The following is a 71654-nucleotide window of genomic DNA, read 5'->3' as shown; positions in this document are numbered from 1 at the left end:
TTGTGTTGGAACAACCAGACCTAAACACAGTTTTCTTCTTCCAGATGATATTTTCATGTCCAACCTACTGCCTTCCTTCCGAGGTGTAGATGGATATTTCTTTAGGATGTTCGCCATCTTTTTCCCAGCTGCTACTGGAATTCTTTCTGGCGTCAACATCTGTGGAGATCTCAAGGTAATATTGCCAAAGTAGTAAAGTCACCATGCCCTAAAACACTACAGAAATGACTTGTGTTTGTGGTTTTCCAGGATCCAACGGGTGGGATTCCTAAAGGGACACTGCTGGCCATATTGTGGACCACCTTGAGCTATTTATTGATCTCAATCACATGTGGTGAGATTCGACCTTTTACCGTCACAATTGAAATGTGCGTCTTATTGGTGATCTGTTCTCCTCACTGAATCACTTCCTCTCTTCCTCCTCAGCTGCAACTGTTGTAAGAGACGCTTCTGGCAGTTTGAACGATAGTTTAGCGCTATCGAATTATTCTATCCACTGCACCGGTCTGGGCTGTAAATATGGCTGGAACTTTGACCGCTGTGAACAGAACATCACATGTAAATCTGGACTGGCAAACAACTTCCGTGTGAGCGCATTGGCCCATATGGTTATAGTTTTCATTATTTTGTTGTTGGATGGATGGATAGACTTACTAATAGCTATTCATGTTTTTTCCCCCCTCCAGATTCTTACCACTGTTTCAGGATCTGGCATTTTGATCACCATTGGTGTCTTTGCCGCCACCTTATCATCAGCTCTGGGTTTCTTGGTGTCTGCACCCAAAATTTTCCAGGTAGATGATGTGACTGTTGATTTAATTTTGTGTATCCTGCAGTTGACTAACATTTTTGTATGTGTGTTTTCATAGTGTTTGTGTAAGGATAACATCTACCCCTACATCGGCTTCTTTGCAAAAGGTTATGGGAAAAACAACGAGCCTCTACGTGCATACTGTCTCGCGTTTCTCATCGCTATGGCTTTCATCCTCATTGGTGAGTCCTGGATCTCCTCCAGATCAGTTACTGAGGTGTTTCTCCCTGCGGATGCTTTAACATTTGGTGTCATGTTGATATTTTCAGGTAATCTGAACTTAATCGCTCCTCTGATCTCCAACTTCTTCCTCTGCTCTTACGGCCTCATCAACTTCAGCTGCTTCCATGCGACGGTCACCAGATCACCTGGTGAGAACTTCATCATCATCATCATCATCAGTTTTGCATTCTGAACAGATAAACAATAATGTACCGTGAAAATAAATAAATAATAATAAACAGGATGTAATAAAATGGATGTAAATGAAAAGCTAAAAGTTAGTTGTTGCTCTGTGGGAGATTAAAAATAAGGTTTAAAATGATGAATTCTGAGTGTTCAAATAAAAAGAAAACCAACAGTTGTTGGTGGGTGAAATAACCCTAACCCTAAAATAAGAAATATCTTGGTTTCTATATTTTAAGTCATTCTGAAGCCCTTTTTGAGAGCAGCTCTTCTGTGTGTCTAATATTCGTGTTTGTCGTCTGTCTCTCGCAGGCTGGCGGCCGCAGTACCGTTTCTTCAGTCCGTGGACGTCTCTGTTTGGTGCTTGCTTGTCTTTTATCCTCATGTTTCTGTTCACATGGTGGTACGCTCTTGTCACGTTCGCTGTCGTCCTCTTCCTCATAGGTTATGTTTCCTATACAAAGCCTCGTGAGTAACTTTATTTTTTGTCTGGTTTGCTTTCAATGACCCAATATGTTGCAGATTATGACTTACATTTTCCACTTATCATCAAAACATAATTTATGTTCAGTTATTTGAACACATTGACTGTTGTCTTATCGTCTGTCCAGGGGTTAACTGGGGATCATCTTATCAGTCCAGTTTCTACAATATGGCTTTGTCCTTCTCGATGTCTCTGAATGGTATAAGTGATCACGTCAAAAACTACAGGTAAGACTGTAAAAGTAAATATTACCAATCTGATCTGATCACGATACACCAGCCGCTCATGATAAGCTCTCTCTTAGGCCTCAGTGTCTCGTTCTCACCGGCCCTCCGAACGCCCGTCCCGCTCTGGTGGACTTTGTGGGCACTTTCACCAAAAGCATCTGCCTGATGATCTGTGGGAACATCATCATGGTAAGAACCGGAGCTGGGCCATTTTTGATGCACAGTCTTACACTGATAAGTCTATGATATGAAAGATCATGCAAATGGGTTGAAGCTATTTACTTTATTAATTATAGATCCCGGTTCGAATCATATATGCATGCCCATTAAAATTCTGTCCAACGTCACTCAGAAAGGCATCACGTTATGAAAGTTAAACAGAATGCAAACACGAGCAGTATTTTATTTTGACAACTTAAATACATGCACTAAAGTTTGGGATCAGTGAGATTATTAATGTTTATAGCGATGGTATATAACTTTATGATGCACATTAGTGATAGTCATGCACCCTCCATCAGTTATATCTTTAATTTAATAGCAGAGTGAATATTTAGAGCTGCTCCAGCAGGGCTCAACCAGTCAAGAGCAGTAAGTGATTTTCTCTTTGTCTTTTCTTGACAGCAGTATGTTTATTAGGTTGCTGTCACTTGCTGCACGTATCCAACATACTGGTACACACACATTTTCTTTTCAACTGTTCACAGTCACTTAAAGGGATACTTCAGGATTTAGCATTAAGCTTTGTATCAGTAGAAAACCTGTAGTATTTTCGAATAACCGTGCTTTCCACCCTCATGTCCCCCTGAGATGAGAGATTTATGGATTTTTTGGCCAGAGGCTAAAGACTACAGCCAGTAGGAGGAGCTGTCCCGCATGTTTTCAACCTGCCCATAGAGGGTGGGATCTCACTCACAGAATGTACAAATAGTATCAGCCGTCTTTCTTTGGAAGCTAAGCTAACAGGCTCTTGTTCTGTGGAGAAAGCTGAGTAGTAGGGGTTACCATCCTCTTTTTCCCGGACATGTCCGGCCGTCGAGATCGTCCAAAATGTCCGGGATTCGGGTTTTGCTTTCTGCAGTCGCCATTCATTGTTTACATGCAAACCTTTTGTTTCAATCTAACTTAATTCATTCTGATTGGTGAATCTGAATGTAGTGTTTACATGAACGCTAAACCGTTCTCCCGCGCCCCTCAGCCTCGTCCTGCTCGCCACAGTAAACATAATGAATGGCGACTGTAGAACGCAAAAGCCGAATCCCGGACAATTTGGGCGATCTCGAAATCCCGGGCAAACTCGTCAGAGTCTCACTAGTAGCCTAGCCTTGTTGTTTTCAACTGCGCTCTCTAACCGGTAGGCGTGGCTTGGGAGTGGCCTCCTAGGGCAGTGAAGCAAGTGCATTCTGGGAGTTGTTGTCTTTCATCCACATAAGCCAAAAATAAATTCTGACCTATTTTAAATACACATTCATCTTTCCAGAGGTGAAGTATCCATTTAAGGCATAACCAACTGTTTCACAAGGATACTGCCTATACAGGCATTTTGACATAATATTGTTTGAATTTGTCCGTTCAAGCTCAAGAAGACATGAAAGAGAAGATTTAATGGGCGCATTGTCAGAGAGGCAGCTTTCTGGCTGCACGCTTTGGATGTTGCGCATAGAAAACATCTTGAAAACATTACTGTACCGCATTCCTGTTGTAATGTTTGGAACCACTCATTATACAAAATCATGTAAAAGTTTTTACCTGAACCTACGATTTAGTTTTATTTCAAATGACACATGTGTGCTGAGTGCGCAATCAGCAATCAAGAGCAATCAAGTGTGCTCTCTCTCTCTTTACCATCGGTTAATGTTAGTAATATGCTCCTTCTCCCCTTCTGCTCTCTGTTTGCTCTGTTGTCTGTTTCTTTGTCACAAGCATTGTATAGTATTGGTGGTTGGTATCGTAGCATTTTAATGAGTATGAGTATGAGTACACGAGCGCAGTATTGACCCGATACTGAAATCGGTGCATCCCTATATAACATTTTTATTCAGGAAAGATGATTTACAAAAAACCTGATTGACACAAGCAGATCACCTTGATTTCACCAAACGGCTTATTCAGTGCGCACTCATGATGTGAAGGTGTCGTGGGTTTATTGCGCTCTCATGCTTTCAGGAGGACGAGAAGTCCAGTTTTCCGCAGCACAGCACCGATATGCTGGTGGACTGGCTGAATCAGAGGAAGGTTCGTTCTTTCTACACGTCCTTCAATGCCGACAGTCTGAAAGAGGGCACGTCCAATCTCATGCAGGTAAGACCGTCGCTAATCTGTTCTAACACCTTTTTCTTCTCCTCATTACATCCTTCTCAAAGACTCAATCATCTTTCTAGGCTTCAGGTCTTGGTAAACTGAAGCCGAACACCCTCGTTATGGGATACAAGACAAACTGGAAGGAATGTAAACCTGAGAGCTTACAGGACTACGTCAACACCATCAGGTGAGTTCAGATGCTGCTTTTGTTCACAAATATCAGTTTATTTGTCATTCAGTTCTTTGTATATTGACGTTGTTTCATGTTTTTTGTTTAGCGACGCGTTTGACTCCAGCTACGGCATCGCAATTCTGAGAATGATGGATGGATTGGACGTTATGGATGCTTTGCAGAGTTCAGGTGTGTCCTGTGTGTTTTATACAGTATAATAACTTAAAAATGCATTGGTGCTGCAGTTTGAATCATAAAACAAAGTTTGACGTGGGTCAATTTTGAGCAGCAGGCAGATCATCTGCAATGGATAATCCGGCATTCGATGCAGACGAAGTCCCGCAATCCGAAAAAGATGAGACAGACCGGAATTCAGGTGACAAACACACATTTGAAGTCTTTTTTGTGCACTTTTACCCCATTGGCACTGCTAGTGAAGTGTTGTGACAAACTAGAACGTTACAATCAACCGTCTACACTGCAAGCAATGGAATCCTGATGTCATTACCCAGTCAGCCAATCAGAACAGTGGACATTGACATCCAGTCGACCAATTAGAACAGTTCCACTCTAAATGAATTACTTTGTTTCAGACACAGATGTAGTAGAAAAATATTGATAGTTTGTAAAAATTCACACTGATGCCAATGGAAGCAAGAAAATAACTGTTCAAATACAATCTGACTGCATGTTTTATACATACTAAAGGTCACTATAAGGTTTACTGTATCCTTCTCTCAGCTCACTGTTATGTTTTTAAAGGGGTGGTTGATTATGATTTCACTTTTCTAACTTTAGTTAGTGTGTAATGTTCCTGTTTGGCCATAAACAACATCTGCAAAGTTACAACGCTCAACGTTTAAAGCAAAGGGAGATATATGGTATTAAAGAAATTGCTTTTTAAGGACTACAACAAACGGCTGGTAGGGACTACACAAGCTTCCTCCCGGGTTAGTGAGATCACCAACCCTAAAATTTACATAAACCCCGCCCCCGGAGATATTCACGATAAAGCAGTTTAAAACACAAAATACATTTACTTGCCCAGAAAGTTAAATAAAACCATTCAGACATACAGCGCCATTGTGACTGTAAAGTGTCACATGACAAGCTTGATGCGTCGCCATGGAAACAGGAATGTGAAACATTCTAAACTAACAGAGAATGTTTTACATTTATTTTAAATTGAAATCCTGATGTCATCACCCAGTCAGTCAATCAGAGCAGTCCTGTTATAATCAGAAAAACTGCATTGTACACAGGGTGCACTAACTTTTTCTCAATCAAGCTTTGGCTGGTGTGATGTAAATGTTTTTTATACACGTCTCACCTGGTTTTTTGACTCCCATCAGATATGTCTGACGATGACTCGAACGATCAAGTCAGGTCGGTGTTTCAGACGAAACAGGGCAGGAAGACTATTGACATCTACTGGATCTCTGATGATGGAGGTGAGATACGACTGCATGAATGATACTTAAACTCACTGTGGGAAAAAAGAAAAAAAATCATGGCATGAAGTTCCAAACTGGTTCAGTCTGGGTTGGTAGACAACCATGGTTTTGGTCTTGGTAAAGCTCAAGGGGATCTGATAAACCTCCAGCACAATCCGTTTGCACTCCCATTTTCTTATTATGAACGCTGTTGCTCTCTTTCAGGTCTGACTCTTTTAGTGCCGTATTTGTTGACCAGAAGAAACCGCTGGAAAAAGTGCAAAATCAGAGTGTTTATCTTAGGAGACCAGCGGACCATGAAGGAAGACCGTAAAGAGTGAGTGGATCATTTTATCATCATCATCTTGTACTACTAGTTTTGATATGCAGAAACAGTGGTTCTTTAAACGGTTGTTCTCATTTCAGCATGAAAATGCTGTTGAAGAGATTCCGGCTGGAGTTCGAGGACATTGTCGTGATAACAGACGTGGATAAAGCTCCTCTGCCTAAAAAGTGAGAAATGTTCACAAATAAACATGGACAAAAACTTGCAGGTTTGTAGGAATGCTGCCTTAATGTGCTATCGGAAACATCCTACTTACCACTTCTGAACACTGTTTGGTAAATGGTCAAATTATTCTTTTTAATGTTTTCCTTTACCTGTAGTGTGTAATGTATCTGTTTATGTTTGTATATAATCTACAAAGTAATCCACAAAGCTCATAGTCTCCCACAAAGCGATTTATTCTATCTAACAGAGAACACTTATCCAGACCTGCCTAAAACGCCTCGATCGAAGTCCAGATATCACTTCCTCAAAAGCCCATGTCACAATGTGAAATGTTAGCATAATGCCCGCAAAAAGGCAAGGTTTGTGTGAATTGAAGTGTTGTCGTCATGTCGCGGAGACGCTGTGTGTTGGATGCGAAAGCAAAACCGCTTTTGCTTTCAGAGGTCAATAAGAGTTTCAGATTTGTTTATAAAGCTCTTCCTGAGCTGTACAACTCAAACGTTTTCTTGTGCACAGTGCATTTTACAGAGGACAGCTTCCTGAACCAGGGAGAGTACAATGCCGGCTATAAACTTTAGACTAGTTACCACCGTGAAACGTTCTGCTCAAGTCGTGCTTGTGTAACGGAGGCCAGTAAGAGCTGTGAGAGTAATCCTCACTCCCCTGATCTCAAGAGGTGCACTAGCGACTGACGCTGTGGTCTTTAGCGTCCTTGTTAGCGCACCCGCTTCCCATGCTGGAGACGCTGGTTCGAGTCCCACTTGGAGCGGGGTGAGTAGGACCGGAGGGGTTACAATGGTGCCATGACACGGATGGGTGTGAGGTTTAGGGAGTGAGTGTAACGTAGGCCAGTAAGAGCTGTGAGAGTAATCCTCACTCCCCTGATCTCAAGAGGTGCACTAGCGACTGACGCTGTGGTCTTTAGCGTCCTTGTTAGCGCGCTCGCTTCCCATGTCGGAGATGCCTGTTCGAGTCCTGCTTGGAGCAGGGTGAGCAGGACTGGAGGGGTTAAACTTGCAAAGTGGGTACCAATCGATTGGCTTGATCAACCTCATTTTCAGAATCCGACTGGGGCTTGAACTGATAAGATAAAATCAATGACATTAATTTTAACTGTGCATTTACAAATGCTATAGAAGCCTTGGAAGCTTAAGCTCGTGATAATTACATTTGCTCTGTTACATTTCCGATGCACGCTTGAGGTGTTTGTCCAATCACAACCTAATGGGTCTGGTGGCCAATCAGAGCACTCTGAGTTTTTTAGAAGGAGGGGCTTTGAAGAAATCAGCGTGTTTCAGACAAACTGGGAATAGAGGAGCTGTAATAATGTACAGTATGTACAAATTCTTCTTCCTCTCTGTTCCTGTAGTTGGCAGCGTTATGAGGAAAACATCGCCCCCTTCATGCTGAGTGAGGAACAGGCTGGAGGAGACGTCCAGGAGCTCAAGAGACTGAGTCCATGGAAAGTTTCCGACAAAGACCTGGAGGCCATAAAACCCAAGGTGTGTGTGCTTGCTGGTGTGGGTCGCTTTGAACACGAATACGATCCATCAGACCCTCCATTTGACTCTCTTTTATTTTCAGGTGGAGAGGTCGGTGAGACTAAACGAGATAATCAAGAAGAACTCCATCCCAGCGGCTTTGGTTGTAATGTGAGTATTGCTAGTTAGAGCAGTTTACCCATCCCATATGATACGTCATTTTCATGCATCAAATTCACAAATGAGTGACATCACAAGCAATTGGTCATAGTTTTGCATAATTTGGGGCCTTTGAGAACGAAGGCAAAACCAGTTTAGGCTTCTTAACTCGCTTAACTAATATGACCAGCGTTGCCAGTCAATGTATGCCTGATAACAGCTCTAAACAGAATGTGTGTGTGTGTTTCAGTTCTCTTCCAGTCCCTGATGTCAACTGTCCCAGTTCTCTCTATATGGCCTGGGTGGAAGCGCTGAGTTACGGCATCCACTGTCCCGCCCTGCTCATTCGAGGAAACCAAGAGAACGTCATGACCTTCTACTGCCAGTAAAACACTCACATTAATGTGAGTTCATCATTAAACACAATAATTCCTGCAGGTGAAGCTGCTGTCAGTGTCAGTCATGTGAAGATGTTCAACTTGCTGTGAATCAGACCTGTTGAACTGAAATGGGCTGCTTAATCCTCTTGTACATTGATTCTATTACAATGTATATGTATATCACATGGTCATATGTCTGTATTATCTTCAAGGAGTCGACTACAAATAGTATAAATATATATATATAATATACAATTTATATTATATATAAATATCAAATATAAATGCAATGGAGTTATGTTGGTGGAGGGAAGTCATTTATCTCAGGACTTTCTTTGCAAAGTAGAATATAAGAATTTCATGCCATAATAATAAAGACACAATAATAATGTTATAAAAATGTTACATTTTGACTGTATATGAATGGTAAATGATTAGGTTGTTGTTACAAATATGTAAAATTACAAATATGTTCTTGATGTGCTTTTCAATTGAAAAATACAATTCCGTACAATGGCATACATCTCAATTTTCTTTGATTGTCTCAATACACCAAGTAAAAAAAAAATAATAATAAAAAAAATATATATTTTTAAAATACATTAATGCTGTAAGATCTCGACATACTGTCTCGATCACAGCATATATTTAACAGACTATATTGCAGATGAGTATATTATTTTCTTAGGACAAAAGTGCCTGCCAAATGCATAAATGCACATGTAAAACACCAGTTGATTCAAAGGCACTGAAAAGACTTTAAAAGATGATGAAGAAAAGTGAGCTTGATGTTTTGCATTTAATAAAATGACATGCACATATTTTGAAGTGTGACTTTTGGGGCTGCTAACCTAAAACACACACTCAGGTTTATTAATAATTAGCAAGTATGTTTGTTTAACCTCAAATTATGATTCTTAAATTTTAAACGTAAATGATTTATGAGGCTCCAATATTATCAGATTGTGCTTTGTACATAGATTACATATTGACCAGCAGCCTCTTCCGGCATGGCTCAGTTTCTGTGATCTCAATCGGCCGCACTCTTTTTCTTTATGATTATTTTGATGATTTGAAATGTTTAATGATTCTGATGATCCTTATGATTTTAAATAATTCGATTTTTAAAATCTGGTGTGAGTTTAAAATCACATTTAAAAAAAAAAAAGTGGTGTGCAGCTCAGATCATTTGAGACATTTTGAGATGACTGACTTTTGAATGCAGACTTTGGTGTCTAGACAAACCTGAAAATAGTTTGAGACATTACTGATTTCTTTTAAAACTAATTTTTCTAGCTTGCTCAACCCTTTACGAATCCTGAATGATCTTATTTCCCACTGCTGAAATAAATGGAGCTCATTTGTTTTAGATGGATTAATATTCTGAGAAGCACGCCTGGCTGTGTACGAAAAAGTAGGCAGCTGACCTGTTGCCTCAATGCCCAATAACTTCCAGTGGCCATGAGAGATACAGTAGTCCTTACAATGGCATGCACTGTATAAAGGTCCTAGATTATGATCACAAGTAATTTTCTGAACTTTTTAAATGTTTTAGGAAGCTATTGTCTGCTAAAAATATTTTTGGAAAAATAATAATAATAATGTTTTGTCATCTGGACAATTAGCATGTCGTTAATGAACACACTTTATTTCTATCCCTCACAGCCTCATTCAATCCTGTCAAAAATGTAATATCCCACACTAGCAAGGCTAAATACGATCTAAATGGTTGTCAAAGTGTGTGTTGCCCTCTACAGTCGTATTGTAATGAGGGTAAGTGAGACTTACAGAGTTTTCAAATCTTCTTCACTTTCAACACTCAAATATCGCACTGACGACAGCGCGCGACAACCAACGTGTGCCATAGTTTCTTCTAAATGGCGCGCGCTTATGTAAACAAACGGTCTCGCGAGCGCGCCAGATTCAAATGAGGGAGGACACGATTGGAGTAAATACGCCTTAAATTAGGGTAATGTTCTTCACATAAAGCAATGGAATGAATTCAGAAGCAGCTCGCACACGAATTAAATGGACTACGTTTACGAGTTCGGAACTTCTCAGATCACCATCACCATCGTCTCGTTCTTTTGTGTTTTTGTTTTAAATTCTGGGTCAACTCTTCTTGTCTGTACTTAAAATGTTTTGTTCTGTATTGTTTTTTTTGTTTTTTTTTTGTTTTTTTTTTGCTAAACAAAGTACAATGCCCTGCTTGCCACAAATAATAATTGTGTTAATTACAGTGACAATGAATGAAAAACTTACTATTTGTTTAAAGCATATTAACAATATAGAGACAACCATATATTAACTATGAATTAAATATAAACGAATAGTTTGTTGATGATTTGTAAGTACTATGTTACTATATACTTATTATAAAGAAAAAATAATTAATTTAATGATTTTTTTTATTTTTATTTTTTTTTAGCTGTTTTTCTAATAAAAACATAACTGGTATTGTATGCTCCAGGTACTTTTTTTCATCATTATATTGACTAGATTATCTCTGTCACTTGCTGTGTGTATACAACCCAGAAGACAAGAAGAAAATAAAGCAAAAGGAGATAACAGAGTAACAGACTAGCTTACAATATCAACATCAACGCAAGACAAAGGACTGGAGAAACTGAGGGCTAAGATACACAGGAATGGTAATCAACAGAACAACATACAGTGGAAGACTAATCAGTAGTGACAAACCATACTAACAAACTAACCATAGTGACAAACAAGTGGTGGGAAAACTGATAACAAAGGACAGGTTTGAGAACCACTAGTTGAACATCTGGCAAATCCATAATATTATGTCTTCACCTTTGCGGTTTTAAATCTTATTTGTTCTTGCGTTCTTGTCACACTTGCTGTGTATATTAGTGATGTTAGCCATGACACCAAAGCTCAGAGGTGTGTGTCAAAAAAATGAAACAATTTCAGTGAAGCTTTGTGTAGATACTTGATTTGTCCTATCAAAATCACGACCAATGACATCCAAAGCTTCATTTCACACACACCTACTACGTGACTGCTTCGTACCCTGATTCAAAGGGGTTTAAAAATGCGTGACACAGGGGGGTTTCCTCGTGGATTGTTAAAGTATATTGTGTTCAAACACTTCAAAACACTTTAAGCACTGCCCTCTCTCCAAGCACCAGTAATTTTAAAGAAAACTTCTTACAATGTTCATTAAGTCTCCATAAGCATTGCCCATCCAGGCTACAGTAGCCTACATTGTTGGTCTGTTTACTATAATCATGTGAAAGTGTGTGTGTCTTTGTATGCATGCACCTGCGTTTAATTACTTTCTTTATTCATGAGTTTTATTTATTTACTGTAGACTTGGAATTAAGCCTTTCCCCGTTATTATTTTATTCACTGGACTAGACAGCAGTTATTTTGCCAAGAAGTTATTTTACTTTATTCTTCATATGTGTCAGGAGAGAAACTTGAAAAGATGTTGTATTCGTGCCAAGTCTATGTGTTTCTATGAAGTAGTACAGTAAGGTTTGAGCTTATATACACCACTGAGGGACTTACAACGTCCTTGTAAGGTAGAAAAAACATGTTGCTTATGTTTAAAATGTAACGTATACATCATGCTTACACATGGTACAATCCACTTTCTATATTAGTAAACTGTCCTTCAGTGTATACATGTGTGGTACATTTGCATCAGTGGAAAACATTCCTTTCCTTGTAAAGAATATGCCAACTGTACATTATCATTGGAACATGTTACATTGCACACATACTCCTATGTTCATCTCCCTCCCAGCTCCCCTCCCTGTGTCTGACATATGGTCCTTACACACATGGGTTCATGCAATCTATAGTCTAGCTCATGCATTTTTAACTTCATAAGATAATACAACTGATTATGAATAATAATAAAAAAATAAAACAATAGAGATACAAAATATTAAATAATGAAATTATATTAAAAGATGAAATTTTAGTCTTCATAAAAAATCACAATACATCCTTTATTGTTTTGAGTTAGTAATCTTTATTCACAGTAATCTTACATGTCTCAAGCGTTTCGAAAGCAATCTCAACAAATTCTCAGATTGTGTTCAGATCTGCCAAAATCTGCCATCAAAGGTCAGAGATCTCAATATGAATATGAACTCAAACATTTCCCATATAATCATTCATTTTATAGCACTAGACACTTACTGTTGGACAACTATTGACTCATTTGGGTCTGTTTTATTTACATTTGAGACAAAGTTGATGAGCTATGAATTAGCAGTGTCTGAGCAAGAGTCCCATATCCATTAATTTCCATTTAATCATTGTCAACTGATGTACTAAAAATATAATCTATGCCTTTTTCTTTCCACAGCAGGTTTGAGGTGTTGCACGCTGCTCTGATAACAGATGGATAAACTTTAAACTTGATGGTTAATGACAAGTTTCCAGACCTACATGCAAGTCATTCAGACCAGTAAACTCAATCAAGTGTCTGTCTGAGTGTCTGCACATCAACATGATCTGTAATCATTTCATTTATGATGGTGACTTTGGCTGAAGGAGATCTGATCTTCAGATGTCCAAACTTCAGTGTTTGTTTTGCTTATTGCTTGTAATGTTGGCTAGTTTTATATTAATCACCTTTTTTTCTACATGACTGAGTAAGAGTTTAGCTTTTGGCAGTCTCTATTTGAAAGATCTATGTGAAACCAGCCCGTTGATAATTTTCCAAACAAGATTTCAAAGATTGCTGGAGAAAACAATATAACCACCAATCATGGTTCTGCAACAATGTTTGTGTATGCAAAATGTATGTTTGTGGGGGTGTATGCAAGTTGGCTCAATTAAGGTATAAAAGAAAACGCAACTACTTTTTCTGACAGCAGTTGAAGGTCAGTTCAAGTCCACTCGGCTCGCTGGATGCGTGGAATGACTCGGCACTGTGATCGTCTGGTGGGATTTCTGTGGATCTGAAGGATCATTTTATGATCTTCACAAGGATTTAGGCAGACAGGGGCAGGAAAATCACAGGCAAAAGTACCACAGAATCCACGATGGTCAAATATATTGATCGCATCAGAAACTTAATCCCGGGTCTGCGCCGCCCGGACAACAATATCCCGTCTCAAGGTGTTACCGTGGATATGGGAGAGTTTGATTATGGGAAGGAGCAGGACAAGAGAAAAATGTCATTCTACAATCCGCTTGACCCCGTGCCAAAATATGAATATTACGCTAAAGACACGTGGACGGGACGTATAAAAAGCACCAGACCATCACTGGATGTTCTGCGCAAACCAGTAAGTGGTTATTTGAATGAAAAAAAACATCTAAATTAATATTGTACATAATATTGTTTGGATGGCAACACTTTGAAATTTGGTGTTGATTTTCTGTGTGTTTCTGTCAACAGCCGGATCCTGATGATCTTCCTCCACCACCAGAGGATGATGAACGGCCCAAAGTAAAACTCGTTCGCTTTGGATGGGTTCTGGGAGTCATGGTGAGAAAACATGAATCATATATTTGTTAAATAGCGAGCTAATGTTTAGGTCTCCCACTTCTTCAAGTTTCAAGACATCTCAATGTTAGAGCTGTAACCTTGTGCTTAGGGTCATTCAAAACTCTCCCAATGTCTCCTCTCACACTGTCCTATCAAATAAAAAATGCAAAAAGCCCAAAAATGTCTTAAACTGTTCATATTTGCCAAGACACATGTAGTCAAAAGCCTTATGTCTTCCTTGGAGAACTCAAATACTTCATCAAATTCTCCCAAGAGCAGATGGTCTGAGTCCATTTTATACCTCTAAACTGACTAGACATGGATGAATTTAAGGTCACTTTTCACCCCATTGTCAAACGAAATAATAAAGTACATTTCTCCCAAATGGTCATAATGCAAATGAATGGTTTTGAGGTTTTTTTTGTTTGTAATTTTTTGCTATTCATTTCAGATTCGCTGTATGTTAAACATCTGGGGAGTCATTATGTTCCTCCGGCTGCCATGGATCACGTCTCAAGCCGGAATCAGTGAGTCAATCCTTCATCTGCTTTATTTTATTTAGTTCATACCCAAACTTCAGTCAAAGTCACCTTTCTTTCTTCAATGCCTTTTAAACAGTAAAATGTTTCCTCTCTCAGGGATCTATAGTTTTACAGACATTTTACATATGTGCCCCAGGAATGCCTTAAAATTGGCCTTTTTGTTTGTAGTTCTGACCTACGTCATTATCCTAATGTCTGTCACCATCACAACGATCACGGCGACGTCAGTGTCTGCAATCTCCACCAACGGGAAGATCTACTCTGGTGAGTCAAATGAATTGTTTACCATGAGAAAGCAACATGTTTTAAAGAGATCGAATGAATTCATACGAATAAGCCACCAATTCGTCAAGACATAGTTACGAATTGTCATGAGATTGTTTTATTTCACCCGAGAATAAAAATGTGGAAGAACTGCATAATTTTTTTGGGTTTTAAACAAATGTAGGGAGATTTTTATTTTATTTTAAGCAAACCATGATCTTTTCTCCAGGTGGCACGTACTTCATGATCTCTCGGAGTCTGGGTCCGGAGCTCGGAGCGCCCATCGGATTGCTCTTCGCCTTCGCCAACGCTCTCGCCTGTTCGCTCAACACAGTGGGGTTTGCAGAGACCGTCAGAGATGTTCTTAAAGTGAGACACACTTACAAAATAATGTAATTGATGTTGGGTTTCAGTAAATTCAGAGAGCTGCTTGAAAGAAAAAGCAGTAAAAAGTTCAATATTTTACCAAACACTGTCCATATTTTCTATAAAGAAAATGTTATGTAATAAAATGTAATATTTTTTATGTGAGAAAATAACATTTTGCATAAATAAATGCAAGAAATTACATTTTGCATGAAGAAAAGTAAGTAATTTTGACATAAAAAAAAAAAATCTAATTCTCAGAACCGCTGTTTCTATCTCCCTCACAATCGTTTTCTCTCTTCTCAGGACAATAAAGCTCAGATGGTGGATGATGTCAATGATGTGAGAATCATTGGGACAATTACTGTCGTCATCCTCCTCTGCATTACATTTGCTGGCATGAGTTGGGAGGCAAAGGTACGGTCCCCTGCTCCTGTCTTTGCTCGTTTCCCAATACTTGATGGCATGACTGCCATTTGTTCTTCTTGGTTTTCGCTCTACCACAGGCTCAGATCCTGTTCTTCATTGCACTCTTGCTCTCCTTGGCTAATTACTTTGTTGGGACGATCCTTCCCGCCAGCACAGAGAAGCAGGCTGTGGGATTTTTTGGCTACCAGGGTGAGTAAACAAGATCAAGATCTAATGCAGGCATTAAGTGCAACCAGTAAACTTTTGTTTATAATTTGGGCAGAGGCGGACAGAGTACACAGCTTAATTACTTGAGTAAAAGTACAGATACCCCTTGCTAAATTTTACTCAAGTACAAGTAAAAGTACTACAGTCAGATGTCTACTTAAGTAAAAGTACTAAAGTACTTGTTTTTAAAAGTACTTGAGTATCAAGAGTACAAGAGTACATTTTCTAAATATTGCATTACTACTGCCACAGTGCTTACATACATTGGTAAACACAGCAAACACTTGAAGCGAAAACTATCATTAACTTGTTCAGAAAATTGAAATAGTCTGGCGAGGTGGGGCACAGGTTGGCACATTTCCGGGATGTGATATTTTTTTCCCAGGATGGTAGGGGGAAGACTCATGAATATTCATTAGGGAAGTCATCCCTGATTGGTCTGATGACCTAACCCCACCCCTAAACCTACCCGTCACTGGGGGTCTTATGACCTCCCTAACCCCACCCCTAAACCTACCCGTCACTGGGGGTCTTATGACCTCCATAACCCCGCCCCTAAACCTACCCGTCACTGGGGGTCTTATGACCTCCATAACCCCGCCCCTAAACCTACCCGTCACTGGGGTTAAGACCAATCAGGGATGACTTCCCTAATGAATATTCATCAGTCTTCCTCTACCATCTTGAAAAAAAAAATATCGCTCCCAGGATGGACCTGCTGCGTCTTCATCCATTGTTTCGTCCATGGTTTCGTCTCTTATCTAAATCTGACCTGACCATGGAGTTGACTTTGGCGGAAAGCTGAAGGTGATTGCTGATAGGCTGTCCCAATCAGTGGCGCCTGCACAATCCAATCACATTTGAGAGGGAAACAACAAATTGAGGGTTTCCGAGATGTTTCTTTTTTTCTTTTTTTTTAGAAGTAACGGGTACTCACAGTTATGGATAGAAATGTAGTGGAGTAAAGAGTACAATATTTGCCTTTCAAATGTACTTGAGTAAAGTCATGAGTACTCCCCAAAAATGATACTCGAGTAAAGTACAGATCCCTCAAAATTGTACTTAAGTACTGTACTCAAGTAAATGTACTCCGTTACTGTCCGGCTCTGAATTTGGGGAGTCGATATTTTGTCCTGAGACAACAAAACAAAGAAAGAAAGAAATGGAAGCCCATTTCCACCATATGCAAAAAATAATTCTTCGATAAATCATAATTATAACCTAAGTCAAAACTATAGTATGACATATTAAGTCATAATTCTGAATTATAGGTATGTCATAATTTTGACATTTGATCTAATAATTATTTTCTTTTACATTTTATCCCAGAATTATGACTTACATAATCAAATGATGGTGGTATATCAGCTAGACCAGCATAAACTAACCTCAAGTAGCATGATACATCATGCTTGTCTGCTCTGGTTTTCAACGAGGACCTATTATGTTTTTGTTTTTTTTCAAATAGCTGTTTGTCAAATTTGGGAAAAATTATGTTTTTGAACATACAAGCATAAAATCCTATTCCAGTAGAGACCAAAAACGAAATCAAGTCTTTGTAAAAGGTCATAATATGACCTCTTTAAAGCAGTTATGGCACTGATTATCCAAAAATTAGAGACTCATCCTTGTATCCTGAATGTTGTCACGGGACAGGGAATCAACGACGGCAGACAGAGATGAGGGATCCAAATGCAGGGAGATTTTAATGAAAATAAACAATCATAACATAAGTCAGGAACAATGTAACACTTGAGGAAAAACCAAGAAAACACTGAGGAAAAACCAAGAAAACACTGAGGAAAAACCAAGAAAACACAGGGAACTGGAGACACCTGCTGCTGCATGACATCAAACAATGACTGACAGAGAACCAGAGAATACAAGGGCTATTTAAACAGAGGGGTAAAGGAGCTTAACAACGGAAATTGATACACCTGGAACAGACTAATGAAAGTGGAAAAGACTACAAAACCTTCAACCTGGCCACAGAAAACAGGACACATGAATGAACACATAAACTAGACAGAGAAACTACAACATAAAAGTCCCAGAGAGCACAAGACACAGAAGCAGATCTGTAAAAGTTATTGTTAATATCACAGCCAGAGCGTTTGATGAAGGTACTACTAAACCTAACCACAGTTTTTATTCTTCCAGCTGAAATTTTCATGTCCAACCTACTGCCTTCCTTCCGGGGTAAAGATGGATCTTTCTTCAGGATGTTTTCCATCTTCTTCCCCTCTGCCACTGGAATTCTGTCTGGTGTCAACATCTGTGGAGATCTCAAGGTAATCTTATTATTTTTCAGGAGTAGAGCGTGTATAAAAGGAAAGTCAGTGTGCCTTTAAAACGCTAAAGAAATAATGCGTGATTTGTGATTTGATTGATTTGATTTGATTGTTTGATCATTTGAGAAATGATTGTCCTTGCTTTTCCAGGATCCATCAGGTGGGATTCCTAAAGGGACACTGCTGGCCATATTCTGGACCACCGTGAGCTATTTATTTATCGCAATCACATGTGGTGAGATTAGACATTTTTCTGCTCTGTTTTGTATCTTAAACTCATGCAATTAGTGAAATGTGCGTCTTATTGGTGATCCGTTCTCCTCACTGAATCACTTCCTCTCTTCCTCCTCAGCTTCAACTGTTGTAAGAGACGCTTCTGGCATTCTGAATGATAGTTTAGCGCTATCGAATTCTTCGATCCACTGCAGCGGTCTGGGCTGTAAATTTGGCTGGAACTTTGACCGGTGTGAACAGAACTACACATGTAGCTCTGGACTGGCAAACAACTTCCAAGTGAGCCTTCCGACCCTGTTAGCACAATTTTTACATTTGGTGAACTGATTGCTGGAAGGTGGAGTAGATTTTACATTCACACTAATGCATTTAACAAAATGAGAAGTGACACTACATATTTAAAGGGGTTTTATCAGTACATATATTCTTTGGGAATCAAGCCCATGACCTTGGCATTGCTATTGCTATTGCTCATATTTGTTGTGTCCAGTACAATGCTGTTACTGTTAAGTAAAACTATTAAAAACGTATTTTGTTCTTGCCATAACAAACACAGTTACAGCAGACAGAGAACAACTAACGTTAAAATATAAAGAGTCAAACTGTCCAACTAAAGCAAACACTGATCACCATAATGATGACCACACTATTATCAACATCTAAACCTCTGTTATCTCTGAATAATTCTTAATTGGTTAGTAATAAGTGAAGCTGGTGATGCTGTCTATGGAGTTGTTCAATCCTCCTCTGCTGAGATGTCCCCAACTAAGCAAGCGAATAGTGTGTGATTATGATCCAGGCAGCATTACAGGTCAGAAGTCAGATTGGATCAGAACATTCAGAATATTTATCCAGTTCCATCTGGTTGGAAGTTGGAGTCATCACACCGGTATGGAGACGAGTTTGTTGAGGATCAGTGCTGATGGCTGTCGTGTCGATGAGGCCTTCACAGGGGCTGATGAGGCTGGACCTTCAGGGATGCGTCATGGATGGGTCCAGGCACAGGTCCTTCATCAGATCTGGATCCGGTGGACTGCGGTAAACCTCGGATAAACAGAGAGACTAATATTAGCATAGACGCCATCCTTCTTATGATGTAACGAGTACATCAGGATTTAAGGGAAGTGTTCCCGGTTCCAGCTGATCTAAACTATGCAGCCTAACATTGAATTATAGAAGTCTATAATGTGTTATGTGTATACTAGGTCAAAGAGATGTGTTTTTAGTCTAGCTTTGAACTGACAGAGTGTGTCTGCTTCCCGGACAATGTTAGGAAGACTGTTCCAAAGTTTAGGTGCTAAATAGGGAATGGATCTACCGCCAGCAGTCGATTTGGATATTCTAGGTATTGTCAACTGGCCGGAATTTTGGGAATGCAATAGACGTGAAGGACTATAATGCGTTAAGAGCTCGGTCAAGTACTGCGGAGCTAAACCATTTAGTGTTTTGTAAGTGATCAGCAATATTTTAAAATGTATACGATGTTTAATAGGGAGCCAATGCAGTGTTGACAGAACTGGGCTAATATGGTCATACTTCCTGGTTCTAGTGAGAACTCGAGCTGCTGCGTTTTGGACCAGCTGTAGTTTGTTTATTAAGCTATCATCAGTTGTCTTCAGTGATGCTCAATCATTACTCATTTAATTATCTAAATAACTCTAACACTGCTTCAGTGTAACTTTGAACACTCTGCTAGTGGTTTACATATAAACATTTAATTTAACACAGGGATTTTACTGTGATGAATGGATGAATGGATAGATGGATGGATGTATAAATGGATGAATGGGTGGATGAATGGACTGATGGCTGAATGGATGGATAGATGAATAGATAGATTGATGATGGATGGATGAATGAAAGTATGGCTGGCTGTCTAGATAGATGGATGGCTTAATGGGTAGATGGATAGATGATTGGATGGATGGATGATTGGATAGATAACTAAGGCTGTTTTTTCTTCAGATTCTTACCACTGTTTCAGGAACTGGCCATTTGATTACCATCGGGATCTTTGCCGCCACCTTGTCGTCAGCGCTGGGTTTCTTAGTGTCTGCACCTAAAATTTTTCAGGTAGATCATGTGACTGTTTAATGATAATGTTGTTTATCTCGAATACAGTTCATTGTGACATTGTGTGTGTGTTTTCACACAGTGTTTGTGTAAGGATAACATCTACCCCTACATTGGCTTCTTCGGGAAAGGTTATGGGAAAAACAACGAGCCTTTACGAGGATACATGCTCATGTTCACCATCGCTTTGGCTTTCATCCTCATTGGTGAGTCCTGGATCTCCTCCAGATCAGTTACTCAGGTGTTTCTCCCTGCGGACGCTTTAACATTTGGTGTCATTGGTCTTTTCAGGTGATCTGAACACAATCGCTCCTCTGATCTCCAACTTCTTCCTCTGCTCTTACGCCCTCATTAACTTCAGCTGCTTCCATGCGACGGTCACCAGATCACCTGGTGAGAACTTCATCATCATCATCATCAGTTTTGAACTGTATAAATGACAGACTGGATTAACAGACAAACATTTGATTTCTTTTTCTTTTTAGATCTTTTGTTTCCATTTTGAGGCAATATTTTTTATAAAACAGGCATTCAGAATTATGCTCCGGTTAAGTTTAGACACTTTAACTTTTTTAAATGTAATATGATTATTGATAAATGAATGGAAATTAAGATATAAAGTTCATCATGGCTCTGTGAGAGACTGAAAATGGGGTTAAAATATATGTTTACAGTGATTTAGTCCATAATCTGTGTCTAATATTCGTGTTTGTCGTCTGTCTCTCGCAGGCTGGCGGCCGCAGTTCCGTTACTTCAATCCGTGGACGTCTCTGTTTGCTGCTTTCTTGTCTTTTGTCCTGATGTTTCTGTTCACATGGTGGGCCGCTCTTGTCACGTCCGCTATCGTCCTCTGCCTCTTAGGCTACGTCACCTATAACAAGCCTCGTGTGTATATGATGCATATTATGACTTTTTCCAATAAAGATTAATAGAGCATAATTTATCTTCAGTTATTTGAATGCATTGACTGTTGTCTGATCGTGTGTCCAGAGATTAACTGGGGCTCATCTTATCAGGCCAGTTTCTACAATATGGCTTTGTCCTTCTCTATGTCTCTGACTGGTGTGAGTGATCATGTCAAAAACTACAGGTGAGACTGTAAAAGTAAATATTACCAATCTGATCTGATCACAATACACCAGCCACTCATGATAAGCTCTCTCTTAGGCCTCAGTGTCTCGTTCTGACCGGCCCTCCGAACACCCGTCCCGCTCTGGTGGACTTTGTGGGCACTTTCACCAAAAACATCAGCCTTATGATCTGTGGGAACATTATCATGGTAAGAACTTGAGCTGGGCCATTTTTGATGCACACTTTTAAACTGCCAATATGAACATGATAATGTATGTGTTAAATTCAAAATGAAATACAAAATTCCTATAATTTCTTATATAAAGATGTTTTCATATTGTGCAAAACTTAGTAACTCTGGCCCAGGGTTGATATCCTTAACAAAAACGATTAAAAACATTTCCGTTATTTGAAATGGAGCTGAAATAAAATAAAATGGCATTGTGTGAAGGGTTGAACCAGCCTGGCAGGTTGCGGCATACGCAGGCAGACATCGCTCTGCACAGTTCAGACAGGTGGGAGGCTTGGGTCGACAGAGATAAGTAGCGCCGGCTTCTTTCAACGGGGGAAAGATTAGTATATCCCTTTTCCTCCACGCCGTTAATCGTGGTGAAGGCAGCTGAAAAGGAGTAATGGACACTCGCTGAATAGGTGGTGCACCATGACTTTGTCAGTTCTTCGTGGACCTCTGGGAAGAATGGGACTGGTCGCTTGCTGGTGGTGCCCCGGCTGCAGGAACCACTCATCGAGGCGGCTGCGGGCGGGCTCTTCCAGAGCGGACCAGTCCAAACCCAACAAATGATCTGCCTTGGTAAGGACACAGATGAGCTCTGAGTCCTACCGAGTCTGCTCAGTCTCTTTCTGAGTCATCACCGGAGTTCACCCAGTCCTCTGCTTCAGATGCAGCCAGAGACATTGGGCCCTATTTTAAGGATCTAAGGCATGGTCTTAAGCGCACGGTGCAAGTGCACTTAAGGCATCCGAATCCACTTTTGCTAGTTTAACGACAGGAAAAATGGTCGGCGCTCCCGGCGCATGGTCTAAACGGGCTGTCCCTATTCTCTTAATGAGTAATGGGTGTGTTTTGGGCGTAACGTGCAAAAAAACAATCAGAGTGTAATGGCGGATTCACTATTTACATGGCGAAATTTGCAACCGGAAAGACTGACCGTGTCTCCAGAGAGCAAATGGATCTGCTCGTGCGCGAGGTTAAAGCGCAAGCAGACCATCTATGGGACAAGCTGGATTCCACCATATCTTTATGTACACAATATTAATCTTTTACATTGTAATCCCTTTATTTGTATTTGGCATGTTTGTGTGCTGCTGCACATCCCTGTGTGTGTAATAAGCAGAGTGTACACGCGTGTTGGACCCGCCTATAGGCACACATTACTATCGCGCTCTTTAAATAACAAAGAAATACTTGACTTTAGACCAGGTTTTGTTGGTCAATGGCACAGTCTATTTCCGTTGCCTCAAAACAGCAACGCGCCAACAATGCACCTGAACACACCTGGTTTTCAGACCAGCCACCTATGGGCGCACAAAGGGGCGCAAATGCATTTGTTTTTTTAACAACGTGGCGCAGGACGTGAAAATGATAACTGCGTCGGGCTGAAACTAGCAAAAACACTTGCGTGCCTGGCGCTGCATTGCACCGGGTGTTTGATAAGGCCCATTGTGTCGCCAAAATCCTCCTCGGAGACGCCAACTGAAACCATGCCGCTCGCTCCAGATGATGGGCGATGGTCATCGCAGGCGAATCAGCAAGCTCTGGGGAGAGCAAGGCATGCGGGTGCTGGGCCCTGTTGCTCTTCCCTGTGACTGCTGTTTCTTCTGTCTTGGCTCGAAAGGGGAAGACAATGGGTATGGGGAAGAGAATGAGAGTGTGCAAGCCGGGATCGCTCTCTTTAAAAAAAGTGATCCGTGAACGGGCTGAAAAGGCGGGCTGAAAAGCCATTTGTCTGAGCAGGTGTACAGACAAGAACCAATCAGGATTCAGTATTCAGAGAAAATAGGGGAAAGGTCATACATGATTTACAGAAACCAGATCAGTACACATTTGCTTAGTATAGCTGATTCTCCTTGAATTTTAACATCAAATGGCTTATTCAGTGCGCACTCATGATGTGAAGGTGTCGTGGGTTTATTGCACTCTCATGCTTTCAGGAGGACGAGAAGTCCAGTTTTCCGCAGCACAGCACCGATATGCTGGTGGACTGGCTGAATCAGAGGAAGGTTCGTTCTTTCTACACGTCCTTCAATGCCGACAGTCTGAAAGAGGGCGCGTCCAATCTCATGCAGGTAAGACCGTTGCTAATCTGTTCTAACACCTTTTTCTTCTCCTCATTACATCCTTCTCAAATACTCAATCATCTTTATAGGCTTCAGGTCTTGGTAAACTGAAGCCGAACACCCTCGTTATGGGATTCAAGATGAACTGGAAGGAATGTAAGCCTGAGAGCTTACAGGACTACGTCAACACCATCAGGTGAGTCCAGATGCTGTTATGCTGTTTCTGTTCACAAATATCAGTTTATTTGTCATGCAGTTCTTTGTATATTGATGTTGTTTAATGTTTTTTGTTCAGTGACGCGTTTGACTCCAGCTACGGCATCGCAATTCTGAGAATGATGGATGGATTGGATGTTATGGATGCTTTGGAGAGTTCAGGTGTGTACTGTTTTTTTTTTTTTTTTTTTTTTTTTTTTACAGTATAATAACTTGAAAATGGATTGACACTGCAGTTTGAGGCATAAGACAATTTGATGTGTTTTATTTTTGTTATTTTTTTGGCTGAAGGCCGATCATCAGCAATTGACAATCCGGCATTCGACGCAGATGATGTCAAGCAATCCGAAAATGACGAGACAGACCGAAATTCAGGTAACCAATCTTTTTTCTGCGCTCATAAATATAATTTGACAAACCCTGAGGACATTTAACACCCAGGTCAATAACTATGATGATAATGATAAATGTGAAATAATTGAGTACACAACACAACAAAACACAACTATACTGATAACGACACAGAGGAATGATTGATCATTTGAATCATTTTCAGAATGATTTTTTCCTGCCTATAAATGATAGAAACACTGGCAGCCAATCAGATTCAACTTTACTTTAGAGCTTGAGCAGAAAAAGTGTCAGATGACAAAAATGTAGCATGCGCTTATAATAAACAGAATGATACGTTGCGTTGGTGTGGAGACTAAAATAGTTATCGTTATAGTTATCCTTACAGTTATTGTTCTTGGTGTGAATGGGCCTTAAACAATCATAATCTAATAGAACATTAAATAATAGAATGTTGTAATCAACACTTCAAGACCTGATGTCATCACTTTCAGCCAATCAGAATGCTTCCATTATAATCAACAAAGCCGTTTTGTTTCAATCAAGCTTTATTTGGTGGGATCTGACCTCTTTTTTGACTCCCCATCCAGATATTTCTGATGATGGCTCGAACGATCAAGTCAGGTCAGTGTTTCAAACGAAACAGGGCAGGAAGACCATTGACATCTACTGGATCTCTGATGATGGAGGTGAGATACGACTGCATGAATGATACTTAAACTCACTGTGAAAAAAAACACGGCATGAAGTTCCAAACGGGTTCAGTCTGGGTTGGTATTGGTCTAGCGTCTGGACCAAAAATTTTTTTGGTCTGGTAAAGGCGGTCAAAGCTCAAGGGGGTCTGATAAACCTTCAGCACTAAACAACTCTGGCGTGGCCTCTTCTCTTGCTCTTGAGAACTCCTCTAAAGCTGTCTTGGCAGCTGCGGAGGCCACTCTAGGGTCGACCACAGATGAAAGGAAAGCAACAGTGCTCATTACAGGGATCCCTGACTGGCTGAAGGGAACAGACTGACCCACTGAGGCTTCAGAGTTCTCTAGGTACAGGTCCTCTATGTGCAACCGCAAGAAGTGGTAGATTTGGTAGATACACCTCCGGAAACTCATACTATTCCCGTTCTCGTCAATCTCATAGTCTTCCTCGTACATCCACTCATTATATGTGTCAGTGTCAAGAATCCATCTGGCATGAACCTTCAAGCACCTGTCTGGGTTTGGAGGTTCCTCCACATTTGCTGATTTAAGTGAGTCATAACTGTCTGGACACATACCCCAATGAACCATCACATGCCAATCCAATCGCATGACTGGTCGAAGCCACTCTTCTTCATCTGCTGTGGAGGATGATGGGTATACCTGGTGGGTGACTTGTAACCTCTCTCACTGTGCCCTGGTGTCGCACAACAATGTCTTTGAGTTTAAGTGCTTGCTTCTGTTCAAGATCAGGGGACAGGTACACCACAGGTCTGCTTAATGGAGGTGATTCACCGCAGCCCAAGGCCAAGGACAAAGAAAGAAGTGAGGTCCTTTTGTGGGCCTTGTGGGATGGTACAGGAGATTCATCCCGGAGTTTGCCTCCATCGCCACTCCACTGACCAACCTACTGGCTAAAATGGTGAGGAACCCCGTACCTTGGACAGAGGACTGTGAGACAGCATTCAGAACCCTGAAAGAAAAGATCTGTTCACGTTCGGTCCTGCAAATTCCTTATTTCACCCAGCGGTTCCTTGTTCCAGCATAGGAGCTGTCCTGGCCCAGGGGACCACTGGGGAAGAGAAACAGGTGGTGTTCCTCAGCTGCAAACTGTTGCCTAGAGAAACAAGATATATTTAACCATTGAGAAAGTGTGCCTCGCCGTCAAGTGGTCCCTTGACAGCCTCCTGTATTACTTGCTTGGAAGGGAGTTTGAGCTAGAGACAGACCACCCGGTGGTATTTGGCACTTTGGCCCTTCCACTACAAGGTCCGCTACATACCCGGCAGGATGAATGTTATCGCTGACTTCCTGTCTCGGTATCCGAACAGTGCGCAGCCTGGAGAGGAGGAAGGTAGTGTGAAAAAGGGGACCTGATCTGGCGGTGAAATAGCACTGGCACACACTTTAATTACATGATTACATTCATTCACACAGTATTTCCTGGCCATAATACATACTCTGACATTCAAACATTTGATAAGTTTGTTGTAAATGTTGAGGTACGTCACTGGATTGGTTTGTATTGTATGTCATACCTGTTACATGTTGAGTGTTGTTGAATTATGGGTCGGAGGAGGCGGCGGCGAAAGCGAGCGCTGAGTGCGCATCACCTTTATGCCGCTATAGATATCTCCCGCCGACACCGGAAGCAGACTAAACTATTTGTGCCTCACGAGGGGGAGGCAGTCATTGTTTGTGCATGTTGAGGGTGATCACTTGTGAATGTATTGGATGTTTTATGTCATTGTCTTTCTGATTTTTATGTTTGTATGTCACATATGGTAATATATGTGTAGTATATGTTTATTTATATGTGAATACATTTACCATACTCACCTGTTATTGGTAGGCTCCTATAGGGGAGGAGCCTGGTCTTTAAAAGAGTACCCAAAACGCTGGAACTTTTTCTCTCGGTAGGCTGGATGAGTGAGCGAGTGAGCCACGAACGAATCAACACCTGTGAAGTATATAGTGGATACGTGGACGTATTTTTGGAGTTTGTTCTCTTTTGTGTTGGAAGTATTTGTTTTGTTACTTTGTTATTTTATCCCTTCAGCACTTGTAAATACTTTGCACTTTGTGGTTATCACGCTACTTCAGTGTAAATAACAACCACCATTGCACCATAGTGTAGCTGCGAGTTGGACCATCATTTTCTTTGAATGAAATCTTGGACAGTTCCTCGACCAGAAGGTGGGCAGTCAAACCCACTTTTCTACAGTTTGCGTTCCCATTTTATTATTCTGAAGGCTGTTGCTCTCTTTCAGGTCTGACTCTTTTAGTGCCGTATCTGTTGACCAGAAGAAACCGCTGGAAAAAGAGCAAAATCAGAGTGTTTATCTTAGGAGACCAGCAGACCATGAAGGAAGACCGTAAAGAGTAAGAGTGTGTCGATGATCATCATTTCTTAACTAGATAGTTTTGATATGCAGACAAGTCAATGTGTTTCTCATTTCAGCATGAAAATGCTGTTGAAGAGATTCCGACTGGAGATCGAGGACATTGTCGTGATAACAGACGTGGATAAAGCTCCTCTAGCTAAAAAGTGAGAAACATGCACAAGTAAACATGCAGACAAAAACATGCAGGTTTGTAGTAATTGTTGTGGTTTGCTTCCTCCCTGCTCCTGTAGTTTGCAGCGGTACGAGGAAACCATCGCCCCCTTCATGCTGAGTGAGGAACAGGCTGGAGGAGACGTACAGGAGCTCAAGAGACTGAGTCCATGGAAAGTTTCCAACAAAGACCTGGAGGCCATAAAACCCAAGGTGTGTGTGTGTGTGTGTGTGTGTGTGTGTGTGTGTGTGTGTGTGTGTGTGTGTGTGTGTGTGTGTGTGTGTGTGTGTGTGTTTTTTTTTCTTAGTTGTCCGAATGTTAAGCGAATAATTTTTTTTTTTTTTTATGTTTCAAACATTATGGGAACATTACTTTTTAATATTCTCTGAATGTTCTGAAACTAGACGAATGTTCAATTGAAAATTTCAGATAAAAACATTCCATAAATGATATATAAATAAGGTATTTGTGCTATTTTTTGCTAATGTTTTGAGAACATTATTAAAGACTGTAACTTTTCACTACGTTGAATGAACATTCTGTTAATGTTACTGGAAAAATGTTTGTTCATAACTTGCCAGAAAGTTATGAGAATGTTCCCCGTTAGCTGGGATCCATCAGTTCCTCTATTTAACTGTCTTTTGTTTTCAGGTGGAGAGGTCGGTGAGACTAAACGAGATCATCAAGAAGAACTCCATACATGCTGCTTTAGTTGTAATGTGAGTATAGATTTGATATTAAATTAACAATAAAATAAACACTAAAATAAAATTAAAACTAATAAAAATTACAAAAACACTAAAACTAAGCACAGTTTGTATTTGTCTCTAAAAGTTATTATGAAGCATCTAAGAAGGTGTTTGATTGGTAGTGTGTATGTTTAATGTCTCTTCGTCAATAATGTGTGTGTGTGTGTGTGTGTGTGTGTGTGTGTGTGTGTGTGTGTGTGTGTGTGTGTGTGTGTGTGTGCGTGTGTGCGTGTGTGCGTGTGTGCGTGTGTGCGTGTGTGTGTGTGTGTGTGTGTGTGTGTGTGTGTGCGTGTGTGCGCGTGTGTGTGTGTTTCAGTTCTCTTCCAGTTCCTGATGTCAACTGTCCCAGTTCTCTCTATATGGCCTGGGTGGAAGCGCTGAGTTACGGCATCCACTGTCCCGCCCTGCTCATTCGAGGAAACCAAGAGAACGTCATGACCTTCTACTGCCAGTAAAACACTCACATTAATGTGAGTTCATCATTAAACACAATAATTCCTGCAGGTGAAGCTGCTGTCAGTGTCAGTCATGTGAAGATGTTCAACTTGCTGTGAATCAGACCTGTTGAACTGAAATGAGGTGTTTCATCCTCTTGTACATTGATTGTATTACTGCGGATGTATATTTACAGTATATCACATGTTCATATGGCTGTGTAATCTTCGAGGATGTCAGGTCAGACAGATTCGACTTGAATAGAATACAATAGAAATACAGTGCAGTTATGCTGGTGGAGGGAAGCAATGCAACTTTGTTTCATGCAATTTAAACAAGACACAATTATAATATTTTAAAATATGTTTATTTGTTCTTGCTTTGTAAAATTACATTTCATAGACCAAAACATTAAAATGAAAATTTGAGACAATTTTACATTTTGACTGCATATAAATACTAGATTATTATGAATTACAAGTATGTTCTTGATCTGCTTTTCAATGTGAAAAAAATATAATTTAGCACAATGTTCACATCTCAATTTCCATTGATTGTCTCATTACACCAAGTAAAAAAAAATCACATGGAAATAAAAGATTTTAAGCATCACAACTTACAGCATTTACACTACAGCTGAAATAAACTCAGATTGCATGGAGTGTTTCTGTTTCTGTTGTAATGGCCCCCTTTCAATAAAATGATAATAAAGAAAACTGAAGATATTACAATATTTATCACATAATTAAAATGACAAATTATTTAAATTATACCTTAACTAGCAACTTCAGCCCTTCACCATACCAGACCTTGACACAGACATGGGTTCAAGTTCACAGCAAAAAGAAAAATTAGAAATACAATAATACATACTGTATAATGAGCTTTAAGCAAGAGGATAAATGAGCAAAAAGAATAAGGCAAACACACATTTGATACACTGAAAAAAATCTAAATTTACAGTGGCCTCAAATATATTTAGATTTATACAATACCAAGTCATGGGTTAAATTCTCAGCGAATGCATTAACTCATGTAATATATTTAATAATAAAGTGTAATATATTTTATTTATAATACATGTTATATAAATTATATGCACATATTTTAAAGTGTGATAAGTGTTTGAAGCTGCTGTAGCTTATTTTAAAGTTTATTTTTGCAGCAAACGACAAGCAAAATCTATGAACTGCACATGGCCAAGTGAGTCGGCACATTAAGGCAAGACACCATAGGTAAAAAGGGTTAAAGAAAATGAATAGATATTATCACCATAGGTGATTGATTACATTAAGAACTGCAATTTTTTTTTGTAATACAATTATTTTCTGAAATGTTATTTATAAATATGCATATGAGGCAATATGTAATGAAATATGCACTAACTTGCATACATTTCCAGAACATAAATCTGAACATTGGATAGAGCCAGGTTAAAACTTATTGTTTGATTTTGTTACAGATAACAGTTTTTATAGAGGGGGATTTTGGATATCTCTTTTTATCACAGCATAAATCAGAAAATACTCAACAGACAGACAACAATAATTTTCACCATGTTTTTAGTAATACAATGTTGTGTAAAATGATATGAATTATATATGAACAAACCCCTCAGTAAAAACCTTTAGAATATAGATAAGAATAAAACTGTAAATTTTGGTGTACATTTTGTTGAGAAAATGGCTTTTAAAGATGTGTATTGTAAGTGAAATCTACAGATGCAAATAGACAAAATAAAATAAACACTTATAAGTGATTTTGAATGGTTTTTTTTTGGAAGTCTGAAATAAGACATTTTATAAAAAGCAAACTAGCCCAAAAATCTCTAAATTCACCAGTGGATAAAAACAATAAAAAAAAGCATTTTGCCTGAAGTGTCTTTGCCTTAAAGAGCCAAGATAAGCCAGTTAATCACGCGAGACTTTTACTGGCAGTAGAAGGTCATGACGTTCTGCTGGTTTCCTCGAATGAGCAGGACAGGACAGTGCAGACCGCAGCTAAGCGTGTCCAGCCAGGCCATATAGAGAGATCTGGGACAGTCGGCCTGCGGTACGGGGAGAGACCTGAAGCACAGGGGTGTTAATAATTAACAGGTGTGTTTACCCTCCAATTATGATTCTTAACATTTCAGATATAAATGATTTATGAGGCTCCAATATTATCAGATTGTGCTTTCTTTGTGTATGAATCACATTTTGACCAGCAGCCAGTAATGGTTAATGGTCTAACAGTCAATACTCACACTAGAACCAGCGCGGCGTGCTTCGAATTCCTCCGTATGATCTCGTTCAGATGCACTTTTTTCTCCGACTATCAAAGGAGGATGAAAAAAATTTAGCTGCCAAGTGGGATTTATGATTGTAGCTGGACATTGAGGTCCAACACACACACACACATACACACACACCTTGAACCTCAGTGCATCCATCTCTTTATCCGTGACTTTCCATGGACACTCTGTCCTCTGCTGTTGCGCCGTCCTCTCGTCCAGCTGTGCCTCGTTCAGCCTGAAGGGGGCGAGCGTTTCCTCGAAGCGCCTAGTACTAATGACAACAAAGAAGTTCTGTTCCTGTGTTTGGGTGTTAAAAGTCTTATATTTCACACTAAATTCACCCCCCGTTCGGGGTAAACCTACTTTTTAGCAAGTGGTGGCCGTTCGCTGTCCGTCATCACGATGACATCATGAACGTCCAGTCGGAAACGCTGGAGCAAAGTCATCATTCTGAGCAAACAAAGACATTTTATTCATAAATGAGTTACTCAATATATATGAGAAAATAGAGAGTCATTCAATGATTCAATGTCTCTCCTAATTCTGATGTCAAATAACTGAGGATTTGAAGATTCTAATGAATGAGTCTGAATTTGATGACAATTGTGGTGAAATACAATGATAATTAATATTAATGATTCTGATGATCCGCATGATTTGAAATAACGAAGTCTAATGTTCTTGTTAAATCTGATCATTTCAGTGATTATAGAGTAAGAGATCATTTGATCTCGGGAGAATTTGATCGAGTTCATATTGAGATGCCTGACTTTTTTTATCTCAGACGTTGGTATCTTGTCAAATCTGAGCACAGTTTGAGACATTACTGAGATCTCTTCTGCTTACTGGAGTCGTTTCTCTCAGGAGAAACATTGGGAGACTTATTTAACCTAACTTGGTCTAGAAGAATTAACCGAGGTATTCAAATATCCTCAGTCATAATGATTCAGATGATTCTGATGATCAACGATTCACGAGTCTCACTCTTTGCGGTCGTTCTCCATGGTTTGCTGTTCTCCAATGATGAACACTCTGACTTGGCATCGCCTCCAGCGTTTTCTTCTGGTCAACAGGTATGGCACTAACAAAGTCAAACCTGAGACAGAGAGCGAGGATCACATTACTCAATGGTTTAGACTTAACCGAAGGGTTATCAAACCCAAATGATGACGACTGAAGCCTGGTAATGATTACAGTCGGTATCTCACCTCCGTCGTCAGAGATCCAGTACACGTCAATGGTCTTCTTCCCTTGTTTATTCTGGAACACAGTTTTGATCTGATCGGTCACCGTGCTCTTTGTGTTGTCGACGTCTACGAGGGAGAAACAGATGAGAAGAGAACAAAGAAGTGAGATAAGGACCGAAGAACAAAGAGAAGACTCATCGATCGGCTTTAGTTGATTCACCTGAATCTGCGTCTGAGTTCTGGGGATCAGACTCGATGGCCTCGTCCATCTCAAAGGCCGGATTGACTGTCAGAAACACAGGACAGAATTACCATGATAATCCACACGTACATTAAAAGCACACACACATTTGCACACGGGACATACCCTCAGTCTGTAACTCGTCTCGGACGTCCAGTCCGTCCATCATGCGCAGAACACACACTCCGTGGTTGGAGTCGAAAGAATCACTGAGACCAAAGAAAAATACTTCATTGGATCGCACAACATCATCTCCATGTCACATTTCAATATTTTTGCATAAAATAAATGAAGCCTTTTTTAGGACCATTAATAAAATTAAGCACATTTTCCCTTTCAAAATTGTAAATGGAGATTCTCTTTAGAAAAGGATACTTTACAGTGTTTTATATTATTATAATTAAATTTCAGCATATTTTAAGTTAATAGAACAAAAATGTCCATTGTGTATAAACTTTAAATAAATAAATGATCAGGGTTTTTTGTGTGTTTTTTTTTTTTTTTTGCATTACAATAAAGACAATAAGATGAATTACTGGGCACGTGATTTTGTACATTTTCAATATACAAGCAGACTTACGATCACTACTCGGTTTTAAACATTAACATTTATTTGTAAAGTAACTTGGATTTATGTTGTTTAATTAATTTATTGACAGGTTCCAATAATTCGGATGATTCTCCTGATTCTGATATAACAAATTTTCCCTCCAAATTGTAATTTTCGAACTCAGTGGAGATTGTCTTTAGAAAAGGTTGTTTTATTTTAATTAATGCTGACTTTTTTTTGCATTACAGTAAAGAGAATTGTATGTTATTTTGAATTACTGGGCATGTGTTTACGTCAATTTTCAATATGCAAGCAGACTTCCAATCGCTTTTCACTTAAAAAAATTATGCCATTGATTTTAATAGATGTCAAATGAAAATTTTCTAATTTTCCCTCCAAATTTTACATTTCCCTCCAAATTGTTATTTTCATTCTCAATTGAGATTCTCTTTAGAAAAGGCTTATTTATGTTATTTAAAAAATAATAATAATCTGCACAAATGGTGTCTACTTTACCAGTAAAATAATATTTTCTTTATTACATATTTGTAAAATATTTTTTTGTATGATTAATTGTGCTTTTTTTAGCCAAATATAGTTTGATATTTCTTTCTGGACAGATTCTAGGGTTTGTGAGGTAGTTTTCTCTCACTATATGGTGTTGATGTAGTCCTCTATGACTTGACTGCTGCTCTCCTGCCAGTTCATTTTGAATCCCACCACCAGTATATTCGGCTTCAGCTTTCCCAAACCAGAGGCCTTAAGAGGGGAAAATGATCACAGTTTCTACATTAAATTGAAAACACCAAAAAACTTCCTAGAAAATAAATAATAATAACCAGCATAGAGAATAAAACTCACTGGGCTTTATGCATAAAACACAAACATTCATTATGTGCAATGAACAAAATCACTTTTACATACAGTAATTGTTTCACTGTATTAATTCATGTGAAAAACGATTTGCACAGTGATCCGTTCTGCTCATGTTTCATGAACGAGGTTTGTCACCTGTAGAAGATGCCGGGCTCCGTCTCTCAGACTGGACGCCTTGAAGGCCGTGTAGAAGGAACGAACCTTCCTCTGATTCAGCCACTTTATCATGTCATTAGTGTTGCGCTGGGACACAACCGACTTCTCGTCCTCCTGAAGAGACAATAACAGATCCATGATATTCTGCTCTTTTGAGGGCAGAACGTTCTAATTTAGAAGAGTTTTAAATACCAAGAAATGAAAAAATAAAGCATTTCTACATGATACTGCTGGTTCTTACCATGAGAATGTCTCCACAAATCATCAAACTGACGTTTTTGGTGAAACAGCCCACAAAGTCCACCAGCGCTGGACGCAGATTCGGAGGACCCGTCAGAACCAGACACTGAGGCCTGATGAGACGAAACGAACGAGTGAACATGTGGGTAAACAACACGTAATTTAACATTTCATTTATTGTGAATGAAAATTAGGCTGTTCAATGCGCTAGAAACACGTTTTTTTTCTCCACTATTTAAAAGGTTTTCAAATTTGAATTTATTAGATTATAAAGATGAAATTATGACATTATAATAATTTGTCATAATTATGAGATAATAAAAAATATTGAAAAGTAATGAGACAACGGCCTTATTTATGACACACTAAGTCATAATTATGAGATAAAAAAATAAAAAAATAAATGACTTACTTTAGAAAGTCATAATTGTTGGGTTTTATCTCATAATTATGACATAGTAAGTCGTCATTTTGGTTTCTTATCACATCATTATTATTTTTATCTACGAAAATACTTATTATGTCATAATTGTGAGATAAAAAGTAAATTTTTATATAAAAAAAGTCATAACTTTGGTTTCTTATCTCATCATTATTACTTTTTATTTCAACAATGACTCATTATTATGACAGTCAACATTTTGGCTTCTTATCTCATCATTTTTTATTTTTTTTATCTAAAAATTACTTTTTATTTCATAATTATGACAGTCAACATTTTGGCTTATCTCATAATAATTATTTTTTTATCTAAAAATGACTTTTTATCTCATAATTATGACTTAGTACATGTCATCATTTTGGCTTCTTATCTCACAATTATATATATTTTTTTTAATCTAAATATGACTTTTTAATCTCATAATTATGAAGAATGTTAACAGACAGTGCATTTACAGTATCTCATTCACATCCCATTAAAACCTCCTGTAGCATCTGACCTGTAGTTTTTGACGTGATCTTCGACTCCTGCCAGAGACACGGAGTAGGATAGAGCCATGTTGTAGGTACTGGCCTGGACAGACGAACCCCAGTTCACCTCTTGAACGACACGAAAACATCATTACGGTCAGTAAAAGCACACCGTTTCAATGCGATCTTTACTCTGATGGGTCATCATGGTCCTGCTCACCTGGTTTCTTGTAGGCCACGTAGCCGAATAAGAAGATGATTAAACCTAAAGAGATGAGCGCGGCCCACCAGGTGAGCAAGAACATCAGTACGACAGAAATAACGGCCCCGAACAAACCCGTCCAGGGGCTGTAATACCGAAACGATGGCCTCCATCCTGAGACGAACAGCAGAAATGACCAGAAAACAGAGGATAGAAACAAAAAAACGTGATCAACAGACTGAACAAACTTCACATGATTATGAAATACTCAATATTTAAAATATGTACAGAACAGATAATCAGACTGATTTTGCTAAGGTATTTTGAACTCACCGGGTGAATTGGTGATGGAAGCGTGGAAACAGCTGAAGTTGATCAGCGCGTAAGAGCAGAGGAAGAAGTTGGAGATCAGAGGAGCGATTACGTTCAGCTCAGCTGCCAAGATGAGAGGGGAACGTTAAAAGTGATTTATACCATAAAATACATGACATACAGAATATGTGCGACACGCTAAAAAATGGTGGGTTGTTTCAACCCAACTTTGGGTCAAATATGGAAAAACTCAGCCGTTGGGTCAAATTTTTAACCCAACATTTGGGTTTGATCATATTTGACCCAACATTGGGTTAAAACAACCCACCATTTTTTAGAGTGAATAGTAGTTCACGTATTGTATTTAACATCAAGATTTAAGAGTTAAACTGTATATGAATGTTTATCTGTTAAACACCTTTTGTCTTCACTAGTTCATTTGAAATGATCCTGCGAATTTGAAAGTATAAATATTTGAATATATCATATTTTATGCCCTGAAACGGCATAAACAACAAATGTGCATTTAAAATATAAGAATATACAGTATTAGCGTTGAATATTGCAAGTTGAGATGAATGTTATATGTAGCTTTATCAGATATATTTTTGACTCACCAATCAGAATGAAGCACATGGCGATGATGTAACACAGCAGATAAGCTCGCAGTGGCTCGCTGTTTTTCCCATAACCCTTCCCAAAGAAGCCGATGTACGGGTAGATATTGTCCTTACAGAGACACTGTGCCAAGAGGAGATGTTCAAAATTCTTTGAATTTTATAAGCCATGCTCACTTTGATGATCGTATGAAGTTATATATTAGCTATTATCTGTGTAAGGTGTGGTGCTTCACCTGGAAGACTTTAGGTGCGGAGACGAGGAACGCAAGGGCGGACGACAGGGTGGCTGCGAATATGCCCGCGTAGATCAACGGACCAAAGCCCGAGACCTGGATCAGAACCTGCGGATTTGAGCAGGAAAGCACATGAATGTAAAATAAAGTTCATCCAGAACAGTGTCCAACATTTTAACCAGTTAATCTCTACTCTAAGGAAACTAATTCACACATTGTCAACGCAAACCATAGAAATGTGTCCCCTGAGATTCTGAGGCAAGTGGATTTTGAATACAATAAATAAATACATAAATACATCAAGTAATTGAGTTAATAAATACATTTAAATAAATAAATAAATAAATACATACAATCATGTACAAATCTAACTTTTTCTACTTTTGGTCAGTCCAGTTCGGCCACATCTTTGCAGATCACTTGCTTTACACTGAACATTATGATCTACACTGAACATTATGATCTACACTGAACATTATGATCTACACTGAACATTATGATCTACACGTCCTTCTGTCGCTCCAAACGCTTTTTTCCTGTTCTGTTCCGATCCATACACACATTCCTGGTGATCACCGGCTGTCTAGTTGAGTGGTGTTTTGCAACTATAACCAACAGACCAACCCACATCTGACATGCATACACCACAATCTGAGTGTGTCAGAAGCGGATCTGTTCACCTGGAAGTTGTTTGAGAGGCCGAAGGCACAGGAGCCGCTCTGCTGGCACTCGGTGAAGTTCCAGCCCAGACTGCAGCTCAGACCCTCACACGCCTCGGTGAAGTTCAGCGGAAGACTGTCGTTCAGGTTCCCGGAGGCGTCGCGCAGAACACACGCTCCTGTGGGGACAAACACACACTTCAGGACAAAACTGAGACATCCTCACGCTGCCATTATTATCACTGCACGCATTCTTCATATTCCATGTTTGGTTCCCATGGACAAGAGAGCAGAATGACATGTTTAAAGATCAGAAATGTCGAAAATGTTACGGTTTTATTTTGCCATTGACTGCAACAATGATGTTTTTCCTCAGTAGTTTTGTCTTGTTTTCCAGTACCAATATCTAAACATTCTTAAATCGAGATAGATTTACATTTACATTTAAGCTATAAAGTCTTGCTTTCTGAAAAATGTATCCAAATGAAGCGAGTTTGTTTGAAAACAAGAAAAAGTATTTGCCAGTATCATGTTTTCCCTTTGAGCGAAGTTCATTTTTGTGACCCATCGGCAGATATTATTCCTTCATTTAAGCTTAAACTCATTTAATTTCAAATGGACATTTTCAGAAATAGAGACTTAATATTATGTCAGTTTACTTAATTTTTAGGTTCAAAGTGAATTGACTCCTAGCTAACTTGTGTTTGCAAGTCTTAAGGCCCATTCTCACCAATAAAGATAACTATAACGGTAACTATATTAGCGTCCACAAAAGCGCACATTATCGTTCTGTTTATTAAAAGCGCTGTCTGCTGCTTTAAATGCTTTATCTCTTTAAAACAGGATGGATTCTGATTGGCTGTCAATGTTTTTATCGATCGTCAGCTGGAAAAAATCGTTCTGAAAGTGATTCCAACTATATCATTCCTCTGTGTCGTTATCATTATATAGTTGTGATGTGGACTCTGCTATTCTTTTAGATTCAGAAAGATTTTTAGAACTATATCTTTATTGCATCGTATAGTTATCGTCCTTGTTGTGCTTGTTTGACTTTTGGCTAAAATCAAGGCTCATTCAACTATTTCTCCAAGAATATCACCACACAACATCAAAACTCATGTGTCACATTAAATCAAAATCTTTCTTCCAAGACGTGATTCAAATCAATAAAGATATTCTTAATAAATGTTCTTTTTGCAAAAAAATTCTTTGCAAACATGAGCAGCCTGTTATTAAACTTATTAACTGGTATGAGCTAGAAATACATTGACTTATTGAACATTATTGCTGATACTCACTGCCTCTATTGGCATATGAATTTAATACAATTAGGTAATGAACTGAGTAAGTTCTGTTGAACGCTTGATGAAATACTCACCCACAGTTGAAGATATGGCTAAATAACTAATGGTGGTGCAGAATATGGCCATCAATGTCCCTCTTGGGATGGCGATCTCAGGCTCCTGAAACATTCACAAACACAGCATTTGATTAATACCATATTTGCCATTTCAAAAACACTGAGACAAAACGTAAAGTTTATTTATTCATTCATGGACTTATGCTCCATGTGTAAAGAAGAACCATAAATGACTCAAAGCTCAGTAGCGTCACTTTGGTTGTGACATGTTTGCAGATGTTGTTCACCTTCAGATCGCCTGAGATGTTCGCTCCGGCGAGGATCCCGATGGCAGATGGGAAGAAGATGGCAAACATCCGGAAGAAGTCCCCGTCTGGCCCTCTCCAGTCCGGGAAGAGGTTCTCCATGAAGATCTCGCCTGGCAAAAACAACGTGGATATCAAAATACATTAGTTATATTGTAATTTCCGGAGTGAGTTTAAAGGAAAAGTTGAAACATCTGTCATTATTTATTCATTCTCATGTTGCTTCAAACCTGTATGCTGTTAATGGATAATCTATCCAACTTTATTGTTGTTTTTTCATGGAAAGTTTTTTATAGGGACACCATAACATTTTTATAGAGACACCATAAAATTAGTCCATGTCTTCTAGCTTTGTCTGGTATTTAAGTCACAAATTCATAAACAAAAAGTTTTACTTTTCTGTATCGCAAATTTTCAAGCAACTATTGCATAATAGTTAAACCCAGACAGCAACATATAGTTGGCCCAGATCTGGGCCACATCTGGCACATGTGGATTCAACACGTGGGCCGGCTGCTGTCTGGGAAGCTATTAACTTTATAGAAGTTAAGCATTTCTAAACCAATCAAACTTCTAGGAACTTGACAGAGAGTTATTTTTGGGATGCGGTAAAAACAGACACTTGAGCGTTCGACACTCACTGCGATAACTGAAGAAACCCATCGACTGTTTCTGGGGAGTCACAGGAATCACGGTGCCAACAAAGTAGTTGATGAAGGCCACCATAAGAACCAAGAAGAACAGGATCTGAGTCTGTGAGAGAGTGAAAGCAGAACCATTGTGAAGGAAAGCACTAACACTATGAGCTGATGGTTTGTGAGAAGAAGCTCAGAGTTTCAGAACAAGGGCTTTGTAGAGCCTCTAGAGGAGAGTGAGGGAACTGCAGGCTCATGAGATTCGGATAGAACGGCTCAATATAAAAATAAATTTAATTCAACTGTATAATTTTCAAAGAATGAAATGCATAAAATGTTCATTAATGTGCTTAAATAAGAAAAAATTATAATAAATAACATTCGACTAATGATCATCCATTAAAGGGTGAAAGGTTAGCTTTTCTTGAAATCTTAGATAAATAAATTAGATCAAATGGATTCAGCTGACAAAAAAAGGTCAGGAACCTAAAAAGTGACAAACCAACCAGAAAGCGTTAAATTTCAATAAGAAACAGGTCAAATTTCTGTAAAAAAAACTCAATGCTTTTCAATACACAATAACCAGGTTTATGTATTTATATATAAATACATGCAATATAAGCAATTTGAATAAATGCATTTTGAAATATATTATTTAAATAAACCAAATAGATGCAAATACTTAATGAAGACCTATGGCATGAATTATTGAGTGTAGAAATCTAGCGTCTTTCATACCTGCTCATTTATGTAATAATAACAAATATGTGTCTTTATTAACTTATGTTAAAATCGACAGTATTGTAAAATTTGAGGAACGTACCTTCGCCTCCCACTCCATCCCAGCCAATGAGATGAGAAGCAACATGGTGACTGTGATGGATCCTATAATTCGGACATCATTGACTGAATCCACAATTTGGGAGTCATACTCCTGTTGGATCATAAACAAACATCATCTCACAATCAGCAAAAACACAAGATAAAGTCATGCAACAAAACGACCGTGTTCGTTTCTTACAATGAGAAGATCTCTGACCGTCTCGGAGAATCCCACCGTGTTGAGCGCGCAAGCGAGAGCGTTGGCGAAGGAAAACACCACGCCGATGGGACCTCCCAGCTCAGGACCCAGTGTGCGGGAGATCATGAAGTACGCACCGCCTGACGGGTGGAGGAGAGACAGAAGGACAACCATGACTGCTATGTGGATGCTAACGTCTCTTCAGTGGTTTCTAGAGATGGCTGGTCTAAAAGTCAAGTCAAGTCACCTTCATTTATACACCGCTTTTAACAATGTGGATTGTTTCAAAGCAACTTTACAAATTAGGAAATTACAGTAACAGAGATTGATTTGGCTTTACAGCAGCTCTAGAATAAAGTTATTGCCCAGCTAAATTTAGTTTTTGATTGATTCACTTCCATTGTAAAGGTCATTAGTTATTAACTTAGGGGCCGCTAGCACGACACCGTTTTCCCAAAACACACGACGTGTCAGTTATACGCAATTTATTGGTACTATTTGGTAATTTCATGACTTAATAATTGATAGCGTCACTACATCGTTGCATGCTTGTAATTTCATCACCATCAAATTGAAACCTCACAACGTTGCCAGAATGATCTCCAAAGGTTATAAGGATAACCAAGAACGTTCCAATTATGTACTATATTCGTAATATTTTGGTAATTTCATGATTTATTGGCAACGTAACAGCAATGTTATGTGCCCATAATTTCATTACCATCAATTTCAGAATCTGTATGTATTTTCTGATGACAAGAATTTGCTACGTGGGTAATTAATGTGTAATTAATGTGTAATTAATGTGTAATTAATGTGTAATTAAACGTCAGTCACAAAATTGAAATTTCCTTTAAGATAAAATGAGTTTTTCTTTTCACCAAGTCAGAATAATAGAGGCCAGAAATAAACTTTGTTCAAAAGTAATTTGATTTCAGCCACTGGATTGGATCAAATCTTTAAAATGGGTTCTTCTTCTTCCTGTTCTTCTTCTTCTTCTTCTTCAAAAAAGGTTTTGGTTCTGATCGGGATCAAACCCACAGTTCAGAACTTCTTAGTAGGATTGGGGTTTGTGTAACACTACAGTTCTTTGCTTAGTTCGCACCATCAATATGAAACAAATGAAAAATTGGTTTCTTGCTGGTTACATCACCAATTAATAACTTTTATCAATTTGACTTTTGATCAATTGTAACTTCATAAATGACTTTTCGAATGCATGAATCAAACCCATTTCTTTTTTTCTTTTTTTTTTTCTTTTTTTTGTCTTGCAATTCATCCTGATCCCAGTAGAAGTGCGGATTCAGGGTGGATTTCAGGAACAAAAATGTAATAAAACTTCTAAATTGTATTTGAATCATGCAGCATACATATTTATTTATATTTTGCATTTGCAATACAGTGATTACGTAGAAAAAGTGCACATTATGTTAAGACTTTCAGCACAGTAAAGTAAAAAAAATTTGGGGTTTGATTATTTTATGGGGATAATATCTATCAACTCTTTTTTTTTTTTTTTTTACTGTATATTCATCAGTCATCTGGAAAAGTTTGAATCTGGATCAGATAGATCCAATCCACAATTGTTGCTTTGAAAAATAATTTCGATCCTGGTTAAACTTTTTGTCTGTAGATATGACTCCCTTATTTCAATTAGAATTTGTTAGATTTTTTTTTGCCCCAATCTCTTAGAAAAAGCAACTGCACACTTCTCTGCAATAAGCCACATCAATATACACAATATATATACATATGTCAATGGACTCACCAGAAGAGACTCTCCCATTGGTGGAAATGGCAGATACAGACAGTGCCGTTATGGACGTCACAAGGACTGACATCAGTATAATTACCCATGTAAGAACTAAAGTAGAGGAAATAAAAAATAAATAAATAAACGAATAGGACACGATGTCTTGTACAGAGCTCCAGTTCAAAGAATAGTCAAAACACATCAAAGATAAGTGGCCATCAGAGATTACACACACAGTTCTGGGAAGTCCTTCTATAAAACATTTTCACAGGGAATTTCTTAAGCAACATTATCTTTACTAAAGTAAATAGCCTGTCTGGCCTGTGGTTCATTAAAGGAAGTTGTTTTATTGCATTGCGCAGACGCTTTATCTCAGACTGTCTTTTCCCGAGTCACCAAAAAGTATCCACTCACGGATTCCTGCTTGAGACGTGATCCAGGACAAACGCAGGAACAGAATGACTCCCCAGATATTCAACATACAGCGAATCTGAAACACAATAACAGAGCCTGTACAGTATGGATATGTGTGCGTGGCCGTTTGAAAAGCACGAGTGTGTATTTTTCACTGTTTCTCACCATAACCCCAGTCACCCATCCAAAGCGCACTGGTTGGGAGGTCTTCCCTCCTTTTCCGTTTTCCTCAGACTCGTTTCCACTCTCTTGAAGAGCCGAAAGGCTTCCCGTACTAGAGACGCACGTGTTACTGCAAGTTTCTCCATCCTAAACCAATACACACACACACACACTCTTAAATCACAACATTTAAGTAGGCCTGCATACAATGTAAAAAAGTTGCTGCCTTAAATTAAGTCATTTCAACTTAAATTACATTAAACTGACTTAAAAGATGAGTTGAATCTTGTATAACTTGAACATTTCTTAACTTAATTCTATGAGTTAAAGCAATGTAAAAACATAGGTTGTCATAACTTTTTCATCATACTTTACGTAATTTTTACATTGTACAAAGTGTGTTACAGCAGATGATCTTGCAGGCGTTACAGTTTCGGGACTGCATTTCTAGAACTGTGCTCGTACTTTATACTATTTTATAGCATTTACTGTTCAGCTGAATTCAATGATTTACTTTTTTAATTTACCTTTGTCGCCTTTGGCTTTTGGCTTGCTTATTTGGGGACACTAAATATTCAACAATATTATTGATCTGCTTGCATTGACACAATTATATGAGAACTGAACTGAGCTGGACGATGACATAACAGTTTTCATTTTCACTGTAAAGCTGATTTGAAACAATCTGTATTGTAAGAAGCGCTATATAAATAAACGTGACTTGACTTAATTATTCAAATTTAATTGATATATTATTCATTTCAACTCCTAATCCTAAACATAACCGCTGACAACCCTCTTGACATTTCTAAACAAATGTGTTTAATTTTATCAAGTGTTATCTTGGAAAGAAAACCCTGATTTTCAACTGCATGGGAAGTAAGCTAAGGAGCGTTGTAATAATTAGTTCCCTTGTTTTAGTCAAATCAAAACGAGGGAACGGATTAGTTCAAGGTGGCCACGATTTAGGCTACTAAAACGAGGGAAGAAATAAATAAATCGTGGTTCAATATAAGATGAAAAGATTTAAACCAATTTAATAATTTCCGTAGCTATCGTTTTGCGCCTTCTTTTATGCGGTCTCATCGGATGGAGTAGATTTGGTCAGGTGGCGCTGTCACATAAAACAAGGGCCCTAGAAATGCAGTCCTGAAACTACAGCCTCTGGTACTTTTTCTATTGTTTCAACGCACGACCCACATCGCAAGCCTTGCGCAGAGTCTCCAGCGAGGGTCTGCTGCGCCTGATGCGGCCCGTGGCAGTGGCGTTGGCGTAAAACTCCAGATGTGGCATTGCATCCATGGGGCTGTATATGGACGGTCTCCTATTGTCCTGCCTCGAGTTCAGAGCCTCAGACGTCCTCCGTGCCGGCGTCTCCACCGTGACGCTCGTCTCCTCGCCGGCGCTGTGAGAGGAGTAATGCGGCGGAGCCTCTTCACTGACCGAGAAGCGACCGGAGGGCAAGATATCTGACCCCTCCAGCCTGCGTTTGGAGAAGCGTTGACCCATTTGTGCACGCTCAGAAACACTGCTTTGACTGTAAAGTAAAAGATAATGCATTTTAGCAATAGGTTTAGACCAGGGGTGCCAAATCCTGCTCCTGCACAGTTCATCTCCAACCCTAATCAAACACACCAATCCTTAAGATTCTGCATTACTTCTAATCTAATTCTACTTCAATCAAACTTGTGACATTGATATTAACTCATTGTACAGACAGATTTTGATTTGAGCAAACTAAGCTTTAAGAATACCCCAAAATATTCAATAACTTACTTTATGTACTTCTAATGGTTGACAGCTGATCTCCTCTTCTTTAATTCCTGAATGAACTTAGAAAAAAAAATGAACAGAGCACAAAACCTCCAACAATATTAATCTAAAGAGCTTCCATCCTATTATGAGCAGTTATGCAGTTTTGTCTTCTGTTATCATCATGGCTTTCTTAATTTATAGCAAAAGTAACACCTCCTCTCATCCCACGTGGACGCGCGCTACTTCTGAGACGCGTTTCTGCGTAACTGATGACATAAAAGATGTCAAGCGCGCTCTGTTTCCTCTTCGGATTATCCTGATAACGGTATCTGTGTCAACCGGCTCGGATTAATCATTAACCCAAATAATAACATCTAATATGGGACTGACATTACATTACACAGAAGGCGACAATAAATGCGATGGGTGGTTAAAAGAGCTAGAAAAATAGTCAGACTCCTGATTTTTGTGATATGATTGAAAGTTTCCTATTTTGGCTTCATTGTACGGAGATTAAAACGTTTGCATTGGACGTTCTTTATATACACTTGATACACAAGTGGTCCTTATCAAAATGAACACCAAATGACACATAAGTAGTGTGCTTTGTTACCGAGTTTATGATCTTTTTGCAGAAACTCCTTTTACAAACTTTCTGTAGACTTTATGGCCTTGAGGTCTCAAGTTCACTTGTGTAAAAAAAAATTAATAAAAAACATGATGGTGTTCAAAGCACCTTTATAGAGTGGAAAAAGACCTGATTTGTCCACACACACTCACACACACTTGTATAAAATCTTTATCTAGAACAATTTGTTGGCTAACCGCTCATTACTGTCTGACTGAGGTAATCATGGGTTCATCTGGCAGAACTTTGCATTAAAAAGAGGGCGTGTGACTCTGTAAGACTGTAAACGGGCGTAAAGTTGCCAAAACTGTTCAGATAATTCCTGGAATTAAAAACAGCACTAAATATAGGGGCCAGGATTAATGTTTTGCAGAGATTTCATGAGAGAACGTCATTTATCACACCATAAATGCTTTATTATTATTCACATTTTATCTTTGTAAAACTCGGATGCACACATTCATTCGCCTTAGGGATATTTGTATAAGAAACCCACAGGATTTCAATACTATAATAGTCAGAATAATAGCTGACACATTTTTTAAGCAAACACATTATTTTTCCTGATGTTGAATGCAACAAACTATAGATATGAACATAATGAATTAAAGTTAATAACAATACATTTCAACAATACGTGTTGATTCCGAAAAAAAATCTTTATGAAGACGATACAATAAATCATGTAATTTTCCATATATGGTGGTAGTAAGTAAACATGATGCAGAATATCTAAGGAGAATATACACAGGTTAATACATGGATAATCATTTCAATGACCCACAAACTAAAGAACAGAATTGACAATAAACTGAACAGAACTGGGAGTTTAAATACACGGGGGAAACATAACAATAGACAGCTGAACATAATCAGTAACAAAGGAGACTAACTAGAGCATAATCAAGACTAAACTGAAGCACAAGAAACAAAACTCATACCGACAAGACATCTAAACGAAAACATATAATTTGTGTGAAATCAAGGCTACATTATAATTTACAAAAGAATGATTAATATTAGGCCTGTAAACCATACATTTACACATAGTTACTTATTGTTAAAAACTGTTGTCTGAAAAGATGTAAATGAGAATCATCAGGATTACACTACTATAAAACTAAAAAGCAAAACATGCGTTAAATTAATGTGAATGATTATATAGACTTTATTTTATGCAAGAGTTTGGGATAAAATATGACACAGACATGAAATTAACTCTTTCATCATTCATTGTCACTCTTCTCTTTATGCTTTATTTCTTTATTCTATATTAGTCCATTGGTTACAAGCCACAAAATAAAAACATATAGACGGCTATCTAATTTTGAAGTAGCTCAAATCATGTGAAGAACCACAAACAGACTTAGCTATAACAATTTTTACAATAACTTTTTGTTTACATTATAACCGATTTACAGAAAGCAGCCGTAAACACATTCCCAGACGGCAGCTGTTTTAAAGGACATTCTGATCTGATCCTTGGCTGAACGATGTCACCCGCGCTGCCAGACGCGAGTGCAGAAGGGCGGAAAGAAAGTGGAAGAGGGATAAACACCAAGTGTCATTTCAGATACTTAGAGAGAGTTGGTGTTCTTATCAGAAAATTGTAAAATCTGAAAAGACCAAGCATGTTTCTAACATTATTTCTTCTCATGGTCACAATCCTCGAGTTCTTTTTAATACTCTCAAAACTGTTTTAAATGTCCCACAACTTCAGTACTTTGAGAACACATCAAAAGTGTGTGAGGAGTTTCTTAATTTTTTTATTCACAAGGTGGAGAGCATTAGGGCCCTTATTGGTCCACCTTTGTATGACCCTGGCATTTTTGTAACCTGTTCTGCTGTTTTGAACCAGTTTGAGCCTGTTAGCTTGCCTTTTTTAGAAAAGATTATTGGTCAAATGAAGATCAATGGCTCCCCCAATGATGTGATTCCCCCTCGTCTTTTTAAAGAGGTTTTTCCTACAGTGGCGCCCTGCATACTTGAAATTGTTAATGTCAGTTTAATTACTGGAGTTGTACCTATGAGTTTTAAGCATGCAGTTGTTCAACCCTTGTTAAAGAAACCTGGTCTGGACCGACTTGAGCTCTCTAATTATCGGCCGATTTCTAAGCTCCCTTTGCTTTCCAAAATTATGGAGAAAGTTGTTTATCTGCAGCTGAGCACATTTTTGAATGACAATTGTATAACTGAAATTTTTCAGTCTGGGTTTAAGTCAGCCCACAGCACTGAGACAGCTCTGCTGAGGGTTTTCAATGACATTCTTCTGGCTTCGGACTCTGGTGATACTGTTGCTCTGCTGCTATTAGACCTTACGGCTGCGTTTGATACAGTTGACCACCAAATTTTATTGTCTCGACTGGAGAACTGTGTGGGCATTAAGGGGTTGGCCTTAGCCTGGATTATGTCCTATTTGGAAGGCAGAAGTTTTTCAGTTCAGGTCAGTGATGCTGTGTCCTCTTCGGCTTCTCTGTCGTGTGGAGTTCCTCAAGGGTCTGTCCTTGGGCCGCTACTTTTTTCAATGTACCTGCTGCCTCTTGGGTCAATCCTCAGAAGTCACAATGTTTCGTTTCATCTTTATGCTGACGATTGCCAAATATATGTGCCGCTAAGTCAGTCAAAAACCCTTTTAGAGTGTCTGAATGAGGTGAAAGCATGGATGGCTATGAATTTTTTGTATTTAAATGAGAACAAAAATGAGATTGTGTTATTTGCTCCTAGTGACTCAGCTACTGCGGTTCCTGTTGACCTGGGTTGTCTAACCCGAGACATTAGCCCTGTGGTTACAAACCTGGGAGTCAAGTTGGACGGTCGTTTAAAACTGGATGCCCAGATTAGTGCAGTGGTGAAGACCAGCTTCTTCCAGCTGAGGCAACTAGTCAAAGTAAACCCGCTTTTATCTCGACCTGATTTTGAAATTTTAATCCATGCTTTTATCACCACTCGTTTAGATTATTGTAATGCACTTTATACTGGTCTTAGCAAATCACTTATGGCACGATTACAATTAGTCCAAAATGCAGCTGCTCGTCTTTTAACTGGAACTCGAAAATTTGACCATATCTCACCCATTCTCCAATCCCTCCACTGGCTCCCTGTGCACTTTCGCACTGATTTTAAAATTCTTTTATTTGTTTTTAAATGTCTACATGGCCTGGCCCCCCAGTACCTGTCTGATCTGCTCGTGCCCTACACCCCCTTTCGTTCGCTCCGGTCAGCTGACCAGGCACTGCTGGTTGTCCCCAAGACCAAACGAAAATTAAGAGGTGACCGAGCGTTTGCTGTGGCAGCTCCGAGACTCTGGAATGAGCTGCCTTTGCACATCAGACTGACTGAGTCTCTTCCTGTTTTTAAATCCCGTCTTAAAAGTCATTTATTTTCTTTGGCTTTTAACTCAGTTTGATTGTTGACTTTCAGTTTTGTATTACTGTTGCATTTATTTTTATTTTTATTTATTGTTTTATTTTTATTGTTATTGTGTCTTTGTTGTATGTTATTGTTTATTTATAGACTGTGTTCAGCACTTTGGTCAACAGTGTTGTTTTTAAGGTGCTTTATAAATAAAGGTGGATTGGATTGGATTGGACAAGAGCTTCCAGCACTTTCCTCGATATTCTCCACAGAAATAACGGTGAGCTGGAGTAGGTTAAACTGTAATCAAGGGAGTATTGTAGAGTCATTATTCATGTTTAAGAGCTTTCGTGTGTCAGTCAGTGCACACATGCCTGTGTTTCAGCGGGTCACCTCTGATATAATGAGCATGATAGCAGGACTGAGGGAAGTTCAGGCCTCGTATAACAAAACCAATGAAGAAAACCTCCTCGTTTTTTCTTTTCTTTTTAAAGGTATTGCCAAAAGACATTACTTATTAACTTTGTAAAAGATAAAGTATGTTGGGCCACATGTGCTTAAAAATATGTACGCTACTGTAAATACAAGAAGTAGACATATTTTTGACCCTTACCAATTCATTAGATTGAACTATTAATCTTACACTGAAATGTGTAACTGTAACTTAAAATCAAATTGATTTAGGGAAAAAATAAAAACACATTCTTACAAAATAAGAACTTGGGTGGTAAAATAAGAATATATATTGTGCTTTGTCCCTGTTTTGATGACCTTTTGTGTTTTGTTGCATGATCAGTACAGGCCAAAAGTTTGGACACTATTACTATTTTTAATGTTTTTGAAAGAAGTTTCTTCTGCTCATCAAGCCTGTATTTATTTGATCAAAAATACAGAAAAAAAAAAGAAGTAATATTGTGATATATTATTACAATTTAAAATAATTGTTTTGTTTTTTATTATACTTTAAATTATCATTTATTTCTGTGATGCAAAGCTGAATTTTCAGGATCATTACTCCAGTCTATCACATGATCCTTTAGAAATCATTCTAATATGATGATTCATTATCAAAGTTGGAAACAGTTCTGCTGCTTAATATTTTTTCATAACCTGTGATACTTTTTTAGGTTACTTTGATGAATAAAAAGTAAATAAAATAAAAATAAATAAAAAAAAGCAAATGTTTTAAATATAGAAATCTTTTGTAACAACAATATTCACTACTGGTCAGTAATTTGGGGTCAGTAATTTTTTTCTTTCTTTTTTTGAAATAAATCAATACTTTTATTCAGCAAGGATGTGTTAAATTGATAAAAAGTGATAGTAAAGAAGATTTATATTATTAGAATAAATATTTTTTTTTTTTTGGAATAAATGCAGTTCTTTTTAACCTTTTATTCATCAAATATATTAGGCAGCAGAACTGTGTCCAACACTCATAATAAATCAGAATATTAGAATGATTTCTAAAGGATCATGTGATAGACTGGAGTAATGATCCTGAAAATTCAGCTTTGCATCACAGAAATATATAATTTAAAGTATAATAAATTGAAAACCAATTATTTTAAATTGTAATAATATATCACAATATAAAAAAAAAAAAATCTGTCTTTTTGATCAAATAAATGCAGGCTTGATGAGCAGAAGAAACTTCTTTCAAAAACGTTAAAAATAGTAATGTGTCCAAACTTTTGGCCTGTACTGTATATATAGCTGGTTCAGATAGTTTTTCATTAACCGAGTGATTTCACTCTTTTAAAAGGTTACTAATGTCTCAGTACAAAACCGGAGGGAAATTAGAGAAAAAGGATGCAAATATGCCCATTCATCTCCACTGTGGTTCTTCTGTGAAAGGCAGACATGCAAGTGAAGAAAGAAGAGAAAAAGAAACATCCTCAAGTCTAAAAAGAAATGTTATCGAAAAAAAATCCATCATCCTTACTCCTCCCACTTCAACAACTCCTCCCACTTCAACCTTTTCCCCGCCCACTTTCAGAAAACCTCCTTCTATAGAACCCCTCATTGACCCAAAGCTCCGCCCCTTTGTGTTTTCCACACACTACGAGGACTCGAGGAGGAGGGGCTTCTACTGGACTGCAGTTTAAAGCTCCTAGGCAACCTCCACAAAGCTCAGTGACTGGTGCTCGCTGCTGTCAGTCAAAGGGCAGAGGCGTGGCTGTTATCTGGAGAGGCGGGGCTTAAGGAAGTGGAACTGGATGGAGGACGGATGACTCCTGCAGGACTGAAGACTGTACTGGACTTCAGCCACAGCGGAGAGGTGGATAGAGGAGAAACGGATGAAGTGCTGGAAGCTTGTAGGGGTTTAGGGTTTAGGGACTCGAGTGAGTGTGTGGTGGAGACGTTCTCGTCAACGGGAACAGAGAGAGGGAAAGAAGCCTGCAGATCATACGAACACTGTGGGAGGGAAACGTTGGCTGTATTGTCATCAATCAAGCAGACAGTGGAGACCGTTTCCCTGGTAACTATGAGATTTCGGGGTATATATATACATGTGTGTGTGTGTGTGTGTGTGTGTGTGTGTGTGTGTACAGTGCTGCTTGAAAGTTTGTACATCCCTTGCAGAATCCTGTTCAAAAGTTTTCACCCCCCGGCTCTTAATGAATTGTGTTTCCTTCCGGAGCATTAGTGAATGTTTAAAGCTTTTTTTAATAGTTGTGTTTGAGTCCCTCAGTTGTCCTCATTTTGAAAAGATGGATCTCAAAATCATATACAGTCACCACTGGGTTCAAATATGCAAAAGATACTGTAAAACTGAAGAATTTTAAGGACTGGAGGATTTTTCTGAAGAACATTGGATGTTTAGTTGCTCAGGACAAACAAGGGACTCATGAACAACCATCATTAAAAAAAAAAAAATAACAGTCATGGGTCAGAATTGAAATTCTCAAAACTACCTGTTCAATCTTCATTGTGTCACTTGTGCTCATCAAAAAAGCAGTTTCTCATTCTTTGAACAAATTGCAAATTGCTTTGGTAAATCCATGCAAATGATTACGTACAATTCTCTGCCGTTTCCTACATTATCAATTGTTTATGTCAGGTGGATCAAAATGTATTATAATGGGTCTCTGTTGAATAGTCTCACCCCCTCACAACATTTAGGCATTAGTTCACAGCATAAGTCTTTACATGCAAAATGGTTGAACAAGTTGTCATAATATCCCTCTATGGCATGGTGTTGCCCTCAGGCAACAAACTACCTTTTTGGACCTCACACCGCCCCTTTAATTTTTTTAATATATTTTTTTTAAATATATAATATCCCCTGACATGTCTGTTCAATGAAATGAGGGGCTGAAGTGGGTGTGACCTTTTGTTTGGGGGTGGAGCAGTCCTTTCATGAAGCAAAGCCACATGGTACACAGTGCCACCAATTAGTAAGATAAATATAACTTTTTAACATGTTTAAGTTAAAATAACTTTATATAAAAAAATATATGCATGTGCATCAGTGTGTAAATAAGTATGTTTGATTGTTTAAAGATTTATTTTGTTTTTATTTATATACTAAAACTGTGTTTTTTTGTTCGTTGTCTCAGGGCAACACTGTGCAGTTAGACCGCTTTTGTTCAGGCAATATCATAGGGTTAGGAGGACCATATGGTGCATTCAAGTTTTAGTACCCTCGTAGCACATTGTTGCCCTGAGGCAACAAACCAATATCTGGTTCAGGGGTGGGGTGGGGAACACATTTTATGATGGATATATGATCAGGGACCCCCAAGCTTCCAAAAAATGGGGTGAAAGATTTTTTCCCCAAAAAACAAAAAGTCATGCCATACAGGGATATGTCAAGCATATTTCTATACTAGGGATGCACCGATGCATCGGCTGAACATCGGTAACGGCCGATATTTGCCTCGTTAACTGCCATCGGCCATCGGGAAATAAAAATGACATTCGCCTGACCGCTCTGAATAGTGAGTGAGAGCGCGCGCGCGGTCGGGGCTCTCTCTCTCTCTCTCTCTCTCGCAGAAGAGCGCGTGCGCGCTTAAAATTTAATATTTTGGTATGAACATTCACCCGTGTTTTTTCCCTCATAAATGCGAACACGAAAAATAAAATGAATATTATAATGTTTTTTTTGTTGGGTCAGACAATGATTACCAAATTTCTCTCTCATATTGCTCTTCATAACAACTGAAAAAGAACTTATAAATAAGGTTATAACTGTCAACCAGAAAGTGACATTAAAGGTTTTTTTTGTTTCATAAATTGGTCTGATTGAATTTGTGCTCATTCTAGGATAGTGTGATCAAGAGCCGAAAGACTTGTATGTTTCCGTGGCACAAAAGAAGGAATAAATAACAAAAAGAAAAAACATCGGCATCGGCATCGGCCATCGGCCAAGTTGTTATGTTAAACATCGGTATCGGTATCGGCCCAGAATTTCCCAATCGGTGCATCCCTATTCTATACATTTCCATTATACCTTTTTTTTTTCTTTTTCTAAATCTGTCCCGAATTTGTAAATTGCTTCCAGGTGAATCTTGACTTTCTCTGACGAAGGTGCATCTCATGACTCATCAACTGGTAAGTATATATATATATAGCCGGAGCACAACACAATGTTACAATGTCTGATAATGGAAGGACAAGGAATTGGACGGGGTCAACAGCCAGAGAGAAGAAGAAGAGGAGGAAGAGGAGTGAGGCTGCGTGGCGGAGGAGTTGGTAGGCAAAACAGAGGAAGAGGCCGAAGAGGCCGAGGACACATGCGTGTTCCTGATGAGACAAGAGCCACACTTCTAGACCACGTTCTCAATCATGGGCTTACAATGGCCGAGGCCGGTCGAAGGGTGCAGCCAAATGTTGGGAGAACAACTGCGTCCTCAATCATTCAGACTTTTCATCGACAGAACAGGTATGCAATCTAACAATAGGCACTGCACTGTAATACTGTATACATTTCTTTCCACATAGGACTGCAAGACAACTTCACAGAGGACTCCCTTCACACCTGAACGGGAGGAGGCTGTTTGCACCACGGTTGTAGAAAACAATGTCATAAGACTAAGGCAGATAAAGAGTGCCATTATAGAGGACAACAACATCTTTGAAAACATCCAAACAGTCAGCATCTCAACCATTGAAATGAACACACCAAATGAATATGAAGAAGCTGTGCACTGTTCCACTTGAAAGAAATGGTGAAAGAGTGAAGGAGCTGCGCTACCAGTATGTACAGGTAAAACATGTATGAGCTTGCAGCAACTGTTCCTCACAGTCAACAGTACAACACCGTATGGTGAGTGTGACCTTTACACATTTGCTATGGCTGTAGAAAAGAAGATGCAATAAGTGCTGTATACATTTGATGTAACTGTATCTTGCCCAAAATGAAAATGCATGTAATTCATAAAACTCATTTAGTGTCGTCTGGATATTGTGTATAATGGAACTGGAAGCAAGTGAACCACCGCACAGCTTCATCTACATGGATGAGGCAGGCTCCAACCTAACGAAACACGGGCGCGGGAGAATTATCATCGGCCACAGAGCTACAGTCGATGTGCCAGGCCAACGGGACGCTAATATTCCCATTACTGGGCCATTCAATACAGAGCGTCTAGTCTCTACAGGGATCTCATCCCTGAACAAGAGAGGGGGCAGATTGGAGATGACCTGTCAAAGTACGTGATTTCCATCGCTCCACCATCATCAGGCAATGGTGTGCGGCCCACAACAGGATACTGATGGAGTTCCTCTCACCCCACTCCCCATTCCTTAACCCCATTGAGGAATTGTTATATTCGTTGTGACGCGGACGAGCATTTGTGGCCCAACAGACAGGAGCGTCAGGAGGTGTAGGGAGACTGCACTGTAATTCCTACAGCACTGCATGTCCAGTTTCCCTAAGGAGATTGTCCTATGTTCACATTTCTCACATTGTAGTGCTCTCTTTTCTGTTTTCTGTATCGCAATGACATGGTCTGTCAACAAATTACAGTACAAAGCGTAAAGGTGAATCTTGTCCAGTCTCTTGCAATCAAACTCCCACATACACTACAATTTACAATAACTGTCATCAAAACTTTAGCCATAGTTTACATCAGAACATCCCTCCAGAGTACACTGTTATACTGACAACATGACTAAGCAATCTGACCGTACACAATGACACAAGGACTTGTCCTTCTGATGGCACTGACATGTTCATTGACAGATATTTACTTTTGAGAGATGAACTAAAGGTTTTGAGCAAGAGACTGGCTTTTGCAGGTAATCCATGGTGTTTTGTTATTTGTACGAATTGTTTTGAGAAATGCACTTACTGTTTTGCAAATGTCGAGAAATGTACCAAAGCGAATGAGAAAAACTGTAAGACTCAAGGGTACAAAGTTTTTTATAAATAAAAAAAAAAAAAAAAAATTATCTTGTGGACTATACAGTATGTAAACATATTTTATGTAAAATATCTTATTCCAGACAGTTCTTAATAAAAAATAATATGCATTTTGTATGATCCCTCTTATTTAGTTAAAACCAGTAACCAGGACCAGTAACCAGGACCAGTAACACGGGCGCGGTAACAAGGACACTAATGACTGATTAAAAAAAAAATATATATATATTTATATTAATTAATAATAATGAAAATATTTCTTAAAATGTTACTGGGAAATAATTAATAATGATTATGAAATAATGGCAAAACATAAATGTATTTAAAATAATCTGAACTAATAAACAAGTAAAGAAATTAAACTAAAATGAAACAATTAAAGGAACTATATTTGTGCAAATTAATACTGCTTGTTCAAGGCATAAAGACAGAAACTCAATCAAGTAAAATAAATAAATAAAACAAAAACACTTCAAAATATTTCTGGGAATTAGTGCTGCTTATGAAAGTTCAAGACATAATAGGCATACGTTTTCAAGTAAAACATTTTTTTTAAATAATAATAATTTAAACGAATTAATTTACAAATAAATCGAATTCAAGACACACACACACAAAAAAAACCTCTTTTCTCACTTTTTTTTTTGTCTCACTGTCTCTGTGCTTTTGAGCAATGTCAAATGTATTGTTACTTTCTAATGTAATGAACGACTGTTAGCAAAAAAATGCTTTTGACTGCATGACAATGCATAGAGCAGCAGGGGGCGGCATCAGCGTATTCAGACTCTCTCTCTCTCTCTCTCTCATGACTGTCATCTCTCTCTCTCTCTCTCTCTCTCTCATGACTGTCATCTCTCTCTCTCTCTCTCTCTCTCTCTCTCTCTCTCTCTCTCTCTCTCTCTCTCATGACTGTCATCTCTCTCTCTCTCTCTCTCTCTCTCTCTCTCTCTCTCTCTCTCTCTCTCTCTCTCTCATGACTGTCATCTCTCTCTCTCTCTCTCTCTCATGACTGTCATCTCTCTCTCTCTCTCTCTCATGACTGTCATCTCTCTCTCTCTCTCTCTCTCTCTCTCTCTCTCTCTCTCTCTCTCTCTCTCTCATGACTGTCATCTCTCTCTCTCTCTCTCTCTTTCTCTCTCTCTCTCTCTCTCTCTCATGACTGTCATCTCTCTCTCTCTCTCTCTCTCTCTCTCTCTCTCTCATGACTGTCATCTCTCTCTCTCTCTCTCTCTCTCTCTCTCTCTCTCTCTCTCTCGACTGATGCAGGGTGTTGGTTTCCTCCTCATGAGACTGGAGGAGCTGCAGATTACCTCACATTACTGTTGCCAGAAGAACGAACCGTCTGTCCTGACAATCAACAGCTTCTTCACCGCCTCATAAGGACCCCTTTTGCCTCTTGTCTTCAGGTGCAGGGCTGTAAACTGCTGGTCAGGAGTTCAGGAGGGAAAACTGTGGATAATCTCCTACATGGTGATGGGAGAACGGCGGACTGTAAGCCACACGCTCCAAACCAGGTACAATCTACTGACAAAGACAATGATTACATGAATATAACCAATAAGAAGGCAAAATAAATTTCCTCAGAACAGAGTTATAATAATTATCTAAAAGCATATAAATACTTAAATAAATAAATAAATATGTTAACAGAATAAAAAAATGTTGCCAAAGCAAACTAAGCAAAAAATTATCTAATTTTCATTTAGTTCAACTTGATGCACTAACATAAAATACAAATAAAAATACATTAAAAAATTATAAAAAAACGAATAAAATGACAAGAAAACCTTAAAATTACTAATTAAAATGAAAACAGAAAATACAAAAATAATAAAAATTTAAAAATAGTATTAATAATAATAATAATAATAGTAGTATGTATCAATGATACTAAAATTACACTGAAAACTAAAATAAGACTCAATACTAAAATAAAACTTTTTGTAATTAGTAGTTATTGCTTTTAAACATGTTTATAAAGTTTTTTTAATACATTTTAAAGCTATATTAGTACATCAAGTTAAATGAAAATGAGAAATGATGCTTTGATAGTTACATAGTTTTAGTTATCTTTACTGTAACCATATATAATAATATCAGCAATACACTGATGCAACAAATATTATTCACTTAGGGAGTCTGCACAGCAATTAAGCTGAGACCAAAATTAAAAAAGAATTTTTCAATTTCAATTCAGTTACCTTGGAATTTATTCCGAAAATTCCCTCGCATTCCACGGCGTTTACTGTCTCACATCAATACACATAAACAATAAACACACAATAAACACCATTCATTAAAATAATAATACATGAATACATAAGTAAATAAGTGGCTGCAGTGCATCAATTTAAATTTTTCCAGAACTCTGATGCCTAATTAAAACCCCATTTTTTACTTAGACTTTACAGATATGTTACACATACTGCAATTTGATAATATAAATATAAATAATTTAATTGCGTTCTCGTCTGAAACATAAATGTATTAAGTTGATTGTAAGTGTCTTGTTTTAGTATTCTCAATAGAGCAGCTTTCCCTTTGTTCAGTGTAACCCTGTGTGCAACTAAAACTGTACACTATGTACACTAAGATGCCCTCTAGTGGTTAAATTGTTTTGGTTGTGCTTCGGCTCTGTATGCTGGTGCAGATGAATCCTTCAGCTCATAAAACATTTACTTCACTTAGTAAGTCTGCTGTATGTATACCTCTTAAATCGTTGATTAACTGAATGCGCTCCTTTCGTGTTAATTAGGTTAATTATCTGAACGTGCTCCTCCCGAACTTTTTTAATAAAACATAATTTCATGAGTTCACACTTACATATAATTAAAGGAGAACTTGGTAACTTTTTTAACTTAATAAAACTGTCTAGAAATCATTTGGATGGTTAAACAACCTGTTCTGGTGATATTGGTGACTTTCCCAGCTCCCCCCAGCGTTCCCAGGCGGAAAACCAACCTTGCAACTTGGGGACTACCGTCCCGGCAAGATAGAAATTGGAAGTCTCGTGAGAAGCGAGAACTAGAACGAGAACGAGCGCGAAACACGAATTGCTTTACGGCAATTCGACATAAACACACACGCATGTATGATGTATTACCAGATTACCCACCTCGGTAGACATAGCTCCACACGATACAGTTGGCTTGCTCCGATCAAAACAAACGCACATGAGAAGCGGTAGAGAGGGGGAGGAGGTCGCCGCAAGTGAGTTTTTACGACCTTGTTGTGAAATATACGCCCCCCCACAGCTGTAGGGGGAGCTCGTGGGGAAAACATGCGACAACAAAAGGGAAAATCAGCGAAGAAGTGACTAGAGTTCGCTAGAGTTGCCGAGTTCTGCTTTAAATAGAGTAAAGGTTATGTGTATTTGGCGTGCTGTCCGTGGGGAGGGCTGCGAGCTCAGAATTTGGCCCGAATGCAGAGTTCTCCCCCAAAAAGCAAATGAGCAAAAGGACAGCCGCCAGACTAAAGACATCCCCCCTGCTTTAATCAATGTACTTCTCTTAACCCTCAAGCCACCTTCACATAGCAGCCCTTAATTCCCTCTTCGTGGACACATTTTGGCAAGTTCTCAGGTTTGATCCAATTTTATTTTTATTTTTTTTAAATGTTATATCACTATCTTCGATAAAATAAAAACTATCAATTTATGCCGTTTTTATTTATTTTTGTGGTATTTTTTGAATTTATTGACCTCTAAAAGTAACATATTTTCTATGTAAATTACACTTATTTTTATGTTATATTTAATGTTTCTTTAACTTCAGAAAAAAATATAAATAAAATGTCAGCCACTGAGTAGTACAGCTATCCAGTGGCTATTTATATAATTGCTTTTTTTTTGTTATTTTTATACCAACATAAGACACCAGATGTCACCAAAATCACCTATGGAAGTAAAATAATGACAATGAAATGTTTTTGAAACAAAAAAGCTTGTTGAATTGCACTACTTGAAAAAATATGCATTGCATTAACCCTGCTTGCATTTTTATGCATTGTATTTTCAGGGCTTGCATTTTTATGGGCTGAAATTCAACATGGTTGTATTATTTAAGCTGTGAATATTTCAATTCAAAACATTTCACACACGTTTCCATTAATAAAAATTCAATGTGATTTTTATGTAAATGTTAGGTTTTGTGATGTCACTAACCCAGGAGGAATGTCCTGTAGTCCCTATCAGTCATTTGTTGTAGTCCTTAAAAAACGTTTTCTTTAAAAGCAAATATCTCCCTTTGCTTTGAACTTTGAACGTTGTAACTTTGCAGATGTTGTTTATGCCCAAACAGTTCACACTGATATAAATTGAACCTTTCTATGATTGTTGCTTGCCTGATGAAGACCCTTTGGGTCAAAACATTGTTCTTTTTAATTAATTCTTCGGAGCAGAAGTGGCAGTGTGCCGATTCTTGTTTATTTTGAGTTTCAAACAGCAACATTACACACTAACTAAAGTTAGAAAAGTGAAATCATAATCAACCACCCCTTTAAAAAGCAGCAATTTTTTTATTTTTTTTCTGGAAATGTACTCAACATTAAAAGTGTGACAAATATACACAGTCTCTTCTATATTCACAATCAAATTAAAAAGTAGTTTTTAGTTTTGCATTAAATCTAGTATATGGTGCATCTATAAATTAACGGTTGTTGTAATTTATTAATAAATTACCTGAAGTTTCACCTGAAGACCACTGCCATTTATCAACACCCAGTCCAGATATACCGAACACCTCCATCATTCTCACTCTTCTTCAGCTCGTTCATGTCGTTCATGTTGTCAACCGTGGCCAGTTCTATTTCATCTCAGTCAACACGCCACAGTATGGGTCAGCCTCGCTAAGGATGAGCTGTCAGGAGACGGTATATCAAATTAACCACGCCCCGCTTGCAATCACCTCCTATAAATACAGGTGTTAATCAGCCGGCCCTTTCTCTTTTTTGCCTCCTGGCTAACGATTGAGTTGGTAAAGACGGTAAGATTTGCTTCCTTTATTACTTAAAGTAACTGGCTGACGGGAACCTCTTTGCCTGTGAGGGTGAAAGTTACCGCGTTGCCGCGTGCTGTTTATGAAGGAGCCTCTTAACCTAGAGGATTAAAGCTACCGTGTTAAGTCTGTTTGAAAAGGTGAGTATTTAACACAGATTGTTTGGCAAGGGGGCCTCTTCACCTGTAAAGGTGAAAGCTACCAAGTTGAAGTAAGCTGTTTAAAAACACAGCGGGGAGAGATTTTCGTTGTCATTTCAGCCAAAGAAACCTCTTTGTCTGTGAAGACAAAAGCTAGCTGAGCTATTTTTCACTTCCCTATTAAGATGCAAGAGGAAGACAACATTGGTTTTCCGGCAGAGATTCCTGCAGGACAAGTACATCGGCCTGAGCAGGATCTTCAAGAAGAAGGTGTTAGGCGTAAGCATTCTCGCAAGCGCAAACATGTAGAAGTGGATCATCTTCAGAGGCAAATGCAAGGAATGCAAGAGACTCTGAATAATTTGTTACAGGCACAACAGTGGCCGGTGGGGCCTCCAGGCCCTGGGGAACTGGTGCAAAAACAACCATGCCGCCACCCAGATGAGGTATCTGTGATAGCATCTGGAGTGTTTGGAAGGGAAGGCAATTCTATGCCATCAGATCAAGAGGACATCTCTGATTCAGAAATGGATGATTATTCTTCTCAGGCCTCGGATCCTGTTCCTTTGGATTCATCAGATAAGGCAGTGATTGCTAGAGCAGCAGAGCGGGTGAACCTGACTTCACAACCTGCCTCAACATCAACTTCGGTATTTGATAGAGGCTCTCAGCGCCGAAAATCGGAAGGTTTGCCTATACTTCCAGACTTTGTGACAGAGTTGCATTCTTCATGGAAGGTCCCAGGTTCCACTGCCCTCCCTAAGACACAGCTGGGCAACCTGGCAGGGGCGGCAGCTTACGGGCTTGCTTCAGCTCCTCAGATTGGGCCCACATTTGCTATGTTGGCAGGAGCAACCACCCGGGCTGGCAAAGATGCTATACATCCTAACAAGCATTGTAGGTTAGTTGACAGTCAGCTAAAAAGAACCTATCATGCCTCTGCCTTGTCTGCAAGACTGGCATGCACCAATTCCCTCCTGTTGGTTTATTTAGAGGGTATACTGCAGGATTTGTCCTCTACCTTGACGAGTGAAGACATTCCAGAAGCACTACGGGTGATTGACATGCTGATCCGAGGAACAAGTGCACATGCCCAAGCTCTGGGACAATCGATGGCCAGTGTGGTTCAAGCACGTCGTCAAGTATGGCTGTCCCAGGCCAATCTTTTGGACCAAGACTGCATGGCAGTCGTAGCAGCACCATTGATCCCTGGCGAGGTCTTTGGGCCCCCTTCAGAGGCAGCATTGGAGCAGTCCCGTAAGACAAGGGAGTTGACATGCGCTGTGCGTCGGGCACCAGTTATTCGTGGGCCTCGGACATCAGCGGGGAGCAGTAGCTGGACTCGCCCAGAATCGTTAACCCAGGTCTACCCAGGGCAGCGAAGAACTGCTGGCCAAGGGGCTCTAGGGGGACCAGGCCAAGGAGTTCGACAGCCCTTTCGTAGGGGCAGACAGGCAGAGTCTTCCATCACACGGATGTCAGGCGGAAGAAATCGTCGCTGACAATCAGTCTCCGGCCACACACTTTTCCAGTCAACAGCTCCTCCACTGGCGTCAATGCACCCAATGTCCATGGGTGCTAAGCACCTTGGAGTTCGGATACAGGCTCCAGTTCAGATCAAAACCGCCAAAGTTTCAAGGGATTGTTCCTACTGTTCTGGGAGACGAGAACCATTGCAAGTCTCTCACAGCAGAGGTATCGGTCCTTTTAGGAAAAGGAGCAATAACACACCTGCCCTTGGGAACAATGGGGCAGGGGTTTTATTCCACCTATTTCCTGATTCCAAAAAAGGATGGGGGTCTTCGTCCCATCCTCAATCTCAAGGGATTCAACCGTCATTTGAAACGACTGCCTTTCCATATGCTCAACATATCAACCCTTTTAACCTTCATCAGACAAGGGGACTGGTTCACAACAGTGGACCTCCAGGATGCTTATTTTCATATCCCAATTCACAGGAACCACAGGAAGTACCTAAGGTTCTACTTTCAGGGCAACGCATACGAGTACAATGTTCTCCCCTTCGGTCTGTCATTGGCCCCCCGCACCTTTACAAAATGTATGGATGCAGCGCTCATCCCCCTTCGTCGACAGGGCATACGTATAGCAAACTACCTGGACGATTGGCTAATTTGTTCCCCTACAGAGCAGCAGGCCAGGAACAACACAAAGGTGGTCCTAACCCATTTACAGAACTTGGGGCTGAAGCTGAACAGCAAGAAGAGTTGTCTCATCCCCACCAAGGCAGTGACATACCTAGGGTTGACCTTGGATTCAACAACGATGAAAGCATCTCTGACTTCTCAGAGGCAATTGGTGTTGGAAGAATGTCTATCCCGGCTCCTCTGGAAGGAGCAGGTTACAGTGAAGTTTGGTCGGAGGCTGCTTGGCCTGTTGGCAGCAGCCAGTCAGGTGGTACCATTGGGATTGCTTCACATGCGCCCTCTGCAGCTATGGTTAGCAAAATACAAAGTGAGTCCATACGAGAATGGACAGCGACTGATCCCAAGGGACAGGGATTGTCTTCCAACAGTCCAGTGGTGGCTCTCGACTCCAGGCCTAAAGGAAGGAGTCACACTGGGCCCTTTATGTTCAAGGGAGATGATAACAACAGATGCGTCACTGGAGGGCTGGGGTGCTGTCTGGCGAGGCAATCCAGCACAAGGACAATGGGATGCCTCGTGGAGAGGAGCACATATAAATCTGCTGGAACTGGAGGCAGTATTTCGGGCCCTGATCCATTTTCGGCCTCAGCTTCGGGAGAAGCATGTCATTGTTCGCTCAGACAGTACCACAGTAGTGTCATATATAAACCATCAAGGCGGGTTACGTTCAACGTCCCTTTACAGGAGAGCTCGGGACCTTCTGTTATGGGCACATGCTCAGGGGGTGTCCCTGAGGGCCTTACACCTCCCGGGAGAGGACAATGTAGCAGCCGACCTTTTGTCCAGGGGGGGCCCCAGGCCAGGGGAATGGCGACTACATCCGGCAGTGGTGCAGGAGATCTGGTCTCGGTTCGGAGTGGCTCTGTTACACCCCGTCTAGGGAAAAAGGGGCAACATGAAAGAGTCAACGATGTGCGAGGAATTAGAACAAAAGTTATTTATTTTCTTAATTTGGGACATATGATTCAGGAGCTGACAAAGCCAAAATAACAAACAAAACAACCTTAAATTTAAACCTCTTTCCTAAACCTTAACCCAAAAGAAAAGAAAATGAAAATACAATCAGTAAACCTATCTCCCTAACCAAAAACAGAGATTAAACAGTTTACAATAAAGAAAAGAATGGCGTCAAACTCCCTACTTTCCCAAAAATAAATCAGTATTTACAATATGTACAACCAGGCAAACAAACTGAAAAGGGCAGTCCAAATCAGTGTCAGTAAACAGGCAAAGGGTCAAATGTGCCAACTGGGCCAATGAGATTTTTAGGTACAAACAGCTTTCAAATCAAACAAACAAACAAACAAACAAACAAACAAACAAACAAACAAACGGTACTCACAGTCTCAAAACTCTTAACACTCAGATACTACTCAGATAACACTCTTAACACTCAGATAATACTCAGATAATACTCTTAACACTCAGATAATACTCAGATAACACTCTTAACGCTCAGATAACAAACTCTCTGCTCAAACACAAAACCCACTCCTTCCTTCCGAGGAAGTGATGACGTGTCTTTTTAAAACGCGCTGCACCAATCAGGATCGAGCAGCAATCATCGTGCAGGAACCAATCAGATGATGATCCAATCATCCTGCAGGAATCCATCAGGTGACGTTCCTAGACAGACACACTGAGAGACTGACAAAACAACAGAGAGGCAGCAAAATACAAACCATAGGGTCGTAACAGGCTCAGGTAGATCTCTTTGCCTCACTGGAAACTACACATTGTCCCCTGTGGTATTCAATAGTGGGCCCCAAGGGGTCACTAGGGGTGGATGCTCTGGCGAACAAATGGCCTCCAATGCTCCTGTATGCATTCCCTCCATTCCCTCTTCTGCCAGTGGTCCTAGCCAAAGTAAGGATCTTAAAGGCCAAAGTCCTGCTGGTGGCACCAGATTGGCCCCAGCAAGCATGGATGCCAGATTTGGTAGCATTACAGAGGGGACCGCCATGGCGTCTCCCAGTCAGGAAGAATATGCTGTCTCAGGCCCAGGGGAAACTCTGGCACCCGAATCCAGGGAGGTACAATCTGCACGTCTGGCCACTAGATGGGAGTCTTCCAGAGCTCTGGGAGAGGCGGTTCTAACAACATTGCATGCAGCAAAAGCCCCATCTACAAGGAGACTGTATGCTGCTCGATGGGAAAGGTTCTCTCGATGGTGTCAGTCCAAGGGAATGGACCCAGTTTCATGTGGGGTGGAGTTAGTTTTGTCATTCCTCCAGTCCCTGTTGGAGACTGGTCTGACGGAGTCACCCTTGAGGGGATATGTAGCGGCTATATCAGATCGACATATGGAGTACGGAGGCAGCACAATTGGTGTCCATCCTATCGTGAAATGTTTTCTGAAAGGAGCTCGTAGATTAGGCCCATCTCAAGCTCGGTTGGTTCCCTCATGGGACTTGGGCATTGTCCTGAAAGCTCTGACAGAACATCCCTTTGAGCCATTAGACAAATTGGAGTTAGAACTTCTTACATTGAAGACAGCCTTTCTCTTGTCTATTGCTTCAATTAGGAGGGTAAGCGAATTGCATGCCTTGTCGGTATACCCTGCATGCTTAAGACTGGGAGAAGAAGAAGATTCATCCATTTCTCTCCTTCCAAATCCATCATTCCTGCCAAAAGTTTTGCCTCGTTCTTATGTCTCCAGACCTTTGGTACTAGAACCCTTTCATCCCCCTCCTCATGATTCAGCAGAAGCAGCCAGATTACATCTAATCTGCCCAGTCAGAGCACTGAAGAGATACATTGCTTGCACTCAACAGATCAGACAGACTAATCAGCTGTTTGTCTGTTTCGGGGACTCCGTGCGAGGCCAGGCGGTGTCCAAACAGCGGCTCGCAAGATGGGTGGTCAGGCTGATAGAACTAGCCTACCACAGCATAGGAAGGCCTCCTCCCAAGGGGGTGGTGGCCCACTCTACCAGAGGAATGGGGGCCTCTTGGGCATTATTTAAGGGTGCCTCTCTGGAAGAAGTGTGTGTAGCAGCAGGTTGGTCGTCCTCTTTGACATTTGCCAAATTCTATCGTCTGGATCTTGCAAAGACAGTTTCATCTACTATTCTGCAAGCAGCGGAACAAGTATAAACTGCTTTATGTTAAGTTATGTCAAGGTATTATTACCTGGTGGTTTTGTTGTAAGTTATATGAAGAACTAATAAAGGTTCTGTTGCATTAATCATGTCCTGGTTATTGCCCCGCTAGATTTCCCCTCGTGACCTTATCTGGTACACAGTTGACCCATACTGTGGCGTGTTGACTGAGATGAAATAGAACGAAGGGTTACACAGGTAACCTAGGTTCTGTGAATGAAGTCAACACGCCACGAAGCGTGGTCACTCGGGGACTGCTTCGAGCCAGTCGGAAAAAAGAGAAAGGGCCGGCTGATTAACACCTGTATTTATAGGAGGTGATTGCAAGCGGGGCGTGGTTAATTTGATATACCGTCTCCTGACAGCTCATCCTTAGCGAGGCTGACCCATACTGTGGCGTGTTGACTTCATTCACAGAACCTAGGTTACCTGTGTAACCCTTCGATCTGTGTACCCAGCAAACACAAAATGTTTTTACAACGTTTCACAACGTTGTTTTTTGGTTGCAATTAGGTAATGTTGCAGTGCAACGTTTTAAAAATGTTTAAGAAACCACACCTAAAATAAAAAAAATTATGTAACCAAAATAAAACGTTTTAGAAACGTTGTGAAAATACCAACCAGGTATGTTTTCTTTAGGTAGTCAAAAAACGTAGATATCACGTTTGTCTACTACGAAAACAAAACCAGACCAAAATGTAACTTTGGCGAGACGTTTTATTTAGGTGTTAAAATAACGTAGTCTGCACGTTGAAATAGGTTTTAAAAGAAACGTCACGACAGTATTAATACAACCATGCCAAATCTCCAATGGTAGGCTACGTTCTGTTTGTGTATAAAATATAACAGTATAACATTTTAACATTAAAGCGATTCTTCATTGACCGAGTATCCTAACAGACGAGACCGCTGTATAGGCAGCCTGATTATCAAGTATCAAAAGGACTTATAGGTGATATGTGAATGCTTACTCTCAGTTGTGTCTTCTCATTTAATAGCCTATACATTTTCTGATAACATTTTTTACGCTAATCATCACTGAACATGTCATACACACTTTTGGAAAAATGTTAATGTCCTTGCATTCATGCAGCCTGAGGGTGGCGATCTAATGATGATTGACATACTTTATTAAAATAAGTTCATAATTATATCATGTAGTTTTTGCTATTTTATTTCTACACCTCGTTTACCATTTCTAAAGGTAGACCTATATATTATGTTATAATGTAGCCTATTATATATATAAATTACTTAAACATTGTTTTACATTTTCAATGCTTTCATATTTTCATTCAATTTACAGTTTGCGATGGCCACAGGCCTACTATCCACTTAATAATATATCAAGTTTCATGATATTTTAGCTGATTATCAAATAATTCATTCCATCAATCTAAATGTAAATGCTGCGTGACTTTTTACGTATTTTAATGGGGGCGCGCGCTGAACATTCAAGCCGCATTTGAACTGGAGCGGAGGGCGTTACCATGGAAACGAGGCGGCAGCTCAACTGACAATCAGCGAAACTCCGTCTCTCACTGTTGTTTTAACAACTTTAAGGTAAGTTTAGTCCATAAAATTACACAAATAGTACATACAAATGTTTCTGAGACTTTCTTTCATGTAAATCACTCGCTTCCGTTGAATATTTACTTAATAGAAATGGTTTAGTGTCTTCGAAAAAGTCCGTTAGCATCTAACTAACCTTAGCTATAGGTAGCGCTAACGTTAGGTTGACTATAGACTTGAGCTGTAAGTTTGGGCTTTTAATCACATCTTATGTGCAGATGAGATATTTTGATAGTTTTGTAAAGGTTTTGCTGACAATTGGTCAATGGATGAATGGAAATAAGCTAATTTATTTAACCTAAAAGTAACTTACGCACTGTATGGTTAATTCATAGTTATCACGTGACGTCACACCTGGAGGGCAAAATAAGGCTTTCCTCCACTGCCCAGTCCTTTTTATCAGGTTTGTAGTATAGTGTTAATGTAGTAAAACAGTATTATTAAAAGATCAAATTAAATATAGCCTACCGCTTATTCATGATGCATACTTTGTACAGGTAAGCAGATGAACACAGAACAAATTATTTACAACAAAATAATATTGTTTGTCTTCTCCCCTTTACAGTATTGTTTGCCATCTAGTCCTGATCACAGAGTTTAGCTCCAAACCCAATTGACCTTTCGCCGAGCCCCGCCCCCCCTTAGTTACTGTTGCTACGTCCGACAAACAAATGGTCAAACACGACCAGCGCGACAGATTGCCATGACGGAAAAAGGTATACCCGTGCGTGTCAGTGACCTTTTTTGGAGCAATACCTCCGCGATATCTTCCAGATTGAGGCAAAAAGGGTTACAGTACTGTGGAGGGATATATTATAATATAAAAATACGCAATGAAGGAGACACGACTACTATCTACGTCTCTATCGAGGCTAATGCTTACCGGTGTTCATACACATCATTTGTGATTATGACAAAGAACAAGGAAACAAGTGTTTAAAAGCATTGTAAGACACTTACTGTTGTGTTTTTGTGTGAAAGAAAAAACTGTCTCTGAAAATAAAAGTGCTGTGAGCAATAATTTCTTATACATGTGTGTTTTTTCGCATAACACGACTAAAATTTTAAATGCTGCAAAACACATGGGAGTTATATTCCCGATGCTGTAGTTTATTTGATCAGTCACAGTATATCATTAATCAAGCTTAATTTGACTTTTCAACTACAATTAGGCAGGTGAACTGAAAGCTTTTACAATCTTTTAGCTATAACTTAGGCCTATATCATTGACAAAAGTATGTGGTGCATTTTCTTCCAAAAATGATTTTCTTTCTCAAATTCATGCTTCAAGTTGACAAAGCACAATAAACGAAATCACACAATAACTGTTTAACCAGACATAGCCTTAATTTGCATCTAACGTTAAATAACTTTCATTGATTGTCTTTCATAATTCACTTACCATAATATTTATTAGGGGGACAACAGATCACAAAAATCGCGGTTGAGACCATAATATTTATTAGTGGGGCAACGGATCATAAAACTCGCGGTTCAGACAATATTATGTTTTTTGAGTTACAGATAGGATAGTTTTTCAGATCAGAAAAACAAAACAAAAAAACCTTTAAGTAGCCATCGATACCACAGCCAGCAGACGTATTTATGCTTCGTAATGTTCGACACATTTAACTGGGAGTGGGGCCGTCCACACTGTTTTATCCATTGTAGGCACCGCTCACGTTGTGTTTTCGGCTTTGGGAATGGAAAGAACACAACTCCTCCAGACAATCTCTCGGGGTATGTAGTGTCCGATTTACAAACGCCATGGGCGCACGCTTCACAATCTTGCTAATGTTTGTCGGACCTGCTCACATAGTAACGGTTGCTATGATGTGTGATTGGACAATGGCCGTTTTGGGGGAGGGGCCGGCGAAAGGTCAATTAAGCAGACCTGAGCAGCTGATCAAGGATCACCAGAAACTCTGCAGAACTTTGGTCTCAGTGTTCCAGTGTTCAGGGGCCTCATTTATAAACGTTGCGTACGCACAAAAGAAGGCGTACGCCGCTCTCTACGCAATAATTGGTATTTATAAAAAGCAAACTTGACGGGAAAATGTGCGGTCCTTCACGCAAGCTCTGACCCAGGCGTACGCACAAAAACGGGTGAAATGAGAAATGGCGACACCGTCGGCAGACGGAAGAAACACGTGAAAGTGTGTGAAAGTGTGTGAAACTTTAGACCGTTGTGTAAAAAAATGACAATACTGCCTCTCATAAATAACATGAAGACTTTACAAAGCAAGTCTTACAATTAACAGCCTACACGAACACCCGTTTGATCGATCAAAGTGTAAAACAAACAAAATCAAACGAAAATTACAACAGAAATGCTAATTAACACATATTTGCAAAAAGAAAAGTGAAATATGTTCTGCAATAATATTGGCATGTTGTGCAATTCATCCTCATAAATAATATAGTAAACAGAACGAAATATACAAAACTGATATTCTCGTCAATGTGTCCATCTGGCGGAGCAGATAGATACAATTAGATAGATAGATAGATAATTAGGGAGATATAGCCTATAGATAGATAAATAGATAGATGTATTAATTGTCCACTGGGGAAAGTTGTTTTCATAGTAAAACATTTCTTCATCAGCTACGGAATCATGGTATTCATGCATATGCCTTTAGTTTGTTTTATTTTTGATAAAATAACGTATGACGTATGTCTCAACTCTGGCGATGCACTAGACGCTTTTTTGCCTCAACTTTGATGTCCGACCATTTCTTCTTTATTTCGGCCACGGTCGAGGTTGTGAGGCTGCAGCATTTACGCCGTCTGCAACCTTTTGCCACTCAAGTGCCTTTTTGGCATTAGTAATGCCCACACTGTGCCCTCCAAACAACATTTTACTCCTCTTTTCCACCTCGCCAACGATAACTTCTACTTCACATTGAGTGAAGTTACGTTTTTTTTGATTTCCTCTCTGTGTTTGCCATGATTTCGCAATCAATGAATATTAACTTGTGGGCGTTTCACGGACTATTTATGGGCATCTACGGGCGTGACATGAAGCCGCAAAAGCTGCGCTACATTTAGAATTGATTGTGATTTATTAAGGGAAAACTGCGTAGGATGTGCGTGCGCACGGTTTTATAAATCCGAATATTTCTGTGCGTACGCACGTCCTATGTTTCATCCGTACGCCACTTCTGACGCCAATCCTACGCAAAGTTTTATAAATGAGGCCCCAGGTATCCCAGTGTTGTAAGTTCAGAATATACTGCAGGAGATCTCAACATTGTCTCTCATGGTCCACTTACATGCAGAGCTTTACTCCAACCTAGTCCAGCACACCTGAACAAGCTAATCAAGGTGCTAAACTCTGGGTGCATATCACTTAGGTCTCTAGCTCAGTGAACCTGTTAAGCTGCACCAGTGCGTCGGCACTGAAGCATTTTTTTTTTTTTTTTAGTTCAAAGTTACTATCAGATTAAATGTTTTACCTTGACAAACTATACATCATTAAAAAGATATAAGATTCAAGTTTCAGTATTTGACAACTATTGTATTCTGAGAAACTTATAGTGACAGTTATGTCTTAATTTGTGTCAGGAGTTATGAAATGAAAAAATGCGTTGATCCCTTTAATAGGAGGATCTTTGTTGACATCTTTGTACGCATGCGCGAGTGGTTGTGTGGCAACAAAACAAACAGTATTGCGGGCAGTAAAGACGCGACGAGCACTTTCAAGAGAGTTAGCGGGCGAAATCCACAATATATAAGCACTTTAACATCTGAAGACCGGAGGAGGTTTGGAGAGAAGCTCAAAATTTGTATTGGTGACAAAATCGAAGTTATTCAAAGCCCATATGAGATCTGGGATGACAAAAAACGTTGGTCCGACTTGCCCGTGTCTTGGCCACCAATCTGCTGGGGAGACATTTATTCTTATTTAATAGAAACCCCTGGACCCTTCACTCATGAAAGATTAAAGGCTTTCAAAAGTCTGGAGGCCTATGATTATTTTGTTTTTTCAAAAAGTTGGGCCGATCTTTTCTGCCAAACAGAAAGCAGTGATTGTGCTAAAAGCAGAGGTTAGAACAGACTTTTCTTTTGCTTTTAAGTTTTGCGATCCAGAATAGCCCATTTTGATGTGAGGAACATAGTCTGGGTGCTGTGGATCGCGGTTTGGGACACCTGAATCAGAACGCGAAAACATATGACTCGGTTGATTTGACTCAGTTTTATTATTATTTTTTATTCAATCTTCTATAAATACATAGTCACTAAGACTTAGGCCTACCATGAACAAAATGAGCCTCACAAACTCGATCAGTAACGTTAGCTGCAGGAATCCAGGCTTTCTTCGGAGCGTCCAGGTTCAATCGCCTAATTGCACGCAACCATTTCTTTCGTTTTTCGCGATCCTTTTCGGAGGGAATTCGAAAAAAACTTTTTATCAGGCCCCCAACGAGCCGTACTCGACCACACAGCAAGAGTGAACCATCCTCTTCTCTAAATCCTCCTCCAAACGTGCAAAACAATCAAATTAGAGGTATCTAGCGGTGTTTCCTGCCACACGATTCCCATGATGCAACGCGACAAACATAAACAATGACGTCACAAAAGATCCGCCTATATGATTTATGAGTGTCAGCTGGTCCATTCAGAAAAAAAAACTCCGTGCTGTCGTCATGACAGTGCTATACAAAACAACGTCCCTCAGGGCTTTTAGCTAAAAAATGTGCAGACTTGGAGAAATTTTGATATATTCTCATAGATTTACATCATATTTCTATAGACAGGAATAATATTTCTTGAATTTATACCCAAATGCGTCGATGTAATCATTATGAGCGCTTCTTACTGAGATGTGCTGTGTTTTCAATTCATACCA

General features: G+C 39.3%; 3 protein-coding genes and 1 long non-coding RNA gene across 5 annotated transcripts in view; 3 read left to right on the top strand and 1 right to left on the bottom strand.

Moving 5' to 3' along the window:
* The window catches only part of LOC309489812 (solute carrier family 12 member 3-like), a 13153-nt gene extending 4270 nt beyond the window's left edge, over positions 1-8883 (top strand). The window contains exons 8-26 of the mRNA XM_082158730.1: positions 45-175; positions 250-334; positions 427-587; positions 687-794; positions 870-993; positions 1081-1182; positions 1529-1684; positions 1828-1927; positions 2005-2116; positions 4094-4228; positions 4309-4415; positions 4507-4589; positions 4690-4776; positions 5753-5851; positions 6059-6170; positions 6260-6346; positions 7714-7846; positions 7929-7996; positions 8235-8883. Coding sequence (XP_082014856.1) covers positions 45-175; positions 250-334; positions 427-587; positions 687-794; positions 870-993; positions 1081-1182; positions 1529-1684; positions 1828-1927; positions 2005-2116; positions 4094-4228; positions 4309-4415; positions 4507-4589; positions 4690-4776; positions 5753-5851; positions 6059-6170; positions 6260-6346; positions 7714-7846; positions 7929-7996; positions 8235-8373 — 2129 coding nt within the window. The 3' untranslated portion in view covers positions 8374-8883. The remainder of the gene's footprint in view (positions 1-44; positions 176-249; positions 335-426; positions 588-686; positions 795-869; positions 994-1080; positions 1183-1528; positions 1685-1827; positions 1928-2004; positions 2117-4093; positions 4229-4308; positions 4416-4506; positions 4590-4689; positions 4777-5752; positions 5852-6058; positions 6171-6259; positions 6347-7713; positions 7847-7928; positions 7997-8234) is intronic.
* A 4348-nt stretch (positions 8884-13231) lies between these two features.
* On the top strand, positions 13232-29866 carry LOC309493202 (solute carrier family 12 member 3-like). Its single transcript, XM_082162333.1, has 26 exons — positions 13232-13634; positions 13748-13837; positions 14289-14364; positions 14548-14643; positions 14873-15012; positions 15316-15426; positions 15516-15627; positions 17806-17936; positions 18087-18171; positions 18289-18449; positions 20136-20243; positions 20326-20449; positions 20535-20636; positions 20973-21128; positions 21234-21333; positions 21411-21522; positions 23487-23621; positions 23702-23808; positions 23908-23990; positions 24120-24203; positions 24770-24868; positions 27142-27253; positions 27333-27419; positions 27507-27639; positions 28079-28146; positions 28493-29866. The coding sequence occupies exons 1-26, from the start codon at positions 13389-13391 to the stop codon at positions 28629-28631; spliced, it is 2997 nt and encodes a 998-aa protein (XP_082018459.1). The 5' UTR covers positions 13232-13388; the 3' UTR covers positions 28632-29866.
* Positions 29867-30020: 154 nt separating this feature from the next.
* LOC309493200 (solute carrier family 12 member 3-like) lies at positions 30021-44637 on the bottom strand. 2 transcript variants are annotated; one of them, XM_082162331.1, is made up of 27 exons: positions 44501-44637; positions 43925-44261; positions 42728-42871; positions 42563-42638; positions 42164-42259; positions 40396-40535; positions 40198-40308; positions 39381-39492; positions 38722-38852; positions 38453-38537; positions 37096-37253; positions 36416-36523; positions 36180-36303; positions 35584-35685; positions 35269-35424; positions 35078-35177; positions 34138-34249; positions 33876-34010; positions 33517-33623; positions 32441-32523; positions 32294-32359; positions 32095-32199; positions 31871-31982; positions 31250-31336; positions 31008-31157; positions 30857-30911; positions 30021-30677 (listed from the first exon to the last, which is right to left on the bottom strand). In XM_082162331.1, exons 2-27 carry the CDS (start codon positions 44231-44233, stop codon positions 30612-30614), a joined length of 3030 nt encoding a protein of 1009 aa, XP_082018457.1. In that variant the 5' UTR covers positions 44234-44261; positions 44501-44637; the 3' UTR covers positions 30021-30611. The 2 variants fall into 2 exon arrangements, with proteins under 2 accessions (XP_082018457.1, XP_082018456.1); XM_082162330.1 differs by having other exon boundaries at positions 30857-30924; positions 31022-31157.
* Positions 44638-50716: 6079 nt separating this feature from the next.
* LOC309493372 lies at positions 50717-54268 on the top strand. Its single transcript, XR_014203881.1, has 3 exons — positions 50717-50943; positions 52969-53276; positions 53418-54268. It is a non-coding gene; the product is annotated as an uncharacterized lncRNA (long non-coding RNA).
* The last annotated feature ends 17386 nt before the right edge of the window (positions 54269-71654 follow it).

This window comes from Leuciscus leuciscus, assembly GCF_965113295.1.
Source record: "Leuciscus leuciscus genome assembly, chromosome: 2".
Taxonomy (NCBI): domain Eukaryota; kingdom Metazoa; phylum Chordata; class Actinopteri; order Cypriniformes; family Leuciscidae; genus Leuciscus; species Leuciscus leuciscus.
Note: the sequence above shows the minus strand (reverse complement) of the source record. Positions and strands in the feature narration are given on the sequence as shown.

Bases quoted from the DNA above. Each gene is read 5' to 3' on its own strand.
- LOC309493202 (XM_082162333.1), top strand. From the start codon at position 13,389: ATGGTCAAATATATTGATCGCATCAGAAACTTAATCCCGGGTCTGCGC. The intron at 13,838-14,288 runs GTGAGAAAACAT...TATTCATTTCAG, and splicing joins GATGGGTTCTGGGAGTCATG to ATTCGCTGTATGTTAAACAT. The intron at 20,244-20,325 runs GTAGATCATGTG...GTTTTCACACAG, and splicing joins CTGCACCTAAAATTTTTCAG to TGTTTGTGTAAGGATAACAT.
- LOC309493200 (XM_082162330.1), bottom strand. From the start codon at position 44,233: ATGGGTCAACGCTTCTCCAAACGCAGGCTGGAGGGGTCAGATATCTTG. The intron at 38,853-39,380 runs GTGAGTGTCGAA...TGTTTTTGCCAG, and splicing joins GGGTTTCTTCAGTTATCGCA to GCGAGATCTTCATGGAGAAC. The intron at 32,200-32,293 runs GTGAATCAACTA...TCTCCCTCGTAG, and splicing joins GAACTCAGACGCAGATTCAG to ACGTCGACAACACAAAGAGC.